This window comes from Mya arenaria, chromosome 9 (assembly GCF_026914265.1).
Source record: "Mya arenaria isolate MELC-2E11 chromosome 9, ASM2691426v1".
In the NCBI taxonomy this organism is placed as follows: Eukaryota; Metazoa; Mollusca; class Bivalvia; order Myida; family Myidae; genus Mya; species Mya arenaria.
The window spans coordinates 75179747-75251835 of NC_069130.1; the positions used below are offsets into that span (position 1 = coordinate 75179747).

The window sequence follows — 72089 nt, forward strand, 5'->3', positions numbered from 1 at the left end:
GTTTTATTTATTAAACTCATACAAACTCGACACGTATTCTACAAATCACTCAGTTCGTACTCATAACGTAGATTGTCCCTACAAATTTTGCTTTGCAATAAGTTTAGTAGCAAAGATAATGGTGTGCCTTTTATTATTTTTTCAGGTGAACAATCCATAAATAAAATATTTTTTTGTAAATTAATTTCTGAATGGAGTTGATGTATTTGGGATTATTACATAACTTTCTGCCGAAACGGTATGATGAAATTTCCGAACACCTAATTTGGAGGTTCTGGAGTCCCTCCATGAAATTTGTTACCTCCGGATTCCGGGAAACTTGTGTCGAACGCCGAGTTATTACTCCAATTATTTTTAATAACTTTTCTTGTTTAAACTTTTGTAAAGAAAATCCATTTCCTATTCATATTGCATTTCCTGAAAATCCAATCTGCTTAAATGTAAAAAGTTGAAAAAAATAAATTGTGGTGTATAATTTTATATAACATCCGGTAAAAGATGAAATTGATACGCCTACTAAAATGAATATTCAAATTGGTCGACGGTTACTACCTTACTCTAACTCTAGCACGTGGATATTTTTGGACAAGATCAGAGTAGTCCAGTACGTTTATCATTGACCGACATGTAAATTAACAAGTATGCCTGAATTAAAACTAAAATCAGAGTCAACCATCGCTAAATGGAGGTAACCGAGAATGCACAACTTGATATCCTCGCCGTATTTATAGATTATATATTCATTTAAGGTCAGCATCTGGGTAGTGTTGTCGAGTAATAGTTATGTAAGATTGTAATTGTATTAGGAGTTTAGCCCAAATACATCCATTTTGAGATCTTAAAATCTACTGACTTGGGTAACGATGTTACCGCAAATATTATAAAAGAAAATAAATGCAAAATTGTCTTTGTATTTGTGGTTGAAGAAACTTCATGAAACTATGATATCAAATTGGAAAATAGCAATATAGTTCTTAGCTAAAATCCATTAAGTCATTTAAGCATACGTGTGCACATACTTAAATTCAGCTTATGTTCGTTGCCCGCCGTCGGAAAGACTCTCAGAGATAAAGTTGTCAGTGCATTTTATTCTCTAACGCTGCAAGAAAGCAACCAATTTCAAATTGAGTTAAATAGTTGCCCGATCCATTGGCTTTCTTGTGACATTACGTCTACTATTGCATTAAAAACACACACACCACAAAGTATTACAATAATAAATGAGTGATTCGCCACAGTCACAAGCGAAGTTGGTGAGGTAACTGATGTTACACCATGTTGTAAAGGACAACTTTCAATAGCTAGATTGCGTTAAAAGAGATGTTATATATCTGCCCGCTAGCTATTGAACGGTAAGCTCCGCCGTCTTGTAACGAATCCAATATGGCGCTTACGTTAAGACAAAAGCAATGGAAATAGTATCAAATAAGGAGCAACATTTGCGGTTAACAGTATTCCCGAAGTATGTTAGACTCATGTGTTCTTATTTCTTATTCGATTTGATTACCCTGCCCAATGTTGTTTTATACCCATCAATAGAGTATCTATAAGGTCGAGAGCATAGAGTATTGCATTTTAAAAATCATGACGGTTACATTAAAACCGTTTCAACACATTTGTATTGACATTTTAATGGTAATGATACTTTCGTCTATTGCCTTGTGGCGTTGAACGTCTGGTTTGATAAATATAAGTTGTGTCTTTTTTGTTTCAGCATTGTGTTTCGAAACGTAACATTGCCGGTCATTGACCGCTTACTGTAAACTCACCAGCTATGAAATTATTTTGTGTTGTTACTGTATTGTGTGGTAACAAATACTTTTGTCTCTTCTTTGAAAAAAAATGCGACCTTCGGATGATTATTTTTTAATAAAACACTACGGACGGGAATCTTCGTATGTTAGAATTAGTTCGTAACACATTCCTGGCTACCACCATTTATGAATTTGATGCTTTTGGTTATTGCATTGCCGTACATGAACGCGCAGGTGTAATTGATAAGTACTGTCGGTATCTGATATTATATAAATTGTGCCAATTCTTTACTTATGTAGTGTTTGCGTTCTTCAAACTTGGATGAGGATCTGTGGTAAAGAAGACGACGCGTACTAGTAGTTGTGGTAAGAAGCGAATGTAGTTTTGTTTCATGCTTTCCGGGAGTTTATTGAAATATAACGGTGGAATTTATCTCGAATATCAGTGAAATAATCGATAAAAACACTGTTTTCTCAGATTTTACTCATTTCATTGTTGCAATAGTAACATAAACGTTTATAATGCCGGGAAGATAATTCCTTCTTGGAACATGACCTATATTATTTATGCTTATTTATCGACTTCCAATAATTGTATTATTTAAGGAATGAATTTCGGGGTTGATGTCATTATCGGGGTATAAACGCATTTGGGCTGGTTAAAGTGTCTGGAGTCCGAAGGACTCCACGCGTATTTTGACCAGCCCATTTGATCTCATATCCTTGATAATGACATCTATTCCGCGATTCTTTACTTAAATTTACACCAATAGTTCATTATTTAATTCAAGGATTGTTAAAAAATACCTTATTTCCTTTCCTGTTAGTTGAACAATCCGACCGTAACCGGAGACAGTTAATCAAATGACGTCACAACAACGCGGGAAAAGATTAACGACTTAAAATAACTTAAACTTAAAATTGAAACACTAATAGCAACAATACGTACATATACTTAACATATCATAAATTATAACTATAAGAAGATAAACAATTTCCGTATATATTGTTATGCGGTGATTCGCGATCCTTCCTTCCTTCCTTCCTTCCTTCCTTCCTTCCTTCCTTCCTTCCTTCCTTCCTTCCTTCCTTCCTTCCTTCCTTCCTTCCTTCCTTCCTTCCTTCCTTCCTTCCTTCCTTCCTTCCTTCCTTCCTTCCTTCCTTCCTTCCTTCCTTCGTTCCTTCATGCATTCCTTCATTCATGCATTCCTTCATTCGTTCCTTCATGCATTCCTTCATTCATGCATTCCTTCATTCGTTCCTTCATGCATTCCTTCATTCATGCCTTCCTTCAATTATCAAATCATCAACCGATTATTGGTTTTCAAAGTTCATCGATTTTAGCTACCAACAAATCATCCATTTATACAATTTCATTGGAAACAATTTGAATTGAACATCGAAGATAATTATGTAAACAATAGAAAACAATATACCTGTAAAAACATTGTTTAAAAACTTAAACAATTTAATACAGTATGTTGTGTTTCTTTACTCCTCTAGTATTTTTTGCTCTTAACATCTGTGGCATAACCATTTAGACCCATCCCGCAGATTTTCAGACACCCTGACCATTTCTTCCAAGTTAAACACCCGTCGTGGAACCACGCACATTACATACATCACAGCCGTTCCAATATATCCCATCCTTTTCATCGTGCATGGTTCCCCTCTGTCCACAAACACCACACTAATACTGTTCAGTTATTATTTTTAAAATGTCCTCATTGTCCATTTTCTATGTTTTCTTCTCTTGTTGTCTTTGCCTTTTTCTTTCTTTCTCTACTCGTCTAGTCTGTTTTGCTTCTTCCTACCGTTTCCCTTTTTCCGCGGCGGTTCTTTTTCTTTCTTCGTCTTTCTTTTTTTTCTCCACTGTTTTGTTCTCTCTTTTCAGTTTCATCTCGGCCATGTGCCGTTTTCTTTATGCTTTCTTCTCCAGGAGGCATTTTGTTCAAGCTCCATTTTCTTCAAAATCGAACGTATCATACTAGTATGAATAATTTGCGTATATGTACGTAAATAGATCAATAGAGGATAATTTTGTATTTCAGTGTAAGATCGTATTTTATTTTAAAAGTGTCATAGAAGAACATATTTTCACTAGTGGCGAAGATCGTATTTTATTTTACGAGTGTCATAGAAAAACATATTTTCACGAGTGGCGTCTATGATCACGAGTAGAATAAAATACGATCTTACACTGAAATAAAATCTGTTCTTTATGCTTATTTTCCGAGTTTTATAGACTTTTAATTTATTTTCTTAATTACCCCCTTAGGAGTACCATTTACGCCGATACATGTGGGGCGCCCCTCATGCAAAATTATAGCTGTCAATTTTCTAATTCAGGTTTGTTAAGAAAGAGTTCTCTGATATTCTTTTTCATAGTTTATTATTCGCTCGTTTTTAATGGAAATATTTTATGAACAGTTATCAATGAAGTTTTATAAGTGCATCCATTTTCCAAAAAAAAAACCACTCTTTTATTTTAAGCGTGATATGAATACATAACCAAATTACTACGCCGCCATTTATTGAATGAAAATTTGAAAGGTCTTGGCAAAACAATTTCGGATACTCATTGGATATAATACATTTTTCTTAGGTTAAGAGTGTGTTTCATGATGCATTGATATTCAGCCATCTTACTGTCAGAGACCAGTCTGTTTTGCTTAAAGACAGGTCGATTTCCAAGTAATGATGAGGACCACCCTAGTTTGTTGACACATTTTGTGGCGTAGGTGGGGTAAAAAATCAGTATATCTGTAAATTGTTGTGTGAAATTCCGGGAAGTTCGTATTACGTATTTCAACGACAAAAAAGGGTTGGTAAGGTGGTGGGACAGCCGTTGGATGAGGGAGGGGTTTAGAAAATTGTCTTAAATGCTATAGCTATTTACCGGAAAACACTTAAATTTCCCCTTTCATAAACATTATTACCTCGATGTTGACATGAAAAATGTAAAAGGAAACCGTTTATTATAGTTATTTTAGCTCGGCGAAACATTCACGACCTTTTAATTATTGTAATTTAATACAGAATTCATTACACAAATCGTTTGACCAAGTTTTATTAAGATGGGTATAACATTTCACCTATAATATGAACTAGCTTTTAGCGATTGCTCTTTTTATTAATTTTTTTTTTTTTTTTTTGGGGGGGGGGATAAATTATATGTGTACATCGTTCATCTTATACTTTTTAGGTCTAATCAGCCTTTCTCATTTAATTTTGAGGCCTAGAAAACACACATTTTTGCACTGTTCCACAGCGCCAGTGGCCTCAAAATAGGCTTCTGCAATATACCCGTATAATAACTAAATTAACTTCCCATGCTCAACATCATTCACATTACGTTTCAGAATTTGTGAGTTATCTTTTGCAGAAATCTGCGCATCGAAAGTGTAGTCCATCGTGCTAATACTTTTAAGGGTTATATCGAGTCATATTAAGTGTAAGTAAGGTCTGGGACCAATGACAAATCTCAGGTAAGGTCAATAAAGTAGTATAAATTCTTTAAGAGCATGATGATACTCCAGTTTTTGCCATCTTTTAACCATGGATACATTTGTGGCCTGTTGAATGCTTGTGAAGAATGCGTTTTCTGCCATTATTTTTCCACACATAGCCTTGAGCAAAAGATCGTTTTAAGTTAACAAAATTAGGTTGACAAAAATGTATTATCCTACAGAAAATGTGTAACAAGAGGGTTAACGAGGTTTGTTTTGAATTTATCTTATAATGGGGGATAATGTGGCCTCTAAGAGTCTGAACATATTTTTGTTAATTAATATTTGACCTATCAACTTGACCATTATCTGTCTTTAATTCAATATAAATAAGCATATAGATTACGTTCGATGAAGATGTGGCTCTTAAGTTTTATCTTCTTTTTTTCAATATCTAACCTAGTGAATTAATTTTCACCAGGTATGGTCAGACCTAACCAAGCCTTTACTAAGACGCACTGTTTAAGGACATGCTTAACAAAGTGATGAACATTGGAATTCGAGTAATGAACACTGGAATTATGGTAATAAACGTTGAAACTCGTGTGATCAATGCTAGAACTCGTGTGATGAACATTGAAACTCCGGTCATCAATGCTGAAACTCGGGTGATTTACATTGGATCTCTGGCGATGAATGTTGAAAATCGTGTGGTTAACATTGGAAATCGGGCGATGAACGCTGGAACTCGGGTGATTTACGCTGGAAATCGGGCGATGAACGCTGGAACTCAGGTGATGAACGCTGGACCCCGGGTGATGAACGCTGGAACTTTGACGATGACGCTGGAACTTTGATTATGAACGCTGGAACATGGGTGATGAACGCTGGACCTTTGGTGATGAACACTGGAACTCGAGTGATTAACGCTGGAACTCAGGCAATGACGCCAGAGCTCGAGCGATGAGGGCTGGACCTCGGGTAATTATGCTTAAACTCGGATGATGAACGCCTGAACTAGGGCGACGAATGCTGAAACTCGGGCGATGAACGCTCTTACTGTAGTGATGCACATTGCAAATCAGGTGATGAACGCTGGACCTCTGATGATGAACGCTGGAACTCGGGCGATGACGCAATACCTCGGGCGATGAGGGCCGGATCTCGGGCAGTGAACGCCGGAACTCCGTTGATGAACGCTGGAAATCGGGCGATGAACGCCCTTACTCAGGTGATGGACGCTTGAACTCTGGGAATTTACGCTGTAAATCTGGTAATGAACGTTGGAACACCGGCGATGAACGCTCAGCGCATAAACGCTGGAGCTAAGATGATGAACGTTTGAACTCTGGTGATGAACGCTCAAACTCGGGTGATGAACGCCGGAACTCGGGTTATGAAAAGTGATTCTCTGGTGATGAACGCTGGAACTCGGGTGATGCACGCCGTTATTTGGTCAATGCACGCTGATACTCGGCTGATAAACGCTAAAGCTCGGGCGATGGACGCTGGAACTCGGATGATGAACGCTGAAACTCGGGTGATGAAAGCTGAATCTCGTGTGGTTAACATTGGAAGTCGGGCGATGAACGCTGAAATTCGGGTGATAAACACTAGATAATGGCGATGAACGCTGGACCTTGGGTGATGAACACTGGAACTCTGGTGATGAACGCTGGAACTCGGGTGATGAACGCTGGAACTCGGGTGATAAACGCTGGACCTTGGGTGATGAACGTTGGATCTATGGTGATTAACGCTGGAACTCGGGTGATGCACGCTGGAACTCGGGTGATGAACGCCAGAACTCGAGCGATGAACGCTGGAACTCGGGTGATGAACGCTGGAACTCGGGTGATGAACGCTGAAATTCGGGTGATGAACGCAAGAATTCGAGCGATGGGAGCTGGAACATGGGTGATGCACGCTTGAACTCAAGTGATGAACGCCAGAACTCGAGCGATGAACGCTGGAACTCTGGTGATGAACGCTGGAACTCGGGCGATGTACGCCGGTACTCAAGCGTTGAACGCTGGAACTCTGGTGATGAACGTTGGAACTTTGATGTTGTACGGTCTGGCCACTAGACTTGTCGGCATAAGTTAAAATATAAGAGTAAATCGAAAATCGGTCGTAGCTATTTTGCTTGTAAAGCCTTCTTTAAACACAGATACAATAAAACAATTCAAGATGGCCACCAACGGACAATTTGTACCCGGAGTGATCAGTGCATTGGCATATATACAAAATGTTTTTGCATTTTCTTAATGGCAAGACTGTACCATAACAGGATCTAAATGATGCCACTCTGGCATCGGTATGCAACTCTTGGGATTTAAAATGCGTCCAAGATGGCCGCCAACGGACAATTTGTACCCGGTGTGAACAGTGCATTGGCGTCTATACACAATGCATTTTCTTAATAGCGTTTCTTACCATAACAGAATCTGAATAATGCCACTCTGGCATCGGTGGGCAACCCTTGGAACTCAAGATGGCGTCCAAGATGGCCGCCAACCGACAATTTATACATTCAAACATTAGGACATGATTACATATGATTGACATACTATTTTATGGGAAATACTGAAAGTTCATAATTATTAATCCATTATCACTACCCTTCTTCAAAATTTTGACATAAAATGGTCTTCTTTAAAATGGATATCAAAAGTTAAAAAGGGTGCCAATGTATTATAAAGCAAGTGATCGTATTTTGTAGGCAAAATTTTTACCTGTGCGAGAAAGCAAAACAGCGTGCAACAGTTATGTGTCGAATGTCATCTAAAAGTTGTACTGATCATGTTAATGTTTATCCGTGCTGAAAGGGAAGGTGATTGGTGCTTACATCTAGCTGGGATCAAGTGTATGATTCTAAACTTTTTTGCGGCGGGTAACTATAAGTATGCCCGCTATGGTCTCTATCATTTGAGATCGATGGAATCGCTTCCAAAACCAGTCCGAGAAAAAATCTTAAAAGGTGAACACATAATGCGTCAAATACCCGAAACATGGAACGCGATATGGAGCGATATGTTCATTGAAACGACCTTTATGAGGTATGCACTTGGAGCCGGGGGAATAATAGGAATCACACTCAAGCCTGAAACTGAAATGTTATAGGCACTCAGTCTGCACATATGTAGTCAAATGGAACATGGCATCGAATTTATTTGTGAATGAGAACGACCAGGCAAGCATTTAACGAAGATAGGAAAAGCAGGATATAAACCGATATAAAATACCTCACTTCTATCAAGACCAAGATCAATGAATGCATTCATCAACTACGGCCCATTGATCATCCACCAGAGCTGGTATATGTTGTTACCTGAGAGCTTGCTCCATTTGTATCTAATACACAGGATGTCATCGCAATTGGTACGAAGAATGAAAGACTTTAAAATGGATAGTCAGTATCATTCCACGAAGCCATTCTGCGATCAATTTAAACTCAATCCGCATCAAAGAAGTCACTCAAGATGAGTTGAGATCATTTGACACAGAGTTGATCTGTACCAGAGTTATTGGTCTGCAAGCGAGTTCACGGGAAAATGACTTGAAATGTGTGTAATCACATGAATTGTCGCCTGTTTCCCCCTCTTTGTTTCCTGCATCAGGTGATCTCAGAATAGCCAAATCAAAGTCACAAATGAAGAAGATTTTACATGTAGAAACGTCAGCAAGACAATCACCAAACCAGATAGAATGGGTTATAATCGGCGGTTCTGCAATTGTATGTATAATTCGCTGGCCCATAAGTGGAACGGTGATGGATTACATTTTCCAATTAAGAATATATATTGAAAGGAAACTGGCCGACTTCAATATGTACTTTGTATTTGACAGCACAAAAGGTGAAACGCGAGAATCACGAGGAATGACATATTGTCGAATACACCAACTTTCTACAGTTAAGCAATTGCCCACACAGTATGCCATTCTTACTGTACCAGAAAACTAAAACAGTTGATTTCTTTTATTGGTGACTATTTGTCGACAAATCTAACATTCCCAGAAACAGGCTCAAGACACAAACTCGTTAAAACTGGGAAAGACGATTTTCAACTCGACGTTACAGAGAGTGTAACAATAAGACATGCGCACATAACATGAAGAGGCGAATAATACCCTTGTTCAACAAATGGTTGTTGTTGCCAATGAGGCCGAAAGTGGTATGTGCATAATATCTGAAGACATCGATGTGTTTATGCTGGCCCTTTATCATTTTCTAATACACCAAGTGTCTTTGAAAGTATTAATGGAATTACCAATACAATGCCCTGCAGTTAAAGACATCAACGCGACTGTTGAGGCTAATAATATATTACTGGATATACCAGCATCTCATGCACTATCCTGTTGTGACACATTGGCGTGTTGTCATGGAATAGGAAAGGAAACAGTTATTAAGGTTTTAAAATCTCAAAAATACACACTCGAGTCTGTTTGAAATAAAACATTCTGATTCTGGACGCCATCGTCAGGGAATTGACGTCCTTTGATGCTGCTTGTTTCGAACTCGACTGAATAAATGCAATGTTAGACATGAGAATAACTGCATGGGCCAAAAAGGTTGAAAAATCTCCAGTATCAGCACCAACGCTTCAGTCACTCCCCATGCATGTATATGGAAATACGCCGTCAATATTTATGGGAAATGCTACAGAAACAAACCCAGATCCACTAGAACTTGATCGTTCGGATCATGGTTGGATGCGAAATGAAGATCACAAATTGTTGTCCGACGTTAAAGTTCATATTGATGTACAAAGGGCACCGCAAACTGATAAGGTGTTCATGTGAAAACCAAATGCTGTGCTTTAGTATGCGATGTCTTTGTTATAGCTCTCGATTGACATGCACTGTGTTCTGTGTTTGTCGTGGAGAAATAATGTGCTGTAATGAAGAGAACAAATAGGCAATCAATGAATACGCTTGCTGACCGATGAAACACTTATATCAAAACGTGTCAAATGAAACAACTGTTTTATGTAGATAACTTTAATATACAATTTTAGTCTCTTTTTGTGGTATTATCAGTATTGAGAATATTAAGTACAGCATAATTTCCAGTTTTTATCTCATGGATATTTTTAATATTCTTACCACAATGCTTATTTATCGTAAAAAGAATTAATTAACTAGACGTGGTAACGTAAGTTTCATTACATAATGTATAACATTGACCTCTGCTAAAATTTGCAAATGTATAATCGTAGCATTATTCTGTTCAGTTTTGAGCCATGTTACGGCTTTATATTTTCATAACGATGCTTATCAGTCGTCAAAAAGAACTGAAATTTAGTGGTCGTGGTAACGTATGTTACATTTCATTGTAACCGTGCATTACATGGGTTGTAAATTTGAAATTATGCAGTAAAGTTTTGTCGCTCGGATACAGTTTTATGTTTTAAACACCATGATTATGAATCCCAAAATAAGAAAATGTAAATGAGCTGAGTAGACATTGTAACGTACATTACGTTCATGACATGGTCATCTGCTTAAACTTTCAAACTTTTAATAATTATAGTTTTGCTAGCACGTAGTTAACTTACCAATCACAAACCAAAATAACACGATACTTCATATGACTCTCCTTTCTAATAATACAATCATAGTTTGACTTTGGTAACGTATTTTTTCAGACAGTAACAATTTGATGGGTTTAATTTTCACGAGCAAATACCACCTTAAACCAGTACATGTACACAGGAGAGTGTTAATATTGTGATGTAATCATTTGTTATATTAACATATACCTTAATAAAGAAGTATAGTAAGTGTATGTGTTTTTTCCTTTTTCGGCAGCCATGTTGGCGGCCATCTTGATTTAGAGAGTTGCCCAAAGATGCCAGCGTGGCATCACTCGGATTCGTTTACAATAAGGTCTAACCTACACAAAAATGTAAAAATATTTTGTATATACGCGATTGCACGGTTAAGTTGAAATTTGGCTTTTATCTGCCGGACTAGTATGCGCCACGACAAATGGATATTTATCGGACCAAAGCGATCCACACATGTTTAATTTGTCTAGTTTTGGCATACTTAGCAAAGTTCTTTTTGGTGGACATATTAATTGACGTCATTATATAACAGAGATCTAAACTAATTTATTTGAGCTTGATTGAGACAAAACTAATAACATATAGAATCACTCTCGAGTCAGTTACCTGGGTAGAAACCAGAACTTGTGTCCATTTTGAGAGGCCATGAGCAAGTCCGCCTGGTGGGGATCTACTCGACAACCTCATAGATGAGAAGCGCCCACCAACACCACTAAACAATCCTCACCCGTTTTCGCATAATTTCGCATTCGCTTTTAGATACTGTAAACAAGTTTAAAATCAAGTTTTTATATAGAAGAGTTCTAATAACAAAGGTTGTCATAACAATATACAATCAATAAAAACTATTGTCTGCATTTATGTGATCTGATGTGTCAGAACTACTGGTAGGTGTAATAGAATGTTGAAACCTATTGTTGGAACCGATTTTATTGGCAGTTTTTATTTTAACATACCGGTATGTGTAATACCTTCGTGACCAAGTTGTGACGTTTAACGATTGTAAGTATGGACCAATACAACCATATTGGTTTGAAGCGACGCAATCGCATAAGCATTCATTTTGTGTAACTTAATACTAACAGTCGCTTACCAATACAAGGTGTTCACGAACGTTTTGCACCTGAAGTTTTTTAAGAGTTCTTCATTAAAATGTTTAAACTACCTACTAACTGGGCAAGCCACTGTTTATACATAACGCCTCACCTGATTTGAATGAATAATGGCTGAATGCTTATTTACTAATATTTATGCAAAAATTTACAGAAACAAGCTCAGTAACAAAAAACTTGTCCTCATTTGTAAAAATATAATGTAAACCAGTAATAATGTTTAAAATTCTTAAGTTACCATGTTGGGATAAAGTAGCTTAAAAACTGTATTGGTGTGATTTACGCGATTCGGCATTTGTGTATAATTATTAACTATATACTATTTGATAAAATATATTAAACATATGCCTATATTGATATGAATATACATGAGTGGCGCAATTTGAAAATTAAGTAAATGTTGCTGGTACTTCTTTGCTATACATAAATTGAATGATCTTAATAAGAGCAACTGAACGCTGGTTCCTTATTTACTAACGGCTTGAGACTGATCTAAATAAGAGCAACTGAACGCTGGTTCCGTATTTACTAACGACTTGAGACTGACCTAAATAAGAGCAACTGTACGCTGGTTCTGTATTTACTAACGACTTGAGACAGATCTTAATAAGAGCAACTGAACGCTGGTTCCTTATTTACTAACGGCTTGAGTCTGATCTTAATAAGAGCAACTGGACGCTGCGTCCATATTTACTAACGGCTTGAGTCTGATCTTAATAAGAGCAATGAACGCTGGTTCCTTATTTACTAACCGCTTGATTCTGATCTTAATAAGACCAACTGAAAGCTGGTTCCTTATTTACTAACGGCTTGAGACTGATCTTAATAAGAGCAACTGAACGCTGGTTCCGTATTTACTAACGGCTTGAGTCTAATCTTAATAAGAGCAACTGAACGCTGGTTCCTTATTTACTAACGGCTTGAGCCTGATTTTAATAAGAGCAACTGAACGCTGGGTCCTTATTTACTCACGGCTTGAGACTGATCTTAATAAGAGCAAATGAACGCTGGGTCCGTATTTACTAACGGCTTGAGTCTAATCTTAATAAGAGCAACAGAACGCTGGTTCCTTATTTACTAACGGCTTTAGCCTGATCTTAATAAGAGAAACTGAACTCTGGGTCCGTATTTACTCACGGCTTGAGACTGATCTTAATAAGAGCAACTGGACGCAGGGTCCGTATTTACTAACGGATTGAGTCTAATCGTAATAAGAACAACTGAACGCTGGTTCCATATTTGCTAACGGCTTGAGCCTGATCTTAATAAGAGCAACTGAACTCTGGGTCCGTATTTACTAACGGCTTGAGACTGATCTTAATAAGAGCAACTGAACGCTGGGTCCGTATTCACTCACGGCTTGAGACATATCTTAATAAGAGCAACTGAACTCTGAGTCCGTATTTACTAACGGCTTGAGCCTGATCTTAATAAGAGCAACTGAACGCTGGTTCCTTATTTCATCACGGCTTGAGCCTGATCTTAATAAGAGCAACTGAACTCTGGGTCCGTATTTCTAACGACTTGAGACTGATCTTAATAAGAGCAACTGAACGCTGGTTCCGTATTAACTCACGCCTTGAGCCTGATCTTAATAAGAGCAACTGAACGCTGGTTCCTTATTTACTAACGACTTGAGACTGATCTTAATAAGAGCAACAGAACTCTGGGTCCGTATTTACTCACGGCTTGAGACTGATCTTAATAAGAGCAACTGAACGCTGGGTCCGTATTTACTCACGGCTTGAGTCTGATCTTAATAAGAGCAACTGAACGATGGGTCCGTATTTACTAACGGCTTGAGCCTGATCCTAATAAGAGCAACTGAACGCTGGTTGCTTATTTAATCACGGCTTGAGCCTGATCTTAATAAGAGCAACTGAACTCTGGGTTCGTATTTACTAACGACTTGAGACTAATCTTAATAAGAGCAACTGAACGCTGGTTCATTATTTACTCACAGCTTGAGACAGATCTTAATAAGAGCAACTGAACGCTGGTTCCTTATTTACTAACGATTTGAGACTGATCTTAATAAGAGCAACTGAACGCTGGTTCCTTATTAACTAACGACTAGAGACTGATCTTAATAAAAGCAACTGGACGCTGGTTCCTCATTTACTAACGACTTGAGACTGATCTTAATAAGAGCAACTGAACGCTGGTTCCTTATTTACTAACGACTTGAGACTGATTTTAATAAGAGCAACTGAACACTGGTTCTGTATTTACTAACGGCTTGATACTGATCTTAATAAGAGCAACTGAACGCTGGTTCCGTATTTACTGACGGCTTGAGTCTGATCTTAATAAGAGCAACTGAACGCTGGTTCTTTATTTACTAACGGCTTGATTCTGATCGTAATAAGAGCAACTGAACGCTGTGTCCGTATTTACAAACGGCTTGAGTCTGATCTTAATAAGAGCAACTAAACGCTGCGTCCGTATTTACTAACGGCTTGAGTCTGATCTTAATAAGAGCAACTGAACGCTGCGTAAGTATTTAGTAACGGCTTGAGTGTGATGATAATAATAGCAACTGAACGCTGGGTCCGTATTTACTAACGTCTTGAGTCTGATCTTAATAAGAGCAACTGAACGCTGGGTCCGTATTTACTAACGTCTTGAGTCTGATCTTAATAAGAGCAACTGAACGCTGGGTCCGTATTTACTAACGTCTTGAGTCTGATCTTAATAAGAGCAACTGAACGCTGGGTCCGTATTTACTAACATCTTGAGTCTGATCTTAATAAGAGCAACTGAACGCTGGGTCCGTATTTACTAACTGCTTGAGTCTGATCTTAATAAGAGCAACAGAACGCTGGGTCCGTATTTACTCACGGCTTGATTCTAATCTAATAAGAGCAACTGAACGCTGCGTCCGTATTTACTAAAATCTTGAGTCTAATCTTAATAAGAGCAACTGAACGCTGGGTCCGTATTTACTAACGGATTGAGTCTAATCTTAATAAGAGCAACTGAACTCTGGGTCCGTATTTACTCACGGCTTGAGTCTGATCTTAATAAGAGCAACTGAACGCTGTGTCCGTATTTACTAACGGCTTGAGTCTGATCTTAATAAGAGCAACTGAACGCTGTGTCCGTATTTACTAACGTCTTGAGTCTGATCTTAATAAGAGCAAATGAACACTGGGTCCGTATTTACTTACGGCTTCAGTCTGATCTTAATAAGAGCAACTGAACGCTGGGTCCGTATTTACTAACGGATTGAGACTGATCTTAATAAGAGCAACTGAACGCTGGTTCCTTATTTCATCACGGCTTGATCCTGATCTTAATAAGAGCAACTGAACTCTGGGTCCGTATTTCTAACGACTTGAGACTGATCTTAATAAGAGCAACTGAACGCTGGGTCCGTATTTACTGACGGCATGAGTCTGATCTTAATAAGAGCAACTGAACGCTGGGTCCGTATTTACTCACGGCATGAGACTGATCTTTATAAGAGCAACTGAAAGCTGGGTCCGTATTTACTCACAGCCTGAGTCTGATCTTTATAAGAGCAACTGAAAGCTGGGTCCGTATTTACTCACAGCCTGAGTCTGATCTTTATTAGAGCAACTGAACGCTAGGTCCGTATTTACTCACGGCATGACTCTGACTAACGCTGGGTCCGTATTTACTAACGGCTTGAGTCAGGTTTTCGATTCGAGACGCGAAATTGCAAATCTTCATTTTATTTGATAATTGCAATTTGAAGATCAAAAAATGTTAAGCTCGCCATAGACATTGCATATTCCATGTTAATAAATTGTTTACGCATTTTAGGTAAAAAAATACATTGAAAATGAAAGTAAATATGGACTAGGGGCCATGCTTAGAAACAATTTAAGTCCGATGCCAGACTCAGACTCAGAAAAGTACATTAATTATATTTATAAATAATCTTTCTTTCCCAATTCCTAAAATTCATCAAATGTTATCATCAATACTCATCAAGAACAAATGTAGAAGGGACGTAAAAAGAATATTTTAATTTTAGGTTTACGGTATATTGTTACGTAAAATAAAACCGTGTTTAATAACCGGAGGGTGGTTTGTAGAAAATGGCTGCAGAAAGATGTAGTCAAAGAGATACGCTTGAGCATAATTCAAGATGTATTAATAAAATATCCAGAAGGTCATAACCCATGTGGACAAAACAAAAGGGATACAGGTTACAATACTCTTTAATTAAAGTCCACTATGTGATAACAAGAACAAATAACTAATTAAATAACAAACATACATAACATATAGTTTAAACATATTTATTTTACAACGATTGTGAAACAAGTTATTAAAACATAATATTAATCACTCTCGTCGGCACGATTTTACTCGAGGGTGTGTTCTTGTGTTGTTGTCGAAACTGGAGTACCAGTAGGAAACCCACTTGTCCGGCTTGGTGACTACAAACCATTGTCATGATTTTATTTATGAGAAAGCTTCATTATAACAAGCATAACATACATACCAATTGTACAAAAGCATTTAATTCAATACAAAATATCGCTTTAACGTTATTTGATTTGATCAAAAGTAGACCAATCACATGAATGGTAACTTCCTGAAGTGCGAGATGTATTTTACACCATAGTGTGGAATACTTCAATCCGTGTGTAAAATAATAATATGGAAGTGTTCATTACGTACCAGGCAACTGTTTTGACAAATCGATACTTTGAAAGACTTTTTTTCTTTATGAAAATAATTTAGCTTCATGTGAACTAAATTAAAAAAAGCAATTTGAAAGGCTTGTTCAGGACTTAGTGCGAAGACACGTTGGTGACCGTCACTGTTATACACATATATGTGTATTTAAAAAAGTCCTTCCTATATTTTTTGTTAAACATATTTGTTTTAACTGTAGTAAATATGCTCTTTCCGTTTTATAATAATTCATTTATAATTATATTTCTCCTTGTCCAAGAGTCAAGCCTGATATCCTATTTATCTATATTATAAGAAATGTTTTCTGTTCATTATTTTAAAAGTAGCTATTTAGAATAATGCATCTTCATCAGCGTGAAAAATCTACTCACCGAGTTATTCATGGTTTTCATTATTTAGTCAATGTTTCCCATGAAATATCTATTGGAGACTAATGTGTAACAGTCTTCTTCAACATATCTAATACAATTTTGCATTTTCAAAGCGTGCCTTTAATAGACTTTTGTGTTTTAAGATTTAAGCAGTTTTTCACGCCTATAAATATTCAATAAGTAATAAAAGTATGTCAAATACGGTCAAAAGTCGCTATGCCGAAGTCGCTGAGGCTTCGGTGAAATACTTCGAGAAAACAATATTTCTTTATAACCGAAATACAAACATGTCTGTTTAAACCAGTACATTTGAAAAAAAAGATCTACATAACCATAAAATCGAATCATAGAGACATCAACTTGTCTTTTTTGTATTTTGTGTTATTTTTGACGACCAAAAAGCAATTATCAAACAATGAATTTCAAATACGATACAGTAGTTTTCCAATTCATGAATGTCACTATTTGTTATACTTATACAAATGTAAACAATTAGGTAAGGTACAGTTTGTTTTAAACATTATCATATATATTGTTTATATAAACACCTCATGTTCTAGGTTCCTTTTGTAATACTAGCTTTCTGACACAGAAGCAATATTTTTATACCGTCTATAGTATTTGCTAAAGTATTGTCTATAGTTTTGTCAATTATATTGTTACGACCTAGCCCCGTGGTCCGTCGACGCAATCAACTGTCCCTTTTAGGATGACAAAGTATTTAAAGTGCTCCCCTCGTGACTCAGGTTCTGGTAGCGAAACCTCCCAATGGCAGTTAAATTTCATGTTGTCTAACCATTGCGTGTCAAAAACTAGTTCACCGGAAAGACAACTCAAATAGATATTTACAAGTTTAATAAACGTTGAAAAACAGTACATAAGCGTGATAAATCATCATTTCAACATCAGAAGAAGAAAAGGTACAGTATGCAATTGCTGGGTAGACACAGAAAAACGCTAGATCATCGTATTGAATATATAAGTCCTTAAACATTAATTTTCCGCTAATTTTCTATCTAATTCTTTTTGGATTTTATCAAGGAGACAAATAATAAAAATCGTTTCATTTGTTATCGTTTTCTATTTCCAGATAAATGCCAAAATCAAATTTCAAAATGTACGAAACGCCCGAGGGCAAATGGTACGGGATGTGCTTCAAGCTATGTCCAAATTACGTCTCTTCCCGATTCTGGAAAGCCCCTCCTTATACTCATATGGTCAATGACCCAAATTCGTGGTCGAATATTAATATATATATATCCAAAATGGCGTCGTTATAGGTCATGAACAATTGAAAAGGTAATAAACATTCTTCTCTACATGAACGCGTGGATATTCACGTCGGATTTTCTGTCTTTTTACCCAAGTTTATCTGGTTTGTGAGCAATGAAATCTGAATAAAATAAATGTAAATAACTTAACATTTGTACAAACTTTTATCCCTAAACATTTAACATTGCTGAATCAAAATGTGGAATGATTGCTCAATTTGCGGTGGCAAAATTCAAACCAGGCTGGCACGCCTGGAATTACGGGGCGTTGCTGGTTCTTGGGTGATTTGACATTGACTGATAACAACAACAAATATATATATATATATATACAAAGAATTAAGGTAAGTGCATATTTTCCTAACATAACCGTTCACATGCTGGGGCATATTAGTATTGTCCATAGTATTGTCTCTCTGGTTCACTGAACATAACAACGAAAATTCTATGACACAATGATGAGACAAATTAAGCGGTACATGATTGACCAAAGAATAAAAAAGTAAATGTCCACTCACTGTACAATAATCTACAACACTTGGTCCGTTATTACCAACATTAGTTAAATACCAACAGTAACCATGTTCTAACAGTAACGACTATTCGCTATTCTCTGACTATTAAAGAACAACAGACATCCATTGGAATTGACATTAAAATACTTATAGTTTCGTGTCATAAAGCAACCAGCAATATATTCATCTGGCAATGACGGTTAAGTCGAGTAATAACTATTTGGTAGTTGGGGATTTCAATATCCAGCTACCTACAAGTTCATAGTTGGATAATCAAAATTTAAACTACCTGCTATTTGTAAATTGTGGATTCGAATAATCAACTATATAAAAGTAATATGTTGATGTCAGTACTAACCTACTCGATCATATCCAGTTGGTTATTTGCACATATCCAACCACCAACCAGTTGGTAGATCGGGATTCAAATTTTGTCTTCTTTTATGGTTGAATGCTATACATGTGAAAAAAGCACTTGCCAACTATATTTTTATGCATGTACATATATGTATCTTCGTGAGAAACACTGTTTTAACTGAGTATATTCTCAACATTCGCAAGTTGGATATTCGAACACTGCCAGTTGGGTATATGGGAATATCCAACAACCAACCAGCTGGTAGTTGGGATTCTGATTTTGTCTATTTGTATGTTCTTAAAATACACATATAAAGAAATTACACGCTCAATGTATTTTATGCATGTACAAATATGTATATTCGTGACGAACAGTTTTAAATCACCATTTTTCTTGCCGTCACCAGCAGGTAATTCAAACATTGCCAATTGATTTTTTTTTCGAATATGCAATGCACGAAAAACAGTGAAATAAAACAGTTTGTGCAACGCAGACACATATGTGTAAATGTTTTATAAGTCATATTTCTTTTGGGAGAGTGTTGGGTTAGTGTTTGGTTAAGTTATTTTGATTCCGGTGTCGAAGCCGTTTGATTTCTCTCGTAATAAACTGTTGTTTTTTTGTTCTTATATAATGATTATCTTGGATTTTTAAAAACAAAACGCGAGAATTTTCCCTGCTTTTTAAACGTGGTAGAAAACACCACGGCGAATTCACAAGGAAAAATTATTTTACAAAACAAACGGCGGGAGGGGGGGGGGGTAACTTCGTGGTAAATATGACTATCTTAAACAATCAATCAGATGGATCAAACTGTCAATGTAAAACATGTTGGAGAAGGCTTGTTTTTTCAAAAGCAATATCGACCCCACCAATAGTCCTTTCCTTAAAGACGCAAAATACAATCATTGGCATCATAAAGCAATAAAAAAAACGATGCTGCGATTAAATCAAAAGAAATGCTACGAAAAAAACAGCAAAATGAAAATAAAAAACAACAAAGCAGTTTGTTAAATGCTGGTCTGACAAGGGTGTAAACATATTTATCATTTGTATGATTATGACTTTTTTTACTTCTTTATTTAACAAGAATTTACCATATTGGTCAAAGTTATTTTCTAAAATACCATACATTCATCATAAGTATCCCTTAATAGTATGGCTGGAAAGCTGGCTGAGACAGCGACATGACTGTTGCGTTTATTCTTTAAATCGTGTAACATACTAGTAAGTATTGATAATTCTAGGATTGTTTTGAGAAAATACTTTATTAACCGATTTTATGACAATCTGGTGTCAGATTTATATTTATACGAGTATCAGCTAACAATCACTGACCACACAAAGACAAAAATCGTTCTTGGTTGCAAGCCCAATCTCAGTGCCGAATAAATACATTGTTTGTTGGACAGTCTCTATCCCAACCTAATGATACAAAAGGGTTATTAGTACTGCGTTTTGATCTGGGAGGTTGTATTCAACTCGAGTGGATTTTTGCGCAAGCCGACTGAAATCAAAATCTGCAAAATTCCACGAGAGTCGAATACGAATTCCGGATCAAAACGCAGTACTAATAACCCTTTTATTATATACATTACTGGTAAGATCACTTAAAAGCCACATGTTTCATAATAAATTTCATTTTAATGACGCACTTTTTGTTTTATGACGTCATTTAAACATCGCATAACGATACTTGTTATGACGTGGCGTCACAAGAGTGGAGTAGGCTGTATTGCACTGGAGTGGAATACGGACTACCGTATTTTGCGATATGTATTGCGTGTGGATTTATGATGGGTATATAATAAATTTAAATATTTTAATCTTGTTTTTGATTATAAGGTCTTTGTTTCAACAATACTCATTTCAATCTAGGACCAATAATGAGAAAACTACTCCCAGTTTCAATGTTTCAATATACAGTATAAAAGAAGACGTACAAACTATACACACTACTACAATCGAACCTCGTTAGCTCGAACTCACAGGGACCGGCGAGAAAATCTCGAGCCTCGGAAATTTCGAGCCAAGCGGGAATGTTTATCTTCAATATAAAGAAATCGGTCCTTTACATTCAGTTTCAGCCAAGGAGGAATTCGAGCCAACGGGGTTCAACTGTATGTTAAAGGCAGTATTTCGGGTTAGATGTCTTGGTCTGACGCTGATGCATTGTGGTACACAGGATCTTCTACAGCAGGTTCCTGTGTTAAGAAGAACTCAATGTCAGCATACTCCGTCGGCCTATTCTTTCTCATTGACGGTACTCTGGTGTTAGCTACCTGTAGGAACTTCATGTCCAACTCGGCGTACGTTAGGCTGTCATCATTATGTGATTGCTGGAATCAATAACGTGTTAAGTTATTATCATGTTGGATTCCTTATAGAAGATAACACTACTGTTTGTAATTAGGATGTTCCACATCACAGTCAATCAGAAAGGAGTTGGCTATCCTGAATTATTTTATCTATTTTGGTTAAGCTACTTTGTACATTTTGTATGGCATTTGCATTACATCAATTATCTCTAAGAATATCTCCCGCAAGGTGAAGTGAATTACCTGCGGTTCAATCCTCTGTGTGGACGCCTGCCTCTGCACGACTGCGTACTGGACTCCTTCCGTTGTTATGTGTAGCACTCCTTTGTCCGACGAGGTGTCTGTTTTTTAATTATCAATTATGGCTATTATTCTTAAATGTTTATTTGGAGGGAAATGCTTTATTATACTAGTATATAGATAAAGATCTAGAACTTGATATGATTTTAAATGACGGTTTTGGCAATTGTACGTGGCCTTTGATATTATTTTATAAATAATAGATAATCATAAAATGGACTAATTTTATCCGAATTCGACAGGATACAAATGTAATCGACAATTTTATAGATATTAGATATATTCACTTGCGTTATTTCATTCATTATGGGTTACAGAAACAAAACTGGACTTAAATATTGAATCAAATAAAACACCATTGGCTGTTGCATGTTTAAATAATGTTCATTGCATTGTAATGATAATTTTAATTTGGAAATGTCATGATAATAATGTTTATTTTCTTCCCGAAAGGGCTAGTAAAGTAGCTTACCGGATAGTTAGATTCTGTAAATAACACATCTTTAAAGAAAATCACTCAATGGAAAAAGCATATATGTTCACCTGTGCACACCTGTGAATTTTAAAAGGGCATGAAAAGGACCTACGCATGTACGTTTTAGTAAACTCAATTATAAAAACTTACCGCTGTGGTTTTCAAGACTGAAAAAAGAACGCATTTTATTATGTCTTTATTATTACTTAAACGCGTATGACTTGTATAAACTCTTCTATCATTAGACGAAGTTAGGTTTTATCGGAAAAAATGTCCTAAATAACTCCCATAATTTATCAACGAGTTAAATATATCCAACATTGTAACATTCAAAAAATACTCGAGATTATCAACCATTAACTCTATATAACATTTGATACATACATTTCTATTGTGTGGATTTCGTTGACCTTTCGTCGTTTAAGAAACACACATCCTAAAAAAGATATGTATTTGTAAATGGAGATAATATATTTAGTTTGTGATGATTGATACAGAAATCTCATTTTCTTTTTGCAGCTGTAAAGGTTGTTATATATTCTTTAAATTATAAATTAACTTGAACAACAAATCAAGATGTAAACATTTGAAAAGATAGGTAAAATGTTATGCCCATACTTAATTTCTTATCATTAAGTCGGTAAACCTTCCTTAAAATGTCAAGCTAAAACAAACAGGAACCGCGTAAAAGTCATACAGAGTGTTTCTAATTGTTCTAACCCTAACGATAATATGACTAAATGCAGTAGAATGAAGAGTATGTTTAGGCCAGTGCCTAAAACTAAACATACTATTTTTTGTAGAAAAATGAATTTCACTAGATTCTGTATTTAAGTTGATGTGTATTGAGTATTCAGGAGACAAAGTCCTTACTTCCGATTACAGACATGATGCAGAGTCCACAGAAAACGCCTGTTCCAATTAACATATCGTTGACAGGAACTCGGAATGTTGAAGGAAATGTCTGAGTGTCATTTACATTGGATTGACTACCTGCAATATTGTTTTTCCAATTACATTGTAATATCTTATATCATCACAGACACTTCAACCATTATTTACTTAATCAATATATAAATTATTAATGACGAACCATCTGTCCTTGAGCTTGAAACTGTCAAGGAATTTCTCAGAAACTCATTTGGTTTCCAAGTGTTGCATATGTACGTCTTATCACCACCTCCTGTGTAATTCAGTGTTAACAGGCATTCCTCTGCTTTGATACAAGCCTCTATTTCAGTGCTATTTTCATCTTCCCACCAAAGATTCCATTGCCCTGAATTATTCAGGTCATCAACGAAACATTTGACGGTCACTGTAATATTTGGATGTAAAACAACAGGCGATGTCGTGTTCAAATACAGAGTCGGAACATCTGAAATGTAGTGTACAAATTGTTGAGAAAGTAACAAATAGAAACACATATAATAGAAAACAACATATCTAAAACACTTGAAGATATAATAATAATAATAATAATAATAATAATAATAATAATAATAATAATAATAATAATAATAATAATAACTTTATTTAAAGAAGGTAACACATTAAGACATAGGCATCATATTATAAACAAACATAACACACGACTTATTTACAATGTGGCCTTCTGAAAGAACATACACACGCACACACACATAAATGCTTAGAATGAAAACGTAAGCATAAATTTATGTTATTTCAAAAGGGTACGTATTAAAATGTTATACGAAAACATAAAGAAACATGAATATAATACATTAATTATAAGATCAATGCCGAACAATACATCAATTTGTACCTAAAGGTTAACAAATCGTATCATTAAAATTTATTAACTGAGTAAGTAGGACAGTCACACATGTATTTAACACCTTAATCGAGATATATATAATGTAAAAACAATATATTAATCTTATTTTTGATTAACATCTTAAATTAAAGATTTGGTCATTTTATAAGAACATTTCGAAAGTCGGGCTCCTTTGAGAATTGAAAATACATAAAAATAGCAATATCTTCTTTATTTAGAGTGTAAACAAAAGTCAAGAAAATGAACAAGGCCAATTACGTACCAGAAAACGATATCTTATAGTTTTTGTTTAAACGAAATTGGAAATGATCGCATCTTGTTGAACATGTAATAGTTCCCTCAGCCATGTCTTCAGTTACATTGTAACGCACGGTGGAAATAGAACGGTAACTACCACTTTCACCATTCGTCCAATCGTTTCTATGAACGTATATCAAACTATCGATGTCGCTTGACCATTTAATTTTGCAAGGCGGATTTGATTCATCCGTTTTACAAGATATATTAAAGAAACAGACAGAAACATTGTTGTTATATTCATGTATTGTGTTCACGGACATCGAAAGGTCCGTCGGTGGATCTGAAATAAGAATAGGACATAATCTTAAACAAACGGTTTCAGCTCAGAATAAACAAATATATAACGTTTATATTTCAATTAAACATAGTCAAAAAAAAAAAAAAAAACCAAAATATTTATCTTCAAATTATTGAAATATTCACTACCGAAATTAGAGGTACATTAATTTTTTTATGCCGTATGTCATTGTTCCATATTATATTTTCTTGTTATTATAATCAATACGCTTTCAGTTCAACTTACATCTGGTGCTGATGTTTTTGCATACTGAAACATCTTTAAGACCAAAATCATCTTTGCTTTTCCTATCGCAGCACATTTCTTTTCCATTCCAATCCCTGTTAGTCTTTGTCGCCGTTGCTATGCTAGTAAACGTATGGGAAGATTCATTAAATGAATCGGTTTGTTGAACATCAGATAGCAAGACTTTGCCAACACGTATTTCTATTAACGGAGCTAGGATAGCATCGCGCACTTCACACATTGTTGACGAGCTTTCTCCGTCAAGGACTTCAGGAACTGTTAGCATGGGCCAGTTATCTTTCTCTGGAATTGAGTCACAATGATTTAACAGCATCCAATATTAAACAAGCTCCAATATTATAACCTCCACAACATAACGTATCATAGTTTGTCATTATGTATCTCCTATTTGCTTACCCACGTTACATAGAATGCCATGCACTTCGTATGGTGTTTCAACGGCTGCGTTAAGCACCTGACATGTCACATTCTGTCTTGAGAGTCCATCCATTTCATGAGAAACATTATGGATTTGGTACAACCCTTTGTTTCCATTGCTTTTTGCAAGAACAATCGATTTATGTCCAAGTAAAAGTAACACTTTTACGGGTACTGTTCCGTTTTCAGTTTTGCAATAAAAGTCGGATCCATCATAAACATAAATGCATTTCGTTGTGTTGAAGTCAGAATACTTTGGACCGAGGACTGAATAACTCGGTTGCACTACAAAACCATACATTCACATGGATTGCCTTGTAACTCTTAAAACTGCTAATGAAAACGAATAGTTTATCACATTGCTGCTCATGCATTTGTTTTTTATCTGGAAACGTTAAATGTCCACTCCTTTTATTTCTAGCTGACGCATTTAAAATTAAACAATATATAACTCAAAATATACCATCCTACATATTTTTCTTCAAATCTATATATAGTAATATGTACAGTTTACCAGAATCTCTTTCCTCTACGTAAGAACGTTTTCGTATCGTTATCAGATTGTTATTTAACTGTTTGAAACATGTCGGTTGGTATGGACTGATTAATTAGACAAAACTCTACGTATTATTCGCATGTTTACCTTTAACCATTAACATTTTAGTGTCATTCAACGTCCAAAAAAAGAAAATATATTCTAAGGTGTTTCATGAAGTACTAGTGCAAAACAAATTATGGTACAATAGCAGCTATATGGGCAGGCCCAGTTGCAAAAACAAACCATATCAACATAGTGTAAGGACACGTACACGAATAAACCCCAAACTGATCACAAACAGGAAATCCATAACAACACAAACTATAAAAAAGTATTGAAGTTACCGCATTAAAACGGTCAACGATATTTACCTGCCATATCTAAGGAAACCATGCGTGTTCTAATTGTTGTGTTTGCTGAACATCCGGCGTAGAAGGTAGATCTGTTGTATTCTATTGAAGCCGTCCATTTTAAAAAGAAGGACCCATCTTCCGAATATCTTTTAATATTTTGCCCGTGCATTGTTTGGAATGTTGTGCCCCCTTCCATTTTGTACTTCCATTCTATGTCACATCCCCAAGGAAATAATGGTGTCGCTTTCAGTGTAACCTCCCTGTTCACAAAAGCTGGTCCAACCACTGATATCGTTCCATACTGGTACCCGGCTGCACAGATGCACCCAAACACACCTGAAATAGAGCTTGTATACCAATTACAAATACACTTTTCACCCTCAATAACGATATTTGACAAGCTATCGAAAAAAATACATTAAAGTATAATAATATTTATGGACGTTCACTTTTTTCAGGTTTAAAGGGTTATTTCAATGCGGTGTTTAACGAAAGAGAATGCAACACAAGCTATAGCAATGATCAGTGTGATAATACCAAAAACATAGAGAAATACTAACAACAAAACTTAAAACTTAAAATATGAACGTTATTTAAATAACAAATATCAATGAAATTTCTTTTACATGTATCTCTATATAAAAATGAATTTATTTTGTCGCAAAAAGACAAACGATTTCTAATTTACTATAAATCAAAACTTTTTTTAACTTATACTATCTACTACAACAACTAGTAGTATTCTTTAACTCATTGTTGTTAACAGATCATCCTTTTTTACGGGGTCACGGACACCATGGACATTACGGACCAGACATTATGGACCAGATTTAGGGACATTACGGACCATCTTCAAAAACTTACGGACATGATTTATAATGTTTTAAAACATTTTTTTTTAATTTATTCACTCATTGGTCTTAAATATGTTAATAAATACTTGAATATGATTGCTCAGTATGACAATTATCTTTAATGTAACTGAAAAATCCCATGAAATTCCAATGTTAAACATCAATGTATTTTTAATAAAATATTATAATAATGTGAATAATAACGAACGAAATATGTGTTTATCTTATAATTGCAAATGTGAATATTAATGTTTTCATATGTGATCGATTGCTTTCTGAAATAAACTTTTGATCGTACTATTGTTTGTTTTCCGTTTCATCTGTTTTAATTGAAAGGTTCAGTGAAAGTGCGCCGTCACAATGGGTTTTCACACTTTTATGATTGCCAATTAAAGGTTGTCAGTATAATGTTTGATTCTTTTGTAATATACCGCCGATAATTACGGGTACAATTATAACTAATAAACACTAATCAAGGCAACAGAAATTGCCAGTTTTAAACATCAGTTTGCAAGAGTTGCAACAATCACATATGGTTTACATCCTCACAATTTCCTATGCCACAAAACTGAAAAGATCTATAAGTATGCATTGCGCTCGTTGTATCCACTGTTCTGGAGGTACAGGTATAACCAATGTCCAGTATGATGCCGCGAACCTCGATGGAACCGAGTTAGAATACACGTGCATCACGTGTAATGATAAAGCTCGGCCAGAGGAGTCTATGGAAGTCCAGGTATGTTACAGTTTTCTCATAAGATTGGCTGATGAACTGAGGGTAGCCAGATGTCCGCACCGCCGGTATCACCCATGAACAGGCATCTTTCAGGTATTATCCTTATGGTCGAACTTATATTTTCGGGAATCAATTTCCATAAAAAGGTTACAAGTAATTGTAAAGGTTATATGTTTTTATTTATGTAATATTTATATAAAACGGAATCGCGGACATTGAAAATGTGTAATTCTTTTTCAGAGTTGAGTACGACATGGACCTACTCCAACAAGCAAAGACGTGGTACATCGATGGGACGTTCAAGGTGGTACGACAGCCATTTAAGCAGCTTCTGTCTGTCCACGCATTCGTGAAGTCAGGCGACGTCATGAAGCAGCTTCCCCTATGTTTCGTCCTGATGATCGGCCACTCTATCCGTACCAACAACGATGTCGAGGGTTGGCACGCGAGGCCCAATCGACTGGCAAAAAAGGGACACTTGCCTTTCTACCTGCTGGTTGAACTCTTTTACAAAGAGGCGCATGAAATACCGATTATGTGCAAGCTGGTTAAGGAAAGGAAACTGTGCCCTAGCAACGCAAGGCTTCAACCTTGACACAAGGTCGGCCTGAAGCTTTGTGCGGAATATTCTGCCAACGAGTTGTCTACAAGCACTCTGCTCAAAGCATGTGCAAGACTTGGTGATATGATATGAATGGTGGCTTTGGTGAAATGTGCTGTATATTCGTGATTTATGTAAACACTGATATGTTTTTATATGTGCTCGATTTATTTTGGGAAATAAACTGTTTTGGAAAATATTTCTGCTCGATTTATTTTGGGAAATAAACTGCTTTGAAAAATATTTCTTCTGTTGCTTTACACTGATTTTACTGCCACTCTTTCAAATTTTGTTCATTATTTTTCACATAATTGTTATAAATACATAGGTATTTAACACCTTTTGGAATTTCACAAGATTTTATATTGAACCATTGATCTATTCGAACTTCACGGGATTTTTCATAGTTATATGGAAGATATAACGTCATACTGAGCAATCATATTCAAGTATTTATTAACAAATTAAAAACTAATGAGTGAATAATTAAAAAAAAATGTTTAAATCATGGTCCGTAAGTTTCCGAAGATGGTCCGTAATGTCCCTAAATCTGGTCCGTAATGTCCCTAAATCTGGTCCGTAGTGTCCCTAAATCTGGTCCGTAATGTCTGGTCCGTAATGTCCATGGTTCGTAGTGTCCGTAATTCTTTTTACGTACACGGCAGGTAAAAAAAAACAATATTTACACAACGTTATTAAAACGGAAACGCTTACCTAGATAAAATATCAGGTTATACTGGCAGCACCTATCCATCACATCTTTGCAGTACAATGTTCAAAGTACATTACATTGAAGCGGTAGTTTGACATGTGTCACTTGCTAGGTCTATAAAACGGAAATTCGCGCTTTCAGTAAACAATAATAGTTCAAAAGCTGCCATTCTTTTAAAACAATTAACAAACACATCACAATCGAATACAATTATCTGCCTGTTTAGACTTAAGCAAACCACATTACGCCTCAAAGTCCGTTCGTTGTGCCATTTGCCACTTCCGGTTCTAGTAGGCAGATCCCAGTACATGTAGAGGATTACCACCGATTCCTTGGAGGCATGGCTAAGAACAAAGAACGCACATTTTTAATAAACGCTGGTCTTTAATGAAATTAATAGTTGATTTGTACAAATTTGAACAGTAAAGACCCACAGTCAGTGTGTCCTCTTTTAAGCCACAGCGTAATTTCGTCCTTAGGTCCATCCAAACGCCATTTGAAATAAGGAGTCTGCATTTAACATGTATACAGTATAAACCGTCGGTGTGCTTATTTATGCTTTTAGCACAGAAACACGGTTGTATATTTAATAACATTAACTAAAAATATTCGTATTTTTTGCTTAGGTAATATTTTCTGTTGCGATTTACAATCACCAATGCAACAAAGATTTCTGTTGGTGTTGTTGTTATTGTTGTTGTTGCTGCTGATGTGTTGTTGCTGATGAAGTATCGAGGAAGAATCAATTTGCCTTCGACCATCTCCTGTATTTAAAGGAAATGGAAAAGTAATGACTTTATACAAAAACTTGTGGCTTAACGTCGTTTTGGTAATACAATGTAAAATTTTCGAAATAGTCACTAGGAATTGCTGTATTTCAATGTTTACTATTGTATATTAATTACTGCTTTGGATGACGAAAATAGTTGAGCACAAATCACACTTCTGATTTCACACAGCTGCAGGCTAGGCATTTTTCACATCGCGTTTCCTTCAACTCACAATGGCAACTATATCCCTACATAACCAACGACGTAGTACAAACGGTTTTGTATATTTCATTGCTGACACAGGTTCCCTCAAATGTCTAAAAAATCAAAATCAAGTGTTACCATTGTTGTATCATTTCCGTGTCAAAGTAACATATATCATCCTTTAACAACAAAGAATGAAACACTATATTTCATTCTTTTATTTCATTCGTTTGTTATTACATTTGTTTGCTTGCTACTACGTTCATTTGTAATTATATAACCAACAAAGACACATACACTCATATAATGTTTGTTATTGCATTCATTTGTTATCTTAATAAGAGGGGTCATTTTGATACACCCTATAATTACCAGTTTGACAGAAAATCATTTAAAACCATTGTTGTATATTTTAGGTGTCAAAGTTACATAAAACATTCTTAAATCACAAAACATTAGCATTTTATATTACGGTCGTTTGTTATTACATTATATTTTTATTATATAAACAACAAAGAAACAAACACTCATATCATGTTTGTTATTGCATCCATTAGATTTTTTAATAATGGAGGTCATTTTGATATACCAAATAGTAGTAATCTGGAGTCCATGATTGTAAAGGAAAATGCCATGGACTGTACATTGGTATTTGAGATTCCAGATCTGGTAAGCCGACTATTTACACTTTTAACATTACAATGGAAACTAATGGCATAAATGCTACATAATGTAGTGTTATTTGGTTAAAAGGTACAAATTTCAAAACCTACAGAAACAATCCAACTAATGAACAAAAGAGCCCTGAAGGCCCTGTATCGCTCACCTGATCCAATGAAGATCATCAAGAATAACATTCTGATCAAGTTCCATGAACATTTGGTCATAAATGTGACCTCTAGATTGTTAACAAGCCTTACCTTAAATTTGACCTGGTGACCTAGTTTTTGATCACATATCACCAAGATTCGGACTTATCATAGAGCTAATCAATATATACATTCTGACTAAGTTTCATGAACATACAGTTATGAATGTGACCTCTAGAGTGCTAACAAGCTTGTCCTATGATTTGACCTGGTAACCTAGATTTTTACGGCAAATGACCCAGATTCGAACTAGACCTAGAGATTATTAATATTAACATTCTAACCAAGTTTCCTGAAGATACGGTCTTAAATGTGACCTATATTTTGTTAACAAGCTTTTCCTTGAATTTAATCTGGTGACCTAGTTTCTAACCCCAGATGACCCAATATCAAACTATTCCAAGATTTTCTTGAGGGTAACATTCTGACCAAGTTTCATTACGATTGTGCCCAAATTGTGACCTTTAGAGTGTTAAAAGTCAAATTGTTGACGACGGACGACGACGGACGACGGACACAGTGCGATCAAAATATCTCACCTTGAGCACTTCGTGCTAAGGTGAGCTATACATGAAAAGACACATACAAAATACATATCCACATACAAAATGTTTTGGCATGGAGATATAAATATCAAACAATCGTTAATAAGTAAATGTTTTGGTTTCATCCTCAAAACATACAGCGAAAAGGTTAACCACTAAATGAAAATGTACATGACCATGTCGGCCATTTTTTCGTGCACTACTTCATCCTGTTGTATGTACATTGCAGAAGTTTGTAACGGCATGTTTGATAGCACGAAGAAGCAAATTATATAAATATCAGTGAGTCAAAAACTGAAAATACGCATACGTGTTGTACTGCAAGTATTACACGCGTATTTGGATACGCGTTAAAGTACACGTACACATTTACACACATCGTGACAAAAATATTCTGTTCAGAATTAAACCTGATTTGTAAAACATAAGAAAATTACACGTAAAGGATTAATGTATTTCAGCCGAAAAGTGGAAAGCATACAACATGTTGCTTAAGCATTTGAGAATCTAATAATATGCGTTTTCTAAAAAAATAGTTTTACAGTCTAGGCACCATACATATGAAAACTACCATATGACAAAACATTTTTATAAGAAGTGGTGTGATTAAGGTGTGAACCATATACAATATATGTATAATTACAAAAACATTAAATTATGACTACAACAATTTAATAAGACTTTATAATATTGGTAAATTCATTTTGTAAAAGATGATACATATGTAATACAATCTCGAAAAAATACAATAAGGCTGAATGTTTTGGTCTTATGTATTGGTTTTTGATCTACATCTACACTGATGCATAATGGTACCCAGGATGTTCGACAGCAGGTCCCTGTGTCGAAAAGAACTCAATGTCAGCATACTCCGTCGGCGTATTCATTTTCCTTGACGGAACTCTGGCGTTGGCTGCCTGTAGGAACTTAACGTCCAATTCAGCGTATGTGAGGCATTCGTCATCCTGTGGGTTCTGGAAAATAGGGCATTGCACTACGGTTTCAAAGGACACAATCAGTGAGCATTATTATTACCGATTACGAATCACATAGGGAAAGGATCTTTGTATTTAAACTCGCATGGCATCATCTTTTGTAGTCTATGTTCAATCTTTAATTTTGAAGACATGAATGTATGAAACCTTACGGAAAATTGCACACCTGCCTTGTTACAGTAAAACTTATGTAAACCTACTTTAAACTCGTGTTTTGTCATTTGCGTCGCATTAATTATTTCGCAAAGTGAAGTGAGTTACCTGAGTTTCAATCCTCTGTGTGGCAGCCTGCCTCTGCACGATTGCGTACTGGACTCCTTCCGTTGCTATATGTAGCACTCCATTGTCCGACGAGGTGTCTGTTTTTCAGGTAATCATTAATGGCTATTATTTACAAAAACACAATTGGAGCATCCTCAGGTTATCATACGCTCGAAACCGAGGATGATTTGGAGGGAAATAGTATATCCTTTTATTGTCTAGAGAACCAGAACAAATAGAATAAAGCTGGATATTATTCCGAATGACTGTCTTTGCATTTGTAAATGGCTTTAATAACTATTCTATAAAAAAACAATAAATTTGTTAACTTGATCCAAAGCTAGAATTGCCAGGAAACAAATTATATCGAAAACGTTATATTGTTAAAGTGTTTTAGCTCTTTCTAATTCTTTTTGGTTACAAAAACAAAATTTTGATAATAGTATCAATGAAATGAAGGTATATTTAAAGAGTATTCATGTATTTTTAATTTTAATATGCTTATATGATTAATTTGAATGTTTCATGATTAAGATGTTTTGAAAGGGTTACTAAAGTATCTTACCGGATTAATAAAAAATGTAAATTGCTTAACAAAAATTAAAGTAAATCAAAAGAAATATTATATATATTCACCTAGGTACATGATTGAATTTTTAAAGCACGTGTTAAGAACTTACACAGGAGCGTTTAAGCAAACTTAAAGATAAAAACTTACCGCTGTGATTTTCAACACTGAAATAAGAACGCAACAATTATATATCTCTTTTAATACTACATATAATAATATGACTTTGATAAGTTCAATTATCGTCAAACAAAGCTCTGTTTTATCGGAAAGACTTTGCTAAATAAATTTCATTATATATCAACGATTGAAATATATCCAACTTTGTAACATTCAACAGATATCTGAGATTATCAATCACAAAATCACTAAATGAAATTAACAAATTGATACATACATTTCTACTGTGTCAGTTGTGTTGACCTTTCGCCGTTTAAGAAACATACACCCTAAAAAAGATAAAAGCTCCTATGACACATATAATCAACATTAGTTCTAAATTGTTTTGTTCAAAGTGGCTATGTAGATAAAAGAAATAGCTAGTGAAAGTTGTATAATTTGAAAGTAATATAAATATGTATGGTCAATGTAAATACTTTTCGTACAAAACATTTATGGACACACTTTCAAAACTGCACACTCTGACTCTTCTGCAGAAAATTGAATTGCATGCAGTTTTGTAGAAGATGAGAGTATTCAGGAAATCAAATCCTTACTTCCAATAACAAACAGGATGCAGAGTCCACATATAACACCTGCTCCGATAAGTACATTGATGACAGGAGATCGGAATGTATGAATATCAGTTTCGTGGGATTGTCGACCTGCAATATCATGTTTTGTTTTAATAAAATCTTAATATCATAAAAAATAAACATCAAATGCATTTCATATACTTAAACGTTACAGATATGTCAGCTGTTAATTACGAACCATCTGTGCTTATAACAGTCAAAGAATATCTCAGAAGCTCGTTTGTTTTCCAAGCGCTGCAAGTGTATATATTTTCGCCATCTCTCGTATAATTAAGTGTTAACAGGCATTCATCTGTTTTGTTACAAGTCTTCATTAGAGTGCTATTTTCATCTTTCCACCAAAGCGTCCATTTTTCTTTAGCATCGTAGTCATCAACATGACATTTGACGGTCACTGTAATAGTGGGATTTATACCAACAGGTGATGTCGTGTTCAAATTCAGAGTCGGGTCACCTGAAATGTAGAGTAGAAATTGTTGAGAAAGTTGCTGAGTAAAACGAAAACACAGTTAAGAGAAAATATCACTTATTATACATTTTCAGATTGCCTTTATCGTATTCCTGTAACAAGTGGAAAACCACCTTGAATGAAAGATATTATAATATATAAGTACATTCGGAATACGGATCCCTTCCGAAGAAGAAAGGACATAAAAATAGCAGTCTCGTTTGATTGAGAGTGTAACGAAAGACGACAAATAAATAAAACTGAGTGCGTACCTTGAACAGATACTGTATAATTTGTAGTTAAATGAGATTTGAAGTGATCGCATCTTGTTGCACATGTAATTGTCCCAGCCATGTCTTTAGTAACACTGAAACGCACGTTGGAAACAGAACTGTACCTCCCACTGTCACCATTTGTCCAGTTTTTCCTTAGAACGTATCGCAAGTTATCGGTTCCACTTGACCATTCAATTGTGCAAGGCGGATTTGATTCATTCGTTTCACAAGAAATGTCTAATAAATAAACATGAACATTGTTGTTATATTCATGTATTTTGTCAACGGACATCGAAAGGTCTGACGGCGGATCTAAAAACAGAACAGGATAAACTCTTAGATAAATGTTACTGTTTTCAATTCAGAGAATACAAATATATCATGTGAATATTATTTTAATGATACACACTGAGAGAAAGTTGCATTAAGTATGAATCTTCCAATAATACAAACATTTACCAAGGGGGTTTAATTTGTTATGCATAATCTCGTTTAGCATTACTATACATTACCATTAAGCGTGTTTTACACAATCTTTACGGTCTTAAACTTACATTTCATATCAATGTGTTTGCAGACTGTCTTATCGTTTAAACCAATATCATATATAAATTTGCTGGTGCAGCACATTTCCTTTCCATTCCACGTTTTGTTAGCCTTTGTCACCTTTGCTACACTTGTAAACGTATGAGATGATCCATTAAATGAATCGGTTTGTAGAACATCAGCTAGTAATACATTGTCAATGTGAATTTTTATTTCCGGAGCGGGGATAGCATTGCGCACTTCACATATTGTTGTCGAACTTTCGCCATCAAGGAATTCAGGAACTATAAGCACGGGCAGGTTACCTTCCTCTGGAATTGAAACACAATAATTTAACAGCCAATAATACTTTGGCAACGTGTATTTCTATTGCGGAGCTTGGATAGCATTGCACACTTCACGTATTGTTGTACTGCGTTCTTCATCAATGAATTCAGGACTACTAGCACGGGCAAGTAACCTTCCACTGGAAACGAAACACAATAATTTAACAGCATTCAATATTATACAAGATCTAATAATTTGAACCTCCACAAAATAACATATCATAGCTGGTCATTGTGTGCATCTTATTTGCTTACCTACATTACAAAGAATGCCATGTTCTTCGAGTGGTGTTTCAAGGGCTACATTAGAAACCTGACATGTCACATTCCGTCTTGACAGTCCATCCATATGTTGATGAACGTTATGGAATCGGTACAATCCTTTCTTCCGTTCGCTTTCAGAAAGAACAAATGAATCATTGCCCAGTAAAAGTACTACTTGTACGGGTTCTGTTCCATTGTTAGTTTTGCAATAAATATCGGAGCCTGCATAAACATAAATACATTCTGTTGTGTTAAAGTCTGTGGAGTTTGGACCACGGATAACTGGATAGCTCGGTCGCTCTGAAAAAACAACAACAAACCATTTAATTCATTTGGAATACAATATAACCTCTCAAAAATGCAAATCTAAACTGAATATTTATACATATTGACTATATTTAGCTTTGGAAAAAAAAAGATGAAGGAATGCATACTATTAATTGCAATTCAGATAGCTAAATATAGTCAATATGTTTAAAAATTCAGAAACGTTTTTCTCTTCGCAAGTCCCTGCTCGTAGCTCTATTTTCTTAAAGCTGTTCTTCCATGTTTGTCCCGTGTATGTTTGGTGCTGTATAGAATAGTCAGACGGAAAATATCCAAGTTCGACGATGGCGCCGCGAACAATCGGACTTAGAATCACGAGAGCTCCACATGTTCCAACAATATAAATATTAATGTCGCGTTAATGTCAGGAAAAGTGATATTTTAATTGTGATTGCCCAGGGCCAATAACCACAAACAACTCTGTAAATTGGAAATGAAAACTTTCGAATTGTCAGATTTTAACAATGAATTAACAAAATTAATTATTTGTAAAATAATTTAAATAAATTTGTGTGAACTGTTTAATTTGACAACGATCAACGTATTTTTCACGCGTTTAGCTTGTTATAATTTACGAGTTTCCTTCATTCCAATAAAAAATAATAGAAAAAACAGGTGTGGTGAATACGGGCCCAGAAAAAAATATGAGTACACGCGAATCTACATGGATAGGCACAGTGGCAAACAATCTACCATAATTGTGAAAGATGGCTTTTAAAAAACAAAACAAATGACAAACAAAGAGGAAACAAAACTACAACACACATTCTTTATATAATTAATTTTAACATTTGGGTTTCCGCCTTAAAACAGTTTTACCTTTCAGATGTATAGGTACCAGGCGTGTTCTAATCGTTTTGTTTGTTGAACATTCGGCGTAGAATTCAGATCTGTTGTATTCAATGGAAGGCCTCCATTTCAAGAAGAATGACCCGTCTTCCGAATATGTTGTAACATTTGGCCCATGCATTGTTTGAAATTGTGTGCCACCTTCCATTATGTATCTCCATTCTACCTTACATCCCCAAGGGTATAACGGTGTCGCTTTCAGTGTTACCTCCCTGTTCACAAAGGCGGGTCCTACCACTGATAAAGTTCCATACTTGTTCTCTGCTGCACAGACGTAGTCAACAAGAGCTGATATAGAAGTAGCAAACAAATTACATACACACATGTCACACTCAATAACGGCTGAAACTGTTAATACTATAATTAGTATTATTATGAAAAATCATATAGTTAATTAACAAGTTGGACACTATAAGGTTGAAGCAATTAAGCATCCGAAATTATCTGAACATTCATAAACGTATGAATCTAAAATAAAAAAGGAAATAAACGTTACATTGCTTTTTCTATTTCTTTTAGCATAAACATTAATTCGCATAGAAAAAGAATTAGTACGCAGTTGAAGTAGTATTAGTAGTAGTATTAGAAGTATTATTATTGTTATTATTATTATTAGTAGTAGTAGTAGTAGTCGTAGTAGTAGTAGTAGTAGTAGTAGTAGTAGTAGTAGTAGTAGTAGTAGTAGTAGTAGTAGTAGTAGTAGTAGTAGTAGTAGTAGTAGTAGTAGTAATAATAGTAGTAGTAGTAGTAGTAGTAGTAGTAGTAGTAGTAATAATAGTAGTAGTAGTAGTAGTAGTAGTAGTAGTAGTAGTAATAATAGCAGTAGTAGTAGTAGTAGTAGTAGTAGTAGTAGTAGTAGTAGTAGTAGTAGTAGTAGTAGTAGTAGTAGTAGTAGTAGTAGTAGTAGTAGTAATAATAGTAGTAGTAGTAGTAGTAGTAGTAGTAGTAGTAGTAATAATAGTAGTAGTAGTAGTAGTAGTAGTAGTAGTAGTAGTAATAATAGTAGTAGTAGTAGTAGTAGTAGTAGTAGTAGTAGTAATAATAGTAGTAGTAGTAGTAGTAACAGTTGTTACTTATTATTTTAGACACAGACCTTCCATATAATTTCCATAAGGAAGTTATGCGTTGTTCACCGTTTCAGTCCACAATTGTTTAACTTGCGTACCGGAAACGCTTAAGTCATGCTCTGGACTTGACAATGAGTTGAACTGATGTTACATCATTGTAAAGAAAAGAAGGTTTCATCTGCAGACATACGCTATATTCATTATTCTTATAATTTATCACAAAAGGGAAATACTGTAGGTTTAAAACTGTTCTTTATAATTAATGTTGCATCATTAAGTTGCTCAAACCGCAATCGAAGCCACGAGTGAAGATATTGTTGTTTAAAGATCACGATTGAAATGAAATACGATCTCAGACTAAAATCAACAAATGTTAGGTTCAGTTTACCGTTTCCTGTACGATATTCATTGGCTAGATTTAGAACCTCTTGTCATGAACTCCATATTGAAATTGGTCGATGTTTTAGTATTGATAGAGATGATCGCTTTTGTATGTTTTAAGGAATGAATTGCGGGGTTGATGTCATTATTGGGGTATGAACGCAATTGGGCTTGTCAAAGTGTGTGGAGTCCGAATTGCATTCATATCCCCGATAATGACATCAAGCCCACAATTCTTTACTTATATTTACACCAATAGTTCATTATATCATTCAAGAATTGTTAAAACAACACTTCATTTCATTTAAGAAAACCTTTCAGTAATCCTTTCTTACATATTCTGAAAATGGTAAGGCACGACTGTAACCGTCACAATAACGCGGGGAAAGATCAGCCACTTGCAATCATTTTTGAACGTAAAATTGAAACACTTATGGTAGCAATACATTTAAAATATAATAAGTTAATACTTTCTAAAATGTTGATTTATATTTTACGGGAGCTGCTGACACAATACCAATAACAAGATCAATAGTTTTCATGTATATTGTTATGTGATGAATTATTATCCGAACATATCCAAAAAGAGGAGGTACGTGCAAAACTCTTCGAGGTCCTACGCCAGAATGACGATTACCCGTTTGAACGTAATCGTGAGTTGAAGCGAAGAATGAACTCGCGCCTCGGAGACAGCGCTTGCGTGAAAAATGGCACGTGATATACATACCATTACTTCAGTGATCGAGGGAGACGACTTCCATTTATTGACCGACCTCCTTGGCAACCCAAAGAAGCATAAATCACGACCGTCCACGTTCGAAACACCGACGTCTCAAGGGACGACAACGTGTGAGTGTGCCGCCGATGTTCAGGTCCTAAAAGACACTGTTAAGTCTCTACAAGCTGAATTGCTTCTTATTAAACAGAAGCAAGCAACGATCGACAACGATAAAACAACAGATGTTAAATCGCTTAAAAAGTCTGTCGACACAATGCAAGAAACCATGAATAACTCGGAAATGTATATGTCGGCTACGTGTACAAACTTGACGAAACATTTACAAGATCTCGATTCCCGGTTCTCTAATGATCGCTCCAGGTGTAAGGAAAAATCACTTTCAGACACGGAGTGTATTAAAACTATGCAGCATAACATTCTAAACATAAACGCTGTGTTGCCGCATATTCAAACATCTATTGGGAATATTCAAGGTTTCATACAAACCAAATTCCACCAACTCGACACTAACGTACGACAGGGTACACTGTCCCCAAACGAGTATAATGAACCAGAGAGACGTCATGAAAACAGTCGATCCCAGTCTTCTTATGACGTTGATGTGGCCGCTCAACCAAGATACAGTGCTGAGCGTATAGACAATTCCAATCAAATGACTGCTAAAAATAGTCAAACAGCAACAACACCTCAGAGTCCTATCGACAACGCGTATTGCAGAAATGACACAATAAGTGATGGGTCGGATCCAAAGCGCATCCCGACGCGTGTTTCCGCCAGAACGACCTACAAGAAGAGAGCACTTCCAAAACATCAGAAACAAGACATTGCATCGACGGCTCCGAACATCAACTTTGATGTAATAAACGATGAACGTTCTAGGATACAAGAACGCCGAAACCATACATTTAATCAACATAACAGTCGTCGAATGTATGACGCAGACGTCGCTGAGCACACCGATGTGGGCGACAGTGATGGCGAATTCGAGAAATATGTTCAAAAGCGAACCAAACATTTATATATAGGTGGTTTTAAACCATCCATAACCGAAGACAAAATTGCCAACTATATCAATAAACGCGGCCCAAAGGTTACTCATGTAGCTATATTTCCAAGCCGGCGTTACAACAAAGTCGTGGTGCGCGTTAACGTAGAAGACGATGATACGGCCGCTCTTCTCACGGACGACCCGGAGTTCTGGCCACGTGGTATAACGTGTCGGCCTTGGGCCAGGCAGAGATCGAATAGGTTTCAGGGCCCACATGAAAATGACGTCACTTCCGGAAACCGACGGGGACCACAGGCTTCAAACGAAAACCTCCAAAACCACGGCTTCTTTGACAGTAACCAATACGAGGTGTTAAGTATTGAATAACATTTTCTTTTGTATCATGCCACTTCAAACATTAAATATAGCAACCTGGAACGCAACAGGTATAATGTCTAGTGCAAGCTATTTAAATGAACTTCTTACAATGAATAATATTGACATATGCGGCGTCTCTGAGCATTGGTTGTTTCACAAGGATTTACACTTTATGGGCTGTATACACAGTAACTTTTCACATTATTCAGTGGCAGATCCAGATTTATTAACTGTAAGTAAGAGACGTGTTGGTAAAGGAGGACTCTCAATATTATGGAACAAACGATTTAATGATATTGTTTCACCGCTTGTGCTTAATTCGAAGTATATTATAGGCATAGAAATTAATATTAGCCCAGGGCATTATGTATTTGTATTTCAAGTTTATGTACCATGTAAGAACCACAATACAGCACTATTTGATAATTGCATTGATGATATTGAAAACATAATATGCAGTTACATAAATAGAGGCAATATTTATGTTATGGGAGATTATAATACAGAACTCCCCTCCAGGCATCAAACATCAATTACCTTAGACTCGAGGGGTAAGAAACTTGTTGATTTAATGATACGACACCAGTTAGTCGCTGTAAATGGTTTATCAATTTGTACAGGAGCGGAGTTCAGTAATGTACCATATAATAGTACGAGAGAAACTCTTATTGACCATATGTTAATTCAAAGTGAGAATGTTGATAATGTTGTATATTGTAAAATGCCAAATGATAATTGTATTAATGTATCAAGCCACCGTCCTATCATTATAAACATGAAAGTACAAGTAACAGTACAGAGAAAAATTAATACAGACATTATAAATTGGAAGAACATAAAAGGTTCTTATATAACTCAGTATACTGAGTGCGTGCAGAATAGTGAAATTTTAAATAATTTGTTAGAGAAGAATATTAACACAACAGATGACATTGATTATTTGTATCGTACCTTTGTATCAACGTTACATACGATTTCTAAAAAGTGCATCCCTAAACCACGATATAAACCATATTTAAAGCCATATTGGGACCAGACTTTGGCTGTTTTACATAAAAATATCCAAATTCGACGAAAACAATGGATAGATGATAATCAACCAAGGGGGGATGAATTTAATACGTACGTCGAATACAAAAATGCAAAGGCTCTGTTTAGAAGAAAACATAGAGAACGCGCGCAAGGTTATATTGAAAAACTAGAAGCAGAGATTGATCAAGCTGCTGAAATTGACAATAATGAGTTTTGGCGCTTAATTAACAAACGTCGCAAGTCAACAACTAACCAAAAAGTGTTTGAAATGACATTTGGCGACCGTAGATGTAATAATTCTCAAGATATAAACAATGGTTGGGAAGAACATTTTTCTGATCTATACAGAATTGACATTGATCCGAGTTTTGATGATGAACACCTTTTAACGTGTGAAGAAAGGTTGAACATCATCAAATCTAATCTGCCAGTAGGAACTTATGTTGACTTCCATCTAACAGAAAAAGTAATTTTACAATGTTTGAAAACTTGCAAAAAAGGAAAAGCAAGTGGCTATGACAAAATTAATTATGAACACTTAATATACGGCGGACAAAAAAACAATTCTGTTATTATTACGTCTGTTTTACAATATTACAAAATTTGCTCATTTCCCTATTGACATGAAAAGAGGCATAATCACGACTTTATACAAAGGCGGGAACAAAAAGAAAAGCGATCCGAATAGCTATCGTGCTATATCATTGTGCTCTACAGTACTGAAACTTTATGAAAAGGTAATTCTATTTGACATGAAAGGTGAAGACTGGCTTACGTGCAATAACCTCCAAGGTGGCTTTCAAAAACATTTTAGTTGTATTATGACGTCATTTCTTGTTCGTGAAAGCATATATTTCACAAGGGAAAACAATAGTAAGCTGTATACATGCTCACTTGATGTTCGTCAGGCGTTTGATCATGTTAATTTTACAATTCTGCTTACAAAGTTATACGATGCCGGTGTTAACCCATATTTGTTAAAAGTTTGCATTAATATGTTCGAAAACGTTTATAGTTGCGTACGAACACAAGGATTGGTATCCAAATGGTTCCCTATACAACAAGGAACGAGACAGGGCCAGTGCTGGAGTCCATTTTTGTATCTCCTCTACATTAATAATCTTATGCACACAATTGAGAAATCAAGGAACTCGTTGACTATATTAGACGCCAGTGTAGGTTGTCCAACGCATGCCGACGACATGGTACTACTCTCGCTCAGCAAAAAATGGCCTGAGCGAACTAATGAACATTTGTTATTCTAATTCAATCAAAGGACGATATCAGTATAATGCTAGTAAAACAAAAGTAGTTGTATTTAACGAATCAAAGTCGATGTTCACACGTAGTGAACGATCGTGGTATTTAGGAAGAGACTGTGTAGAAGAGACAGTTAGTTACGTGCATCTCGGGGTATTATGCGACAAGTATATGAACTTAAATAAGAGTATAGAAGATGCATGCAGTAAATTAAGAAAAACCTATTTCGGTCTTACAGATTGTGGGGCATCAGATGACCAAAGTCTACACCCCCTAACCATGAAACATTTGTACGAAACGATAGTACTTCCAAAGGCTTTATACGGTTGCGAGGTTTGGTACAATATCTCAGTAACACAATTAAACTCCCTTAATCGTGTCCATAAACAATGTATTAAGTCGATTCAAGGATTTTCACGCGCATGTAGATCAGACATAGCACTAGGCTCTATCGGTATTTTATCTATTAACTACATAATAGACAAAAGAAAACTTTTGTTCTTCGGACAACTTTGCAAACTGGACCCCGCGAAAACCGTTAAACGAATATTCATATACAGACTTCTTGAATTCCTCGAGAATCCAAGTCAAATAACAGGATTTTTCCCCGACATATACAAAATATTATGCAAATACAATTTTTTGGTTTATGTAAACCAGTATCTAGAAAATGGCACGTTTCCAGAAATGTGTACGTGGAAAAACCTAGTTAAGAAATCTATCTATGAAGTTGCTAACGCAGAATATCAATCAAGGCTATTGAGTGAAGACAGTGGTTTTCTGTCTATAAATAATGAAATATCACCATGCATTATATGGAGGTTCAGTCAAATATATCGCGAGCAACTCAAATATTGCAGGACGGTGGCTCTAGCTCTAAGTAAAATTTTTAGTAGACCCTACGTTACTAAGTGCACACTATGTTCTGATCAAACGTATTTCATTTCAGAACATGTTTTGTTATTTTGTCGTTCGAACGATACTACTAGGCAGTGCCTTTGGCGAAAATTAAGTTTAATGTTCACAGTAAATCAGTATGACGAATTTTGTCAAATGCATTATTCCGAACAATTATTAGAAATGATGTCCGGTTTCCGATCTTTTACGCTCAGCGACCACAGTCGAGTACATATTTTCAAGACGGTACTACGATACTTACATTTTCTTAGCAAGCCACTGGCTCATTTTTTACCGCATATGTAATTACATGTACAATGTGTGTAAACATACCCTCTTTTGAAGTCTCGTTCATTTGGGTTGTTTTTTGTAAAAGTAACTATCTATTTCACTATGCTTACTTTACTTATAAATATCACTCCTTTTATATCATTGTCATAACTCTATCTAAAATGCAGGACGATATGTAATGTAGGGACATGTCATTTATTTCCCATACTTTGTATTGTTGTGTACCCTGAAATTGATGCCATGCATATCATGTTCCTATTCTTTTCTATGTTATGATTATATATCAACTGTATATTCATGTATTGTATGTTATAAATATGTAATGCTCTCCATTGTTGGAGGAATAAAAGAATCTATCTATCTATCTATCTATTTTTAATGTCTTGACAAAAAAAGCATTTTTTATGCGATTTGATTCCTTCCCCTTTCATTCTGAAAATTATTATTCTTGCCATTGTTTATTTCCACACATTGCTCAAACAATCCCCCAGTCAGAATTTGATGCCTTTATTTATATTTTTCTCCTAATTAAATATTGTTCTCATTAAACATATATAATCTTCCAAATTGTTAAATCTTATTCTACCACTTATTGTGTAAGTAAAACAATTCGGAAAGAAGCATAATTAACTCTGCCTTCGTTGTAATCCTGTTTGGCCTTGTTGCAAGCTCTAACAGCGGTTACTTCATTTTGCTGGAGTCACGCATATCACGTGATGATGATGATGATGATGATGATGATGATGATGATGATGATGATGATGATAAATGACGATGGTGATGACAACATATATTGAAAAATATAAAATACATCAGAATTTGAAAACTGACCAATTAATAAAACATAAACGCTTAAATTGCATGTATATAAATCTTTATGAATTCCGTCTGCTTGGACACCTTTAATAGAATGATTTTCTGAACGTTCCGCTGTCAGAGTTCGTCATGAATAACAGCTAAACCGATATTGGCCAAGTTGTTCAATAATGTAATCGTTGACGGACAACTATCAACTGATCAAGCAATGAGCAGGGGAACTTATCATACAATGCCAATGGAATCAATAGACACAAGCAAAATCTCAAAGGCAGTGATCACTTTTGTCGAAAATAGCTGGATTTCCGCTATAGAAATTTTGCATTATAGCCTTCCGACGTAGTATTTATCTAAAATCACTTTGATTCTTGCAACATTCAATGCTTGTAAAACAAAACTTTCACTTTTATGCTTTGAAATATCAAACATCAAAGTTAATGTTGATTTGCACACAAGGCCGTCATAAATAGAACTGTCAAAAAGTAAATTCTGACAGGTTTGTCGAAGTGTTTGGAAAAACTAAACCCCTAATGAAACTCGGGTAAATACCGGAGGTAGTGCACCGTAAGCAGGGTAGACTGCGCCATGTTTCATTAAAATTAATGAATAAATAAAAAAGTTACCTTTGCCCTTATGCTAAGCAAAATATTGCTATCCAACGTAGCATAATGACGTCACCTATCACGTGGTTAACACATACTTCATGACAACAATTTGTTCGCAAGTATTTCTACCACATTTTATAGGAGATCCGTTCAATAACGCTATTTTCAAACTCAATTAAATCAGTTTTTGTTTCATGATCACCCTTTCAATTGAAAACATATTAGAAATGTACCAAACATGTTTAATCAGTTAATGTCAGCTACATACAACTTTCCATGAATTATATTACGACAATAATAATATTGTTATTTGACTTCAGGGTCGACACTTACTATATTCCTCAGGGATCCCAAAGAGACATCACCACCTGAAATCAACTGGCTCTTCTTGAAATCAGTTGCGTTTGTTCTATATGTTTGTATAAGCTTTAATATGCCTCTTTTCCCAAATAATTTTACATTACGTTGTATGTGGTAGAAGGGCTCTTAAAGAATTCAGTTTAACATTTTAGAAATGTACGTATACAGCTGCTTTAAAAATTAAAAACACACACAAAAGTCTTAGAATCCGAATCATAGTGAGCACTCAACAGGCTTTTATTTTTTGCATGTTTTAGCAATTTCATCATGAATTTGCATGCTTGAGAGGTTAACATCTAGTGTATGCAGACCTGTTTTCATCCAAATATGTATTAATTACAAGCGAAGAGGATGCAGATCGATTTGAATGTGATTTGAAACCGGAAGTAGACTAGTAAAACGTACAGTGTGCTTTTAATACCTCTTAAGCTGAATAATCAAAAAATAATTTTTTAACCGTTAATCAATTTCTGCTTGAAAGTAACATGTATTTTGGATTATTACATACCTTTTTACCAAAAAAAGTATGTTGACCTGTCGGAAACACCTGACGTTGTTGTCCTCGGAGATCCGGGAAACTGGTAGTGATGAAATCTGAGCTACTTTAATTATTTCTCATAACTTTTATTTCAAGTGCATTTCATATTGTTATCAAATTTCCTGAAAGCCAATCTGTTAAATCTATAAAAAATCCAATTGTGGTGTATATATAACATGCGATGGAAGAAAAATATGATACGCCTACTAAAATAAATATTTAAATGAGTCAGCAGCATCCATGTGCCACCACATCTAACACCAACATGTTTTGTTTTTGGACAATATAAAAGTAAGTAGTCATGTACGTTGATTATTAAGCGACATTAAAATTAACAATTATGCATGTATTTAAACTTAAATCAAAGTCAACCGTCGCCATATGAAGGTGTTCCAGATTTCACAAGACGTTCCGAAAACGAATATCCCCGACGTATGCATAAAGGTCAGCATCTGGGTAGTGCTGTCGGGTAATAACTATGTAAGATTGTTATTGTATTACTGTCAGTGAATAATTCAAGGAGTGTAAACCACTTAAGGGATAAAACCACTATTCCATTTTGAGATCTTCAAAAGTACTGATATGGGCAACAAGGCTATCACATATGGTTAATGATGCTATATGTAAATGTGAAATTAAAATGGATAACAGTAATATAGTTTTTAATGCCAACATGTATTAAGTCACACTATCATACGTGTGCACAAACTTAAATTTACTAAATTTTATGTTCATCACCCTCCGAAGGGTAGAGTCAGACATTCAGGGATTTAGTTGCCATTGCAGTTTCTTGTTTAAGACTGCAAGAAATCAACCAATTTCAATTTGAAATAAATAGTTGCCTCATTTATTGGCTTACTTTTACATTAGGTCTACGATTGTATTAAAAATAAAACACACACTATTTTTTCCAAAAGCTGCAGAGATTATTATTAATCGACGTTATCGTAGATATTTGATAATAGTTTCAGGACCAACAACACAAGTTTTTACAATAATATACAAGCAATTCACCTCAGTTACGAGCGAAGTGGGTGAGGTAACTGATGTTGCCACATTTTGTAAAGGTCAACTTTTAGTAGCTAGTGTGCGTTAAACGTTACAGAGAGAACATCTATCCGCATACTAGTTATTGAATGGTTAATCTTCGCCTTCTTGTAGCGAATCCGATGTATCGTTTAATATATTGATCAAAGCAATGGACACACAATCAAACAAGGCGTAAGTATATTTATATAGGTTTGACAGTACTCCGCTTTTATATCCATCAGCAGCCGATTGTATAAAAGTGGATAATTCTTTGGTTTGGCCAAAGTTAGTCGAACGGTTTTTTGATTGGTCAATATTTATCCGATAATTACAATTAACCAATCAAATCATTTAAATGTGTAACCTAACCAAAAGATAACATGTAGACACCTTAACCAAGTTTTATATAATTGGCTGCAGTAAACTGGCCTAAAGGTCGAGAGCATAGAGTTTTGTATTTCAAAAACCCATCGGATAATTACTTTTCAAAATCATTTTTCAATGGGGATATGCTACGATTAAAATATTGTATTCTAAACCTTACATTTTCATAAAAGATTGACACATTTTATTTGAGTTATTCATAATAGCTGGGACAAAACTTGGATATATTATCATGTAAACCGGTTTAACACCATCCCAAGTGAAATATTCAATTCACTAATCGTCAAAGACGGTAACTCGAACACAGTTCCAACAAATTTATATTTACATTTAAATGGTCATGGAACCTTCGTCTTTTGCCTTGTGGCGTTGTAAGTCCAGTGGGGAAAGTGTCAGTTGTGACTTGTGATTATTAACATAATTCTAGTTGTTGTTTAATCCGGCTGGAATTCCTATAATTTCATTGCATGATTTGTTCAACCGTGATTAATGAAATACTTTAAAAATATTCTACTGCGCATTGTGTTTCGAAACTTATCATTTCCGGTCATTGTCCATTTAAAGTAATAGTGCAACCACCAGCGATACAATCATATTGTGTGGTTATTGTATTGTGTGGTTACATATACTATTGTGACTCCTTTAAAACAATTGCGACCTTCGGACGATTATTTTTAATGAAACATTGCGGAGTCGAATCCTCGTATAATAGAGCTAGTTGGTGACACATTCCTGGCTACCACCATTTATGAATACGATACCTCTAATTCTTGCATTGCCGTACATTAACGCGCACTTGTAATGGAAAACTATTGTCGGTATCATTTTATTTCTGGCTTCGGTAAGTTGTTCCGTTGTTTTTCTAACAACTGATATAACAACTGATATTATATAAGTTGTGTCAATCTTGTAATTTTGTAGTTTTCGCGTTCTTTATACTTGGATGAGGACCTGTGATAAACATGTAAAGAAGACGAAGAGTACTAGTAGTTGTGGTAAAAAGCGAAAGTAGTTTAATTTCATGCTTTCCAGTGGTTTATTTAAATATAATGGAGGATTGTATATCGGTAAACTTACCGTTTGAAATAGCGAGTTAATCTAAAAAAAAAAAAAATATTTTCTCAGATTTAACCCATTCATTATTAAAATAATAACATAAATGCTCACAATGCCGGGAAGAAAATTCAGTGACGTCATTTAATATCGTTTGCAGAATGACGTCATTTGGTTGAAATGTTCCTATTTAATTTCAAATATATTTTGATTTTGTTAAATTATAAGCATGGACAAAAGAGAAGAGTTGTTTGTATCAGTTTAAGAATGCTATACAATCGTGAATATTTCGCTCATGGCATAGCCACCCGTGTAATACTACTTTAGGTGCTCAATCGGTGAAATATACAAAGTTTACTCTTTGAGAAGCTATCGATCAATTATTTTGAAATTGTTCTAAAAACTCGACTTAGGACCTTAATGCCTAATAAACTCAACAGTCAAAGTGACAGACGAGCTAAATGACGAGCCTGTTATATTTGGAATTAGCATCGATGTGTATGGTAATCGTGGGCAACCATCGGAAATTGCCATTATTTTACATGTTGTTGTTGTATTTTAATGTCGGGTTGAATGTCGATTCCTGACAAAACAAGTATTGCAAGCCCGAACTTCTAGATCTTCGTTGATTAAACTAACGATAGGTATATTCATTCATCGTATGCAATCTTCGTGTACATTGTGGCTCATACCTGATATTTCAGCTCTTTTTGGTTACATCTGTGCAGCCAGGCACCAGTATGGAACTATATCATTGGTCGGGCCAGCTTTTGTGAACAGGGAGATAACACTGAAAGTAATACCGTTCTACCCTTGGGATTGTAAGGTAGACTGACGATACAAATTTGACGGTGAAACACAATTACAAACAATGAATGGGCCACATGCTAAAAGATATTTGAAGGATGGGTCATTATGATTTAAATGGAGGGCTTTTATTGAATACAACAGTTCTCTCTTCTTCGCCGGATGTTCAACAAACACAACAATAAGAACACGTTTAGTATCCTTAAATATAAAACGTAAATATCAAATATTATCAAATATTATTCGTTACACTCATAGTAAGTATGAAGTGTTTTAGCACATTTGTTTTAAGCACACTCGAGCTTTTTGTTGATTTTTTATTTGGTTTTATTTGAAGTCTACTAAAACAAATAATAAAATAAATAAAGGTAATTAATTTCTATTTGGCCTGATTGTTTCTATTAAGTATTAATTTTGCTATCAATGCACATAAGGTAGACATTTGATTTTGCTGTAACAAAACATTTTTACGTAATAAATTACAGACATTTATGGACGATGTGGCGCTCTCGTCCCTCTTAGCCCGGTTGTTCGCAGCGCCGACGTCAAACTGGGATATTTTCCATCTGACGCTGCCATACGGTACAATACATTACATAGACGATTATGGAAGAAAAACATCGAATATATACTGTTACACATAGGCGGTCATTACTAAGAGGAAACATCATCTGAATATTTGTACATATTAACTATATTCAACTTTAATGAAAGAGACGAGGGATCATATAGTTTAGAATGCAATTCAGATAATAGTACGGAATCTGTGTAGCTTTATATTTCAGGTACCTTACATGTAGTTCATTGAGGATACCGGCAATTAGTTTATTATGTATGCTTGAAAATAAAACATGAGTCATATAAGTGTAAAGGTAATAATGTTTGACTGCTTATAATAAACACACCCCAGCAATGTAACCAACATTTTCATCGGTACTGGAAAGGTTATGTATAATTCAAAATGATTTTAACGAGTAGATTGTTTGTTGTTGTTTTTCAGAAACACCGAGTTTACCAGTCCTCGGTCCAAAGTACACCGACTTTAACACAACAGAATACATTTATGTTTATGCAGGGTCCGATATTTATTGCAAAACAATGAATGGAACAGCACCTGTTCAAGTCGTACTTTTACTTGGACATAATTCATATTTTCTTGCTGAAAGCGAATTGAACAAAGGGTTGTACTGATTCCACAACGTCCATCAACAAATGAAAGAAATGTCAAGACGGAATGTGACATGTCAGGTTTCTAATGCAGCTCTTGAAACACCTTACGAAGTGCGCGGTATTCTATGCAACGTAGGTACGCAAGTAGGATATGTATAATAACATTTAACTGCGTGGAGGTTAAAATTAAAGTGACACTCTTATTCAAAAACAATACAAACACATATAGAAAAGACTCCAATTTTGAGTGATAAACCTCAAACTTCTTACTAAACAATGCACTTTTGGAAAATATTAAATACTAATACCAAGGTTATGACCGTATATTTACTAGCTGAAAACGCAAAAATATTAAATTATTGATGAATGCTAAAAGATTTACTGTGATCTACTATCATTTCATATGGTAGAAATACCGTGTTTGCTGCACTTACCTTTCAGATTAAACTCGGTACCCCTCATAAGAACCATTGATTTTTTTACATTTATTCATCCTTTTTGGTATATTGAAATAATTGTATTAATTGTGTTAATTCTATTTTGGAGTAAGAGTGCATCTTTAATGGATCGTATAATTATATTACTCATGCTGTTAATCATTGTGTTTTACTTCCAGAAAAAGTAGCCTGCCTGTTCTCACAGTTCGCGCATTCCTTCATGGAGAAAGTTCTACTTCAATTTGTGCGCAATGCTATCCCAGCTCCGTTAATAGAATTATGCATTGACGACGTCTTGCTAAGAGATGTTCAACAAATCGATGTATTTAATGGATCTTCAAATACGTTTACTAGCACTACAACGGTGACAAAGACTAACAAGCTTTGGAATGGAAAAGAAATGTGCTGCACCAGGAAAAGCAATTACGATTTTGGTTTAACAGGTGTGTCAGGATGCAAAACATCATAAAATGTAAGTTTATTCTATGTTGGTACGGCCCCGAGGTTGATTAAAATATTTAACTGTTAGGAACTCATGGCATTCTATAATTTTTACTTTTGTTAAACCTGCATGTCATGCAATTGAATAACGAATGCAGTTTTAAAAAACGGCTCAATTGGTAGTGGTTACACACTTTACAAATCTCACCTACTTTCGAATCGGTAAACATCCTGGTGTTGTAAAATGCACCTATTTTCAAATTGATATTCATTGAACTAGTATAACATGCACTTACAATCTCAATGGTAAACATTGTTTATTAACAAATTCACCTACATTTAAATTAATGTGCATCGAACTCCCATTTAATGCACGTTCAAATATATAAATATACAATCACCTTCATTTAAATGGAAAAACATTGTACTATAAACATATAGTTTTTAAAGTTAGGCTTTTAAAGAAGGCTTAAATTGAACATTTAAAGAAACAGTAGCGCAATATTTTGCATGGCATATCATAAAGAGGACATGTTAAAAGTTCGTTCTGTTCTATTTTCAGATCCGCCGTCGGACCTTTCAATTTCCGTAAAGAAAATACATGAATATAGCAACAATATTTCTGTCTGTTTCTTAAATATGTCTTGTGAAACAAATGAATCGAATCCGCCTTGCATAATTGAATGGTCAAGCGACAACGATAATCGTTCATAGGAACGATTGGACTTATGGTGAAAATGGGAGTTACCGTTCTGTTTCCAACGTGCGTTACAATATAACTGAAGACATGACTTGGGGGACTATTACATGCCTAACAAGATGCGATCATTTTCTATATTATATAAAGAAAGATTAGTCCGTTTATTTTACAGGTAGGTACTTGATATTATATATTTGTCGACTTTCGTTCATCTCATGTATACGACCGTAAATGGTTTCTTCAAATCTTTTCATATCCTTAATTTAAGATGGTTAGCCCCCATTTGACAGAAATACGAAAAAAAATCTACCTTAAAATGTATAATATCAGTTTTTTTCTCTTAGCGGTGTTATCGGTTGTTACTTTCTCATCATAAATTACCATGACATCACCTGTTGCTTTACATCCAAATATTATAGTGATCCACAAATGTCTAATTGATGACTGCGATGCTAAAGGGCAATAGACACATTGTTGGAAATATGAAAATAGCACTGTTATGAAGACTTGTGACAAAACAGAGGAATAGCAAAAACGTAATGACCAAACTTAGCTAGAGTACTTATACAACAAATGTTTACTAATTGCAGGAGCAACAACCAACCCTGCACTAGTTATAACCCAACAGTGGCATTCGGTCCTTTACGCCGTAGCTGAAATACTTCTAGTTTTACTTGTAACCACGTTTACCGTGCTTCTCATTCGTCGATGCAAACCTCATGGTAATTGTTCAGATTGAAAAGAACACTTTAATATCAACAATAAATATGCTGTGGTCATTGTTCACATTCATATTATTGATTGACAAATATAATCTAATTCAGTTTATCAAAACTCAAGGTGAGCTATTTGTTATCGTCTACTTCCCGATGACATTGTTTTTACTCAGCCAACTAAGGTATACTAGCTTCTTATTTAACTCTGACAGAAAGAATGCCATTGGTATTCAAATTGTCATTTTCCATAGAAAACAACCTCGCTTGTATGCCGGTATATAATAAAAGTAGTAGTAGTAGTAGTAGTAGTAGTAGTAGTAGTAGTAGTAGTAGTAGTAGTAGTAGTAGCAGCAGCAGCAGCAGTAGTAGTAGTAGTAGTAGTAGTAGTAGTAGTAGTAGTAGGTTTTGGTTAATATAAGAATTAAAATGATTAAGAGGGTTTTACTTATGCAACATACCTGTTTTGTTTGGTCGTATTCATTAAAAATTGTGTTACAACAGAAGTAGTAGTAGTAGTAGTAGTAGTAGTAGTAGTAGTAGTAGTAGTAGTAGTAGTAGTAGTAATAATAATAATGATAATAATAATAAAATGATAAATTTGTAGTTTTTCGACGTGTAATTTGTATTTCTAATCATTCCCAGTGTAGTGTTTTATTGCGCCGATAATACATATTCCTTAGCGTAAAGTCCTTCGGTTTAAATGCCAAATGAAATTACTACACGATCTACTTAGTAGTAGAAGGAATGCCATTGGTATTCAAATTGTCATTTTCCATAGAAAACGACCTCGCATGTATGCCGGTATATAATAAAAGTAGTAGTAGTAGTAGTAGTAGTAGTAGTAGTAGTAGTAGTAGTAGTAGTAGTAGTAGCAATGATAATGATGATAATAATAAAATGATAAATTTGTAGTTTTTCGACGTGTAATTTGTATTTCTAATCATTCCCAGTGTAGTGTTTTATTGCACCGATAATATATATTCCTTAGCGTAAAGTCCTTCGGTTTAACTGCCAAATGAAATTACTACACGATCTACTTGTAGTGTAGTTAAATGTTAAGAATTCTGACATTGAAAACCGTCCATATACATCCGAGGTTGTTTTCGATGGAAAATGGTCGAGATGTTCCGATTGCGAAGAAATATAGTGTTATGTTTCAATGGCACAAGGATAGAAAGAACATATAACAAAGCACACAAATACTCCCACCTACGTTAGTCAGTAGACGCTATTTCTCGATAGAAAAACGCAACGGCGTGTCATGAACCTTGGGTCGATCATCAATACAACCAGAGGAATTAATTCATTAAATAATGCCTTACTTGAATATTGTGTACAAAGGCTACTATCGCTCACCATGTCCACAAATGAAGTGAGATATATGAATTGTTGATGTTCTCTTGAGTACACTGGGATTCAGATGAGTGCCGGAATGCCGCCAGCCCTTCGCAAATTACAAACATTTCATTTTGTTTTTAATTCCAAAAAACACTAACTTAAACTACATAATTGATAAAAATATTTATTCTTTGAAACAGTGTATGAAACGCTTGTACGCCGAAGAAGAACAGCAGTAAGAGAGCAAAGTATTCATATTTATGATGTTGTTCAATCTTATGTAAATGCAACCGCCCTTCACAATCTAGTAAGATTTCTTTAAATAATAACAACCAAATGTAATGTCTTCTGGACTAAGAACCATGTATTGTTGTCTCAGGATGCCCGATTTATGTTTATCATTACAAGATTACTTTATTAAAAAAGGTAAAATCCATGGCATTGCAATTGATTCTTGTTTAAAACACGTATTCAAATGCATCTCACTTTCAACACAAATGACGCTTTCCGATTGGTTTAGAGCATTCACGTTGTCAGAACGTGGTATAATCGTTACACTGATCGTAGCTTAAACTTCAATGGCTTTAAACCATTCAAGAGCAAAGAGGTTTCTTGCAACACCTGTGTAATCGTGTACTCGATAGTGTTGTTTCTTAGGTTATTAAAGAAGGGCAAGGAATATCAAAATAGTGTTCATATTCTATTGATAAGGTACACTTTATTTACATTTGTAGAGAGGAGTGTCTTCAAGTAAAATCGAAAACAAACATACTGTACCATTGAATATGGAAAAAAACGAAGTCCGTTCGAACGAAAATGTTAGCCACTACGACTATGTGGACACCACATTCGACCACAGAGACTGTCGGACAAACGCACCCGATGCAAATTATATTCACGCTATATAAGCGTCTTGAGTATCCGATCTAAATATTAACTATGTAGTCAGATTTCTGTGTTTTAGAATTTCCATAATGGTCATAGTTTCGCTTACAGTTTCAGTGCGTTTATTGTTAGAACGTGTTTAACAATATTATTGTTCTTAAGTGTTTGTTGCAGTGTGTGGCTATGACTATGTTACAGATATAAATATGTATATGTTAACCAAACAGCTTCTTGTAACACATGTCTAAAAACCTTTGTCTAAAACTGTATGTTGAGTTTTTACAGACAGAGCCTCTCAAATACCGGTTTCATTTATTCACTCGTTAGGTCGACGCTGTGCGACGTACACATGCTAATAAACTTATGGGCCTTAAATGGTGTTCTTCCTTCAGTGGTGAATATAACAATACTGATGCAAAATAATTACACAATTACAGATGTATTTGCCAATAATTACATCTTCGCAGATGGACACCTTACCACTATACGATTTTTATCCTCAAAATACATTGCAGACACGTGTAGATACATGGTTTTAAATTATCTAAGGCACATCATGTTGCCTTTTTAAATATCAGAATTAAAATACGGTAAATTGCGGTATCTCGTTTTATATATAACATCATTTCATTTTAAGCTGTCTTGAATAAACAACCCTAGAAATGACTCATATTAACTTTTTAACATTTTTAATGTTTGAGTACACTACCAATCACGCGTTTTTTGCAAATTTCACACATCACCGCGATTTTTCCTTTTAACCTAATTTTCACTATTACCCGCGATATAAGCATAACCCAACGCGTTCATTTCTTTATTTTTTTCCCGCGTTCCACCGCGTCGAGTCAACGCTGTACGCGGCGTTGCGAAGTGTTAATTAATGCTAATTAAGGAAGCTGTCCACTTTTTGAACGCGTTTTCTTTGATTCCGTCCTACACATATATAATTCTAGTCAGTTTTATTTATTAAACTTATACAAATTCGACACATAATCTACAAATCTCTCAGTTCGTACTCAAAACGTTGTTTGTTCTTACAAATTATGCTTTGCAACTGGAAAAGTTTTTAGACGCCACTGTGACCTGATTCTCAAGAATCTTGATTTCGAATGCCATCGTTAAACTGGACGGAGCTTCTAGTAAAAACTCTTCCTAAAAGCGTTAAAGCCTTTTCGCAGGTATCTTGGTATCAATAAACATATTAAAGATGCTTTAACAAACGCTCATTATTCCAGGAACACACTTTCACATCAAATTTGGCTGATGAGATTCTTTACCGTCGCATTCGGGTGAAATCCGTTCTATGAGCACGGTTCAATTAAGTCAAATCAAGTCAAACAGCGTTAATTCACTCAGACCATTATGTATGCGGTATTTACAATATAAATACATGGCATTCATATATATGAATGTATGCTAATTGAACTTCTAACAAATAGTCACTAGTGACATAAATTACTATATTTCCAAATGGATACGGTACGCGGAAACGCGGTAGCAGCAGATGAACGCGGTGATAACGCGCACAACAGCGTTGGCTATAGCGGAATATATCAAGCGATTTTTCACGATGACGCAATCTTGCACGAGGTGGCACCGCGTTTTATGCAAAAAGCGTAGTTAGTTGTGCAGCAATGGGAATTAGACAAACAGTTATTAGCTGCATGTTTGAGAAATGCATGAATATATGATGATGCTAAATTAAGTTACATGTTTGCATAAATACGTGAAGGTGCAGTTAAATTCGCTATTAATTGATACTTGTTATTACATGTAGACAAATTGTTTTCCTTCTCGTAAGTGGTGTGCTGGTCAGGGGAGTTTACTACGTATGCGTTGGGGCTTGTATCTGAAGTTTCCATTGGTATTGTATTATAAGTTCCCCTATTCATTGCTTGATCAGTCGTTAGTTGTCCGTTCACGTCAGCGATTTCCCTAAACAACCACCTGGCCAATATCGGTTTAGTTAATCCTTTTTCTGAGTTGTTCATCAATAATTCTGACAACAAATGTACAGAAAATCATTCTACAAAAGATGTCAAAGCCGACAGAATTCATAGAGTTTTATATACATGCAGTATAAGCGTTTTTTTCTTATTTTCTTATTAAGGCTTCTTATTGGTCAGTTTTCTAACTCCAGTATATTTTCATATCTAAAGATATACCTAGAAATGTACATAGAAAGCATGTGTATGGAACATATTAAATATAACAGTCTTTCATTGTTTGAATGATTAGGCAATTTCATCGTTATTGTGCATGCTTGAGGGGTTAAAACCTCGTAAATGTAGATCTGTTTAAATAATAAAGAACGATTAACAAACAAAGAGAAAGCGGATTGATTTGAATGTGATTTGAAACTGGAAGTTAAGTAGCAAAACTAACGGTGTGCTTTTTATTACTTCTTTAGCTGAATAATCTACAAATAAAATAATTATATTATAAATTAATTTCTGATTGAAGTTGATGTAGTTTAGGTTATTAAAGAACTTTCTGCCAAAACGGTATGATGAACTGCTTGAAACACTTGATTTGGAGATTCTGGAGTCCCTCCATGAAAGTTGTTATCCTCCGAATTCCGGGACACCGTGGGGTTAGTGTCGAGCGCTAAATTATTACTCAAATTCTTTTAAATACCTTTTTTAAACTTTTCTAAAGAAAATGCATTTCCTATTCCTATTGCATTTTTTGTAAATCCAATCTGTTAAAATCTTAAAAGTTCAAAAAAAGAATTGTGGTGTATATAAAACATCCGGTTGAAGATGAAAATGAAATGCCTACTAAAATAAATATTTAAATTGCTCGGCGGCAATGTGCCACAACCTAATTCTAACCCTAACACGTGATTTTTTTGGACAATATAAAAGTTGTCATGTACGTTTATCATAGAGCGACAAGTAAATTAATAATTATGCCTGTATTTAAACTACAATCAGAGTCAACCATCGCCAAATGAAGGTGACCGAGAATGCACATGACGTTCCGAAAACGGGTAATCTCGCCATTAATCATCAATAATATCAGCATGCATAAAGGTCAGCAGCAGGTCAGTACTGTCGAGTAATAATTATGTTAGAATGTAATTGTATTACTATAAGTGAAATATTCAAGGAGTGTAACTCACAATTAAGACCTTTGTTCCATTTTGAGATCTTAAAATGTACTGATATGGGCAACAATGTAACCACATATATTATAATAGAAAACAAATGCAACATTTTATTATTGTTTCTGTCTTTGTGGTTGATGAAACTTTATGAAATTATGAAATGAAAACGGAAAATAGCAATATACTGTTTAATGCCAAAATGTGTTAAGTCATTTAAGCATTCGTGTGCACAAACAGAAATTCACTAATGTTCGTTACCCGCCGCCAGAAAGACTAAGTCATTCAGAGATAAAGTGGTCAGTGAATTTTCTTCTCTAACGCCGCAAGAAAGCAACCAATTTCAATATGAGTTAAATATTTGCCCAATCCATTGGCTTACTTGTGACATTAGGTCTACGATTGTATTAAAAACACACTACTGTTTCCCTAAAATAAATAAATAACTATCGTGCGTTAAAAGTTGCAATGATGTAATCTATCCGTACGCTAGCTTTTGAACGGGTAGTCTCCGCCTTCTTGTAACGGCTCAGATATGGGGCTTAATGTATAGACGAAAGCAAAGGAAACTCTGTCAAACAATATACATCTAATTTTATAGCGGTTTCACAGTACTCTACAAGTGTGTTAGAAATATGTTTTCTTATTTCTTATTGCAATATATTGCCCTGTCCATATGTGCTTTATATTCATTAGTAAAATATCCAAAAGGTCGAGAGCACAGAGTACTGTATTTAAAAAATACATTGTATCATAACTTTTCAAAGCCATTATCAAATGGTATTTTTTACGATCAAAATAGTGTATTCAAAACCTCACAATTGAATAATAGCTGGGACAATAGTTGGAGATATAATCATGGTAACCGGTTTAAGTACCAATGTGTCATGTATACTTGCGACTTTTAACATAATTGTTGTTTAATCCTGGTGCCATTCATAGTCCTATTAAATTATTTGCTCGACTGTGATTAATCAAATGCTTTATTTTTTATTTTGTTCGTGCATTGTTTTTCGAATGTAAACATTGGCAGTTATTGTCCACTGAAAGTACAAGTTCAACCACCAACGATAAAATGATATTGTGTGGTTATTGTATTGTGTGGTAAAGTGCTTTATCTTGATCACTTTGAAACAATTGCGACCTTCGGGCGATAATTTTTAATGAAACATTGCATGCGCGAATCTTCGTATTATAGAACAAGTTCACTACCACCATTTATATATTAGAAGCTTTTGATTATTGCAATGTCGAACATGAACGCGCTAGTGTAATGGATAAGTATTGCCAGTATCATTTGATTTCTGGTCTCGGTAAGTTGTTCGATTGGTTTTCTAACAGCTGTTATTATATAAGTTGTGTCAATCTTTTACTTTTGTAGTTCTCGCGTTCTTCAAACTTAGATGAGGGTCTGTGGTAAAAGAATGTAAAGTAGACGACGAGTACTAGTAGTTCTGCTAAGAAGCGAAAGTAGTTTTATTTCATTTTTTCCGGTGGTTTATCGAAATATTTCGGTGAATTATATCTCGATAAACTCATCGTTTAAAACAGTGAGTTAATCGAAAAAGTAATTTCACTTTTTTCTCAGAGTTTAATCGTTTCATTGTTACAATAGTAACATAAACACTTTTAATGCCGGAAAGAACATGCAATGCCGTCATTAAATTTCGCTTCCAGTATGACGTCATTTGGTTAAAATTGTCCTATTTAATATCAATAAATTGTGCTTTTGTTAAATTATAGGCATGGAATAAAAAGAAAATTTGTTTATATCGGGTTAAAGTAAATATTTCGCTCGTGGCAAAGCCACCTGTGTCATTTTACTTTTGGTGCACAATCGGTGAAATATATTGCATATCTTAAACTGAAACAACGAAGTATACTCCATCCAATTGATACATTATTTTGAAATCGTTTTTAAAACTCGTCTGAGGACGTTAATGACTAATTAACTCAACGCAGACGAGCTAAATGACGAGCCTGTTATATTTCGAATTAGCATCGATCTGTATGGCAATCATGGTCACCAATCGGGCATTGCTATTTCACGTGTTGTTGTTTTATTTTAATGTCGGGTTGAATATCGATTCCTGACGTGCGTGTTTTTTCAATTGCAATCCCTAACTCCTTCGTTGATTAAAATAACGATACGAATATTCCATTCATTTATCATGTGCAATCTCCGTGGATACATTATGGCTCCCATCCGATATTTTAGCTCTTATTGGTTACTTCTGTGCAGCAGAGAACAAGTATGGAACAATATCTTTGGTCGGGCCAGTTTTTGTGAACAGGGAGGTTACCCTGAAATTAACACCGATCTACCCTTGGAGATGTGAGGTAGAATGGAAATACATAATGGAAGGTGACACAGAATTTCAAACAATGAATGGGCCAAATGTTACAAGATATTCGGAGGATGGGTCGTTCTTCTTAAGATGGACGGCTTCAATTGAATACAACATATCTACCTTCTACGCCGAATGTTCAACAAACAGAAGAATTACAACACGCATGGTTTCTTTAAATATGAAAGGTATATAAAGAGGTTCATTTTAAGATATTAACAAATTTTACATTTCACACTTATTCCTTATGTAAAAAATAAAGTGTTTAGTACATATTTGTTTAATCAACAATTAATTTGTTTTTTGTTGTTTTTTAATTGGGTTTAATTTGGAGTCTCATGGAATTAAGGTATTGTTTCTATGTATCTAAGCATTTTTTGGCTATCAATTTAGCATTAACATAAAGTAGACAAATGGTTTTGTTATAATATTTTTACGTTATAATTTACAGATATTCCTGGCCAATGTGGCGCTCTCGTTCCTCTTACCCCAGTTGTTCGCAACGCCGACGTCAAACTGGGTTATTTTCCGTCTGACGCTGCTTTATGGCCATATACATTACAGAGACGATTATGGAAGAAAAACATCGAATATATACAGTTGCACAAAGGCCGTCATTATGAAGAGGAAAAAGTATCTGAATATTTGTACATATTAAATTTATTCCACTTTAATGAAAGTGACGAGGGATCATATCGTTTAGAGTGCAATACAGTGGATAGCACGGAACCTGTGCAGCTTTATATTTCAGGTACCTTAATTGTAATTCATCAAGAATTCCGGCAATTAGTTTATTATGTATGCTTGAAATGAAAACATGAGTCATTTAAGTGTAAAAATAATAATAACTACATAAGCAGTAATGTAAAGTACATTTTCATCAGGACTTGAAAATGTTTTGTAAAAAATGATTTTAATGAGTTGTGTTGTTTTTCAGAGCGACCGAGTTATCCAGTCCTCGGTCCACAGTACCCCGACTATAACACAACATAATGCATTTATGTGTATGAAGGCTCCGTTGTTTATTGCAAAACTAACAATGGATCAGAACCCGTTAAAGTATTACTTATACTGGGACATGATTCATTTGTTCTTGCTGAAAGCAAACGGAACAGAGGGTTGTACCGAATCAATAACGTCTATCAACAGATGGCTGGATTGTCAAGACGGAATGTGACATGTCAGGTTTCTAATGCAGCCCTTGAAACACCCTATGAAGTGCATGGCATTCTATGTTACGTAGGTACGCAATTAGGATATGCATACTTACAAGCTTTGATTCGTTGATTTGTAGAGGTTAAAATTATTGGATCGTATATACTATCGAATGCTGTTAATTCATTGTGTTTGATTTTCAGAGAAAGGAAGCCTGCCTTTTCTCACAGTTCCAGCATTCCTTCATGGAGAAAGTTCTACATCAATTTGTGAAGTGCGCAATGCTATTCCAGCTCCGGTTATTGAATTTCACATTGACAACGACTTGCTAGCAGATGTTCAACAAATCGATTTATTTAATATATCTTCTCATACGTTTACCAGCACAGCAACGATTGCAAACGCTAACAAAACATGGAATGGAAAGCAAATGTGCTGCACCAGGAAAAGCATGTACAGTTTTGGTTTTACAGATGTGTCAGTATGCAAAAACATTAGTATGAAAGGTAAGTTAAATCTATATTTGATCGGTTTCGAAGTTGAATAAAGTAGTTAAATGTTAGAAACGTATGGCATTCTATCGATCTTGTTGAACATGCATTGCATGCAACTTAATAATGAGAACAATTAAATAATCAAATATACCAAAACGGTCCAAATGGACATAATAGTTATATAAAATGCACATACATTCGAACTGGTCAATCATTTGAAATTATTAACATTGTATTATTATAAAAATCCACCTAATTTAAAGGAACTAGCCACCAGATGATCCCAAAATCAGTAGATACAGTATTTCCTCAAAGCAAGCCTAAAATTATCAATACGAGCTTATATGATACCGATAATACATCACTTCACATGATAAAAAATATTTTGTCGCCGTCTCAGCTGAGTTTACTCGTTTAAAATAGCGCACAGTTGTTTATTGTGTGTGTATTTACCATGTGAAAGTCACGGGAATAGTACACAGATACAATTAAGGACGCAATTTTTTTAATTTACTGGTATTTACGTGGTAGACAAACTCAGTAGATTTTGAATAGTAAAATACGCAAAAACTGCGAAAGATACATGTGTCGTAAGCGATGTTAAACACCAGTAAATAAACTTCAATGTACACAACGAATACAATTTTATGTAAGTTTTTGACAATTTTCTTTTTTGCAAGTATGTTTTCATGTACGTACTCGATCTTATTTTTTGACTTTCGTTCACCTACTAAAGCCGACCCTGACTGATATGTTCATCATATATTTCCATATCTTTCACATCTTTCATTTAGGATGGGTTAAGACCATTTAGTATAAATATGTTTTAATCTACGTTGAAATGTATAGTATCAGTCGTTTTCTCTTAACATCATTGGCAGTTTTAAGCTCAATGACAAAGGATTTGTATATAACGATTCGAATATTCACTTTTAAATAATACCGAAACGAGGCATCAATTAGTATGTCGTCAATGGCACGATAAATGAAAATGATATTTTGCCACTTTTCATCCCTTATTTTTTATTAACTCTTTTTAGCTGGTTAATAATTCTTGACATTCAGTTTGGTTGAGAGAGCAAGTTCTTTGAAAACAATGGTAAAATCCACACAGTAAACGACTGTGGTTTATTTTTGTGATTTATACCTTCCAAATAGGAGACAATTTCCAACTTAATGTCTCTTAGCAATGTCAATATATTTAGATGTTTTACGGAGTCAATGCAATCCGCGGATAACATGAATTAAATGAAATAACTACTTTGAATGTGCTTATTAAGAATGTCTTAAGCAAACTGCAAAACTTCATATGCAAATCTGTATGAAGCTCAACCTAATCTGATTGTTGTTGGCTTTTTTAATTTAAAATCAAAGTACGTTAGTTGGCATTATATTAAATATTAGACATGTAATAAATGCATTATATGAAGGAAGAAACAATATAATAATAATACCCTAATAACCAAACAAAAGTACGTGTACAGCGAATGTTATCTTTTTACAGAAGTAACAACCAACCCTGCATTAGCTGTAACCGAACAGTGGCATTCGATCCTTTACGCCGTAGCTGGAATTCTTCCAGCTTTACTTGGAACGACGTTTATCGTGATTCTCTTTCGTCGATGCAAACATCATGGTAATTGTTCAGATTGAAAAGTACACATTGCAGTCAATACCAAACGTACTGTTCACAATCATTTAATTAATTGACAATTATTGTCTAGTTCATTTCTAGGTCGAAACTCAAGTTGAACAATTTGTGATCGCTGTCTTCCGGTTGGCATTGTTTTTACTCAACGAGGGTTGCCTCATTTCTTATTTAACTGTGGCAGGAGGCATGCCATTGGTAATCAACTATCAACTTTAAGAAATTTAAGCCTTTAATTAGTGTAGTCTCTCTATATATGTGATCCGTGCGGCCACTACAATGCTCAAATCAGCACAAACTGTCCCTGCATACAAAAACTGATGATGAAAGTTTGAGAAATTACAACCTATTTGGCAATGTAATGTCAATTAGCAGGACACTAGATCGAAGGGAAGAGAATTCTGTTAAATTGATATTGCAACACCAATGTCATCAAATCGATTATACGATGAAAGTCACATGTTAAGCAACCAAGAAATCTAATCGGAACGTTCCTGCCATTTTCCTTTTTAAAACAACCTCGGATGTATGCCGGTATATAATAATAATGATAATAATAATAATACATACGATATTGCACACAAATACTCCAAGTTGATGTGCATCAATAATCCTTGGATATATCAGCAATGCAATCAGAGAAATCAACTCATTCTATAATGCTATTCTCGAATATTGTTCATCTCACCATGTTCACAAGATAAGTAAAATAATTTAATTTTTGACATTCACTTGTGTGCAATTGCATTCAGGTGAGAAGTAAAATGCCGTCTAGTCCTTAGCAAATTACAAATGTTTTATTTTGTTTTAAGTTCCAAGAAAACCGTAAATACATGATTTATAAAATTATTTATATATTTGATACAGAGTCTGAAACGATTCTATGCCGAAGAAGAACTGTCGTTAGAGAGCAACATTTGCATGTGCATGATGTTGTTCAACCTTATTTGTATACAACTGCCCTTCACAATCTAGTAAGATTTCTGTACACTGACATAGTTGCCAATGGGAACCGAAGAAAGAACAAGGTTAACATCGTCTAGCCCTAAAACTACAAACAGTCAAATAAACATGATTTCATAGAACAGCAATATAATTACATAGATGAATGATTCTTAAAACAAGTAATAGGAAAATTTAACATCGATGTAATTTCTCTGGTATTACATCTGCCTCATTTTCTTGTTGTAGCCGCCAATCAGCTTGTCATGCATTCCCACTATGGCATCAGCAACCGTTTTTGCAAGGTTTTAGACCCAGTGACCAACACTCACAGAATGAGCAAAACACAAGTATGCACTGCGCACTATATACACTCACATAATATGTTTTGGCAATAATTAATAAAGGCAGTTTGTTGACCCCAATTATGGAGAAAAGTGTATGGTGTGTATTTCTAACGGAGAACCTAAACGTTCTGTGTTTCGGATGTAATTGGTGTATTTCTTGAAAACGGAATTACTCTTACGGCAGTGTTTAAGTGAAGGAGCTCTTTTCTTTTAATGGTAGGAACATACGTCACTGGCACTTGCTGAAACGATCCCATGCGGTTTATGAAAAGTCTACAAATGAGGTATTTTTCAGTGTTTACACTATTTCCCGATTAAATCATTACTATTGTTTGTATACTTTATATTTTATGTAATTTATGCCTTCGAAGAACCTCACTTCAAGAATGTATACACCTACACTGTATACGGTGATGTTGGAATACGGTTAGATGTAAGCAGCAATATTTGACATTAATAAAAGGAAAGTTAAAACCGTTTTTTTTTCTATCTGCATAACTGAAAAAGTTCAAAAGCAGCAGGCAAACAAGTGTGTTTGTAAGGACGCAACTTGTACAAGCTTAATCTACAACTGAAACTTGAGCCTTTACATACAAAATGTATTGGTCAACGTTTACTTAAAATGAATTGTGAACATTAATTGTCAAGACTATATTAAGGACAGGAGTGGGTAGATTGTTTTACGGAGGTACCCTTTATTCATTTTTTTTTCTATACTGGTTAATGACGAGTAATTGACTAAAGGGTATCTCCGTAAAACAATCTTCCACTCCTGTCCTTAATCTAGTCTTGACAATTAATGTTCACAATGAATTTTAAGTAAACGTTGACCAATCTCGTCATTAACCAGTATAGAAAAAACCCATTACGTATTCTTGTTAATATACGCCTTCTTCCCTATTTAAGTGCACCGCGATTTAATCATGGTGTGTCGTTACAGTACCAATACAGTTTTGAACCATTTTCTTAACAAAATTTCAATGAAAAGATGAACTGCCGTCTTTTCGTTTGAGCTGAGTCACAAAGATGGGGGGGATTATTTATGAAATAGCGCATGGATAGGAAACACCCCTTTGTATTCACTTCAACAAGCAGTGGACGATAAGGCCCACGAAACACACTTCAAAACATGATATGTCATTGTTGTAATGGTCGATAACAAGGTGTAAACAGAATGTCTAACTATCTCAGACAAATAAACAGGAAGAGTATTGCTTATGAGATGTCATTGTTGTAATGGTCGGTAACCTGGTGTGTACAGAATGTCTAACTATCTCACAAAAATAAAGAGAAACAGTATTGCTCATAAGATGTCATTGTTGTGATGGTAGGTAACCTGGTGTGTACAGAATGTCTAACTATCTCAGACAAATAAAGAGAAACAGTATTGCTCATGAGATGTCATTGTTGAAATGGTCGGTTACCTGGTGAATATAGAATGTCTAACTATCTCAGACAAATAAAGGGAAACAGTATTGCTCATGAGATGGCATTGTTGTGATGGTCGGTAGCCATGTGTTTAAATTGTCCTCGGGTACATGTCAGAATGTACTCGTTGCGCGGGTACACGCATACTCGTGTATGCCCTAACTTTCTCAGACATATAAATAAAAAAAACAGTATTACTAAGAATGCTTGGATGTAATAACGTTCTTTGCTAAACTTGAGATTTCATAGCATGTTAAAGAAGTACTAAACGTACTTTAAAGAGGCCCGTACAAAACATAAACAACAGTTTTTTTTTTAAATATTCATGTATACCATGGTACATTTCGCACAGGGAGTATCACGTGGTCGCTTGAGTACATTCGCCGTACAATATGGCGTATTATTCGCACTGTAACACAATGTTCTCGCATGATTTTCGTTACTCGGAGATTTGCTTAGTTTAAGCCTGAAAAACGATACAAATTTTACTTCTGTTCGTACATTGTCCGAATAAATCTGTTATCAGAATGTTTCAGCGCAAAAAGCAGGTATATGAAACAAATGTCTACAAACCATTGAATAAATTTGCAAACATATCCTTCGTTGTAAGTTTTAAGTTATAATTCGGTGTTTAGCCAAAGTTATGGACAAATTTCATGGCGAGAACTATGTCCGAACAAAATATTTGTGAGTACAATAGTACGATGAAGTTACAAATATATATATCAGCAAGCATACAAGTACAAGTTGGAATGAAATGTAAGTCATTGTGTATATCAGCAAGCCTACAAGTGCAAGTTTTGAATGAAATGTAAGATAGCACGAGGATGTGATAGATGAAAATATCGGTAAGCCTACAAGTACAAATTTGGAATGAAATGTAAGTCATTGTGTATATCAGCAAGCCTATAAGTGCATGTTTTCAATGAAATGTAAATTAGCACAAGGATGTGATGAATGTGAATACCAGCAAGCCTACAAATGCAAGTTTTGAATGAAAAGTAAAATAGCACGAAGATGTGAGAAATGTAAATACCAGCAAGCCTACAAGTGCAAGTTTTTAATGAAATGTAAAATAGCACGAGGATGTGATGAATGTTAATATCAGCAAGCCAACAAATGCAAGTTTTGAATGAAATGTAAAATAGCATGAGAATATGATGAATGTGAATATCAGCAAGCCTACAAATGCAAGTTTGGAATGACATGTAAGATAGCACGACGATGTGATGAATGTGAATATCAACAAGCGTGCAAGCACAAGTTCGGAAAGGAATGTAAAATTTTATATTATTTAAGATAGCCCTGTATGCAATAATGTTTTACATGAAACGACATACCACAAAGGTAGCGTTTAATGCTGATATTTGGAAAAGCAACATGACATGCCTTATACATTATAAAAACTTATTTAAATGTCGTTCTATGAACATGTTTCTGCGATGCCATTTTTAGGATATGTGTGGTCTAGTAGTTCAGGTGTCTATCTACGAAGAGGTAATTATTGGTGAATACATCTGTAATTCTGTAAATTATTTTACATACGTTTTGTTATAATCGCCATTTAAGGAACAACGCTATTAAAGGTACATGAGTTTATTAGCATATGTACATCTCACCGCGTCGACCTAACGACTGAATAGATTGGCCCTTTATTTGAGAGGCTCTGTCTGTAATAACTCAACATACATAATAATTGAATAATAATTTTAGACTGAAGTTATTAGAAATGTATTACAAGTAGCCTTTTGATTAATATATACACGTGTATAACTGCAAAACTATTATAGCAACATACAACAACACACAATAAAGAACAATTCAGATATGCACGTTCTAACAATAAACGCACTAAGACTGTAAGCAAAACTATAATTATGACAATTCCAAATTACAAAAATCTGACTACATAATTAAATTTAGATCGGATACTCAATAATCTTTATATAGCGTGAATATAGTTTTCATCGGGTGCGTTCGTCCGACGGTCTATATGGTCGGGTGTTGTGTCCACATAGTCGTAGTGGCTAACATTTTCGTACGAACGGACTTCGTTTTCTTCCATATCCACAAGTGATGGTACATGTTCGTGCTCGAAAGCACGTGCAGACACTCCTCTCTACAAATGTAAATACAACTGTTTTTAATAAATAAAATGCAAACAGTACTTTCCTAATCCTTCTTCAATAATTTAAGAACAAGACTTTCGAGTACACGCTTACACACTTGTTGCACAAAATATCTTGATTTTGAATGGTGTAAAGCCTCTTGATTTTGAATGATTTAAAGCTACTAAAGGTTCCAATCACTGTAACGATTACACGTACCTCGCTCTGATCACTTGAATGTTCTAAACCAGTCGGAAAGAGTAATTTATGTTGAAAGTTATATATATTTGAATACGTGTATTACACAAGGATCAATTGCAATGGCAAGGGTTCAACCCGTTTTTAATAACGTTATCATACAATGATAAACTTAAATCAGGAATCCTGAGGTCCAACAATATATCTATGGTAATCTTAAAGACATTACATTTGATTGTTACAAATTTAATAAATCTTACTAGATTGTGAAGGGCAGTTGTCTCCACATCAGACTGAACAACATCATATACATGAATACTTTGCTCTCTAACTGCTGTTCTTCTTGGGCGTAATGGCTTCTCATACACTGTATCAAAGATAAATATGCTTAAATGTTTGTAATTTGCAAAGGACACGACAACATCTAAATGCCATTGCACTCAAGCGAACGTCAACTATTCATGTACAGTTCTTCCTTTGTGGACATGGTGAGGTAAACAATATTCAAGTATGGAATTATAAAATATTTTGATTCCTCTGATTGCCCTGCTAGTATATCAAAGGATTATTGATAGACATTAACTTAGGTGTGAGTATGTGTGTGGAATGTAATAAATACGTTCTATTCATGTGTCAGTAAAAGGAAAGCAATAGATACCTTGGTAATAGGAAGACCTCGGTCATTTTCCATTGAAAACAACGTTTATCGATTTAGCAGATAAACTTAAGGACTTTACCTACTTACTTTATTTATACAATTATTATTTATTATTATTATTATTATTATTATTATTATTATTATTATTATTATTATTATTATCGATATTATTATTATTATTATTATTATTATTATTATTATTATTATTATTATTATTATTATACCGGCATACATCCCTGATTGTTTTCGATGGGAAATGACCGAAGTGTTCCGATGGGATTTGTAGAGCTCGGTTGGTCAATGTGCTTCTTTAGCTTCCAGTGTATAATCGATTTAGTGAAATTGGTTTTGGAATATCCATTTAACAAGTTCCCTTAGATCTAGTGTCCTGCTGATTAACATTACAAATATTGCCAATCTAGTTGAATATTCTCAATCTTCAATCATGATGTTTCGTATGCAGGGAAATATTGTGTGCTGATTTGAGCAGTGTAGTAGATTAACACACGATTCACATACATGTAACCATGAATCTTAAATTTGTTAGAGTCGACATTTGATTACCAATGGCAAGCTTCCTGCCACAGTAAAATGAGAAATGAGTCTACCTTAGCTAGACTGAGTAAAACAATGTCAACGGGAAGTAGACGATCACAAATAGCTCACCTCTAATTTCGATTAACTGAGTTAGATGAACAAGAACACAATTTATTCTGATTAATGAGTAACTTCAATCTGAACAATTACCATGAGGTTTGCATCGACGAAAGAGAAACACTGTAAACGTGGTTACAAGTAAAACTAGAAGTATTCCAGCTACCACGTAAAGGACCAAATGCCACTGTTGGGTTACAACTAGTTCAGGGTTGGTTGTTGCCTCTGCAATTAGATAACATTTGTTCTACACGTACTCTAGTATGGTTATAACGGTTTCATGATTATATTACTTCGTCCATCTTTCCATGCATTAATTGCATTCCTTTTTAATATAATGGCAACTAACATACATAAAAAAGTGTTGTTGTTTTTCAAATTACATATTTAAAAAAAGCCAACAACAATCAGATAAGGTTGAAATTTATTCAGAGATACATATGTAGTCTTGCAGTTTGCATAAATCAATTAACACATTGAAAGCAGCGATCTCATTTATTTCAAGGGTCTTCATCCGCGGAGGGCAGTGAAACAGTAAAACATATCAATATCATTTCTAAGAGACATTTAGATGGAAATTGTCTCGTATTCGGAGTGTATAAATCAGTCATAAATCACAGATGTTAACTGTGTGGATTTGATGAATGTTTTCAAAGAAATATATCTCTAATGCAAACAGTTGAAAGGAGTGAATAAAAATAAGGGATGCAATGTACAAATATTATTTTCATTTATCGTACCATTTATGCCTGGTTATTATATTATTATTAACTTTTTATTATTATCTAAATGCTAATTACCAACCATCTGTCCTTGAGCTTGAAACTGTCAAGGAATTTCTCAGAAGCTCCTTTGGTTTCCAAGTGTTGCAAATGTACCTCTTATCACCATATCCTGTATAATTCAATGTTAACAGGCATTCCTCTGCTTTGATACAAGCCTTTATTTCAGTACTATTTTCATCTTCCCACCAAATATCCCATTGGCCTGAATTATTCAGGTCATCAACGAAACATTTTACGGTCACTGTAAAATTTGGAGGTAAAACAACAGGCGATGTCGTGTTCAAATACAGAGTCGGAATATCTGAAATGTAGTGTACAATTTGTTGAGAAAATAACAAACGATTACACAGTTAAAAACAACAACAGTTGTTATATATTTTAATAGATATATTTTATCTTATTGTTACTAAACACATGAATAAGGATATGGTCATATCATCAGGACATTCCGAAAGTCAAACAGTTTTGAGAATAGAAAATACATAAAAGTAGCATTCGCTGTTTAATTTAAGTGTAAACGAAAGTCAAGAAAATGAGTAAGGCCAAAACGTACCTGAAAACGAAATGTTATAGGTTTTGTTTAAATGAGATGGGAAATGATTGCATGTAGCTGAACATGTAATTGTTCCCCCAGCCATGTCTTTAGTTACGTTGTAAAGCACGTTGGAGAAAGAACGGTAACTCCCATTTTTAGCATCAGCCCAATCGTTTATATGAACGTAACGCAAGCTATCGGTTCCACTTGACCATTCAATTGTACAAGGCGGATTGGATTCATCAGTTGCACAAGACATATTTAAGAAACAGACAGAAACATTGTTGCTATATTCAAGTATTTTGTTTAAGGACATCGAAAGCTGCGACGGTGGATCTGAAAACAGATA

At 34.9% G+C, this 72089-nt stretch overlaps 3 protein-coding genes across 3 annotated transcripts in view; all 3 read right to left on the reverse strand.

Moving 5' to 3' along the window:
• Positions 1–17835: 17835 nt before the first annotated feature.
• LOC128203249 (uncharacterized) lies at positions 17836–29097 on the reverse strand. Its single transcript, XM_052904567.1, has 10 exons — positions 29023–29097; positions 26136–26453; positions 24789–25091; positions 24228–24545; positions 23264–23545; positions 23044–23163; positions 22555–22606; positions 22321–22337; positions 21639–21736; positions 17836–21416 (listed from the first exon to the last, which is right to left on the reverse strand). The coding sequence occupies exons 1-10, from the start codon at positions 29060–29062 to the stop codon at positions 21222–21224; spliced, it is 1743 nt and encodes a 580-aa protein (XP_052760527.1). The 5' UTR covers positions 29063–29097; the 3' UTR covers positions 17836–21221.
• Positions 29098–32185: 3088 nt separating this feature from the next.
• Positions 32186–35960, reverse strand: LOC128202650 (uncharacterized). Its single transcript, XM_052903672.1, has 9 exons — positions 35838–35960; positions 35265–35567; positions 34708–35022; positions 34166–34441; positions 33949–34056; positions 33630–33681; positions 33383–33399; positions 32665–32762; positions 32186–32382 (listed from the first exon to the last, which is right to left on the reverse strand). The coding sequence occupies exons 1-9, from the start codon at positions 35929–35931 to the stop codon at positions 32203–32205; spliced, it is 1443 nt and encodes a 480-aa protein (XP_052759632.1). The 5' UTR covers positions 35932–35960; the 3' UTR covers positions 32186–32202.
• Positions 35961–68622: 32662 nt separating this feature from the next.
• The window catches only part of LOC128246391 (uncharacterized), a 6219-nt gene continuing 2752 nt past the window's right edge, over positions 68623–72089 (reverse strand). Inside the window, exons 5-9 of the mRNA XM_052964575.1 lie at positions 71759–72076; positions 71225–71506; positions 70514–70645; positions 69369–69475; positions 68623–68921 (exon numbers count right to left, since the gene is read on the reverse strand). Coding sequence (XP_052820535.1) covers positions 68745–68921; positions 69369–69475; positions 70514–70645; positions 71225–71506; positions 71759–72076 — 1016 coding nt within the window. The 3' untranslated portion in view covers positions 68623–68744. The remainder of the gene's footprint in view (positions 68922–69368; positions 69476–70513; positions 70646–71224; positions 71507–71758; positions 72077–72089) is intronic.

Excerpts from the sequence above, each read along its gene's own strand:
- LOC128203249 (XM_052904567.1), bottom strand. The coding sequence starts at position 29,062 with ATGGATAGGTGCTGCCAGTATAACCTGATATTTTATCTAG. Across the intron at positions 24,546-24,788 it reads CAAAAACATCAGCACCAGAT|ATCCACCGACGGACCTTTCG; the intron begins GTAAGTTGAACT and ends TTCTTATTTCAG. Across the intron at positions 23,546-24,227 it reads CTATAAGATATCGTTTTCTG|ATGTTCCGACTCTGTATTTG; the intron begins GTACGTAATTGG and ends ACTACATTTCAG.
- LOC128202650 (XM_052903672.1), bottom strand. The coding sequence starts at position 35,931 with ATGGATGGACTGTCAAGACGGAATGTGACATGTCAGGTTTCTAATGTA. Across the intron at positions 35,568-35,837 it reads TGGCATTCTTTGTAATGTAG|AGGAAGGTAACCTGCCCGTG; the intron begins GTAAGCAAATAA and ends TTTCAATTCCAG. Across the intron at positions 35,023-35,264 it reads CAAACACATTGATATGAAAT|ATCCGCCGTCAGACCTTTCG; the intron begins GTAAGTTTAAGA and ends TTCTGTTTTTAG.